This window comes from Polypterus senegalus, chromosome 2 (assembly GCF_016835505.1).
Source record: "Polypterus senegalus isolate Bchr_013 chromosome 2, ASM1683550v1, whole genome shotgun sequence".
Taxonomy (NCBI): domain Eukaryota; kingdom Metazoa; phylum Chordata; class Cladistia; order Polypteriformes; family Polypteridae; genus Polypterus; species Polypterus senegalus.
The window spans coordinates 98806905-98878722 of NC_053155.1; the positions used below are offsets into that span (position 1 = coordinate 98806905).

The window sequence follows — 71818 nt, forward strand, 5'->3', positions numbered from 1 at the left end:
ATGGTCACTACAGTATTTGGATTTAATAATCTTCATGTGGGAAAAGGCTGACTTGCATAAATAAGTTGAGCCGAATAATGAAGTCAAGGAGCTTTTTGAATTCAGCCAAGTGAAAAATGACGGCTGTCTGATTAACTGTGATTTTAGTTCCCTCTCCTCTTCTCTTTCTCAGGTCGCTTTTCGGAAGGAAGTCAGTTTCATAGTTTTTATGAACAGTTCTAAAGTGCCTTTCCACATTTTCCTTCTTTGGAATAACAATGATAGAATGACAGATCAGACAAATGCACTTCAATTGTGACATTGTGAGAAAAAAATCCTCTTCCAATTCCACATCCAGCCCATACCCTCCCCAAACATATATATATATATTTTTTAAATCTCTTCTTTAGTCGATATAAATTGGAAGGCTAACTAGATCACTTATAGCCGGAGTTTTGCAGTAGCTTGCACGTTTGATTGTGCGTGCGGGATGACCAGTGTGTTAGTAGAAAAGAGATCTCAGACTGGCCGCCCTGTATGTCAGTCAAGTGGCAAATGCCATATGGAGGATATATGATAGACTAACGCTTAAAAAAAAAAAATTTTTTTTTGAATGCAACGTGATCTACCTGCACTACCTTTCCAATCTCGCGATCAACGCCTTGGGCACCCCTAAAGTATATGGAGTTGACATCCTTTAAGAAATAAAACACAGTAGTAGGAAAGAAACTCCTACATGTTTTTTCACAATGGCAGCAGGAAAAAAGTGGTACTGAACATTTTTGGGCACTAAGTACGTTCTGTGTTTACTTCTTCATGCCCTTTGTGACAAGAGAAAGGACAATCATGTTTTTTTTACCATCACTTTAAAATATAGAGCTAGTATGGTTTACAAAGTTTACTCTGAGATCCACCATTCAACAAAAGCACAGCAGATTTGATGGCTGTCAAATTTCCAACACATATAAATAAGCCATCTAGGACCCTTACATGCTTTTTCTTATTCTCTGTTTATATAAGTGGTGTTTATTCAAAAAATATAACTATGCAAAAAGAACAAAACAAAACATACAAACGTACAGTTTTAGACTTGTGGATGCTAAATTATAAACTTTGTTTTTGTTGAAATAATTTACCTAAAGAAATTGAAACCAATGCATGACAGATGGATATACAGTCCACATTTTTACTTCCTTCCTAGGCATGTGTGTTGGAAATCTTGGACTCTGGACTTCTATGTTCGGATGTATTTTTACAAGTGTACCTTAACCCATTTTAATGTAGAAATGCACTTCAGTTCAGAGCTCATAGTAAAATCCATTATCGATCCATTATAAATCAGTAACAAGTAGTACCTCTTGTACATTTATTTAAACAAGAAGCCAGATTGGATGCCATAATTAAAGCAATTGGATTAAGGCTGATTTATCAAATGAGGCGACTGCAGTGTGGAGTTTGCATATTTACCCAAAGTTTGGGTGGGATTTTTCCCACAGTCCCCCCAAACAATTGCTTTGTGCACACACAATGCAGCAGACTACCATTCTAGCAAGGAGAGGACCCTGCTATTCCGGCACCCTTTCATACAATATGGACCCGAATAAACTACAAGAAAACTGATGGATTCCCAAACCTTTTTATCCATAAGCTATAATAAGGGAGGTCAGAAGCGTCATCCCGTTGAATGTGCTTATTATTTGTATACAACATCATCTTCCCCACAGTAGTTTATACTGTATTAATGTTTTACCTAAAATATGTTTATGAGATATTGTGAGCATATGACTGAATACCTGACATTTGGAGCAATAAGATGCTGCAGATGTTCTATCAGACGGTTGTGGCGAGCGCCCTCTTCTATGCAGTGGTGTGCTGGGGAGGCAGCATAAAGAAGAAGGACGCCTCACGCCTGGGCAAACCTGTGAGGAAGGTAGGCTCTACTGTAGGCACGGAGCTGGACAGTTTGACATCCATGGCAGAGTGACGGGCGCTGAACAGGCTCCTGTCAATCACGGAGAATCCACTGAACAGGATCATCTCCAGGCAGAGAAGTAGCTTCAGTGACAGACTGCTGTCACCGTCCTGCTCCACTGACAGACTGAGGAGATCGTTCCTCCTCCACACTATGCGACTCTTCAAATCCACCTGGGGGGTAAACGTTAACACTATACAAGGTTATTGTCTGTTATACTCTCATTGTTATCACTCTTTAATTTAACATTGTTTTATATCAGTATGCTGCTGCTGGAGTATGTGAATTTCCCCTTGGGATTAATAAAGTATCTATCTATCTGGATTATGTAATGTGAGATTTTTCATGGAAATTTTGATATTATTTTATATTGGTAAAGCTTGATTGCCATTGAAATCTGTTGTACCTTTTGTGACCTTTACACTGATGGCCGAGAAAAACTCAAATGAATGCGAGAGAACAAACAATGAGGAGGGTATGAAACATGCAAAAATGATAATTTATGAGTGGAATACTTCTGTATCCCTTAGGATTACAAAATAAAACGTCCTTGTTTTAGAATAGCTGGCCAAAGAACCTCAACATGTGCCTAGCTACAGATATAAAGTAAGCATTCGTGCATTTTTATTTAAGTTTGTCATATGTATAAATACCATGAAATGTTTTTTCTTTAACATATGTGGAAATATTAAAATTTGATCTTCATTTAATCATCATCTACAGTATACCAATAAAAGGCAAAGCCCTCACTGACTGACTGACTGACTCATCACTAATTCTCCAACTTCCCGTGTAGGTAGAAGGCTGAAATTTGGCAGGCTCATTCCTTACAGCTTACTTACAAAAGTTAAGCAGGATTCATGTCGAAATTCTACACCTAACGGTCGACAACGTCCGCCATTTTGAACTTTCTTATTTATGGCCCCATCTTCACGAAATTTGGTAGGCGGCTTCCCTGCGCTAACCAAAACCAATGCACGTACTTATTTCGGTGGTATGACGCCACTGTCAGCCGCCATATTGAACTTTCCAATGGTCTTTGTTACTTAGGGGCCCATCTTCAAGAAATTTGGTACGCGGGCTCCCAACGCTAACTGAATCCTACTTACATACATATATACGTCCATAGCCTGCAGCTTTGTCACCGTGTGAGGCGGCGTTGGGTCCCCCATCTCAACGCCCCACGTTGTTGGCTGCCTGCCTATATAAGGCCATCCGCCCGTCTCTACATTCCCTTCCTTGCTTCGCCACGGGATTCACGTCTCCCTGCTGATAACTACAACCTTTTTATTTAATCCATGGCTTCTCCATTGTTTTATTGTTCGTTAATTACGATTATAGTTATTGTTTAGGTATTTTAGACTTACTTTACATTGTTCAGGTACCCTTTTTTTTTTTTATCGTTCCAACCGTACCCCCATTAAAATGTATATCGAGGTGCTCACCATCGATCAAAGAACTGTCACTTACTGAGTGGTTTCCATGTCCGGAGATGGCACCTACCTTTTCCATTCTCTTTGTTACATATTGCACGGCCATATCAGGCTCACTCTTGATATCCGGAGGAACATTCTGTCTTATGTATTGAATGACTGGGACAGGTGGACTGTGGACTGATGACAGTACAGGAGATAATTATACTACACAGGAGCACTAGAAGAGTGAAATGCTTAAGCCCTACACCTATGATTCTGCATGTGAGTTGATGGCTGCTGCTGAATTGTTCGGTTGTCGCTTTCAAGTGTACCGAAATGGCCAAATATTTTACACCTTTCGACAACCGCCAATGCCTCTTAAACATCTTAGATTCACAGGTGACAATTTCAGTAGTGGACACTTTGATGTTTATGAATGTTTAAACTCTCAAAAGCTGGATGTGAAGTTATCGATGAAACTGGTTGTATGCTTACAACGCTTGACAGATGCCGAATGTCACCTCAACACAAGTCCTGCAAATACTAACGTCATTGAAACAAACCATGAAGCTCACACCGATTACGACAGCAGCAATCCAAGCTGTGAGATTGAAACAAGATTACTGTTCATATGGCCAACCGGAGGGCCGAACTGACAATGTGGTATACAAAGAGATCCTTAACAAATAATTATTGGTTTATTATTAATTATTGGTATATTTTCCCTCAGTTTAAAAAGGTTTAATTTTCTTCTTAATAAAAATTTTAAGGCAGTACTTCGCCGCTGTGAAGCGCAGGTATTTTGCTAGTCTATAGATAAAGGTGATGTAACAAACATCATCCCACATTTATATTTTGTAGTCCATTGCATAATTTAAATAAACATGCAAATTTCACACATGGAAAAAGTAAATACACCACTACATTGATCATAACCTCAAACACCTAAAATTAGAAATCAGGGGCAAGTGATTAGAACGTCATTAGAGAGGATCTTGGCAAGCCGACCTTATTCAAACCTCAGTCTATTGTCGCAGAGCGTCTTATCACTCTGCCTAGACTGAAAACGCTCTCTTACTCCATCACAAAGTAGGTCATAGATGCCATTGAGTGTGGGAAAGAATTTAAAAAGATCTCAAAAGAACCATTCCACTGTCCAAAAGATCAACTACAAGTGGAGAAGATCTCAAACAACTGCCAACTTTAACAACTCTCAAACAACTCCAGTCCGGTCGAGGCCAGGCCACCTCAACAAGTTCAGCTCTACAACAGAACACAAAACCCGACTTGTAGCGTCAATGGACATCTTGTACACCTAACGGACTATGCGAGCATTAGAGACAACTGAATGAGTGACATGACTGATAGAAATGAAAGTTTTTTAATATGCAATTTGAAACAGAAGAGTCATGGCCCTTACTGTGTTGGAAGATGCAGGTGACAAGTGTGACTAAAGAGGTTTAAAAATCTTACCCAAGAGGTTGCTAGTTAAATCAACACACCCAACTAATGCCTTAATCTAAGCAGGTGACATTTCAGCATGGGTCTGCTCCTCCAAGTAGCCAATCATGCTGGTGAACAATGGTGAAGAGGTTTGACCAAACATTAGAACAGGTAGACATGATCAAACAATTGTAAAGGCCACAAGTACTAAAATAACTTCACAACAGAACATGTTGGATGCTAAAGTAGTGAACTATAGCAGCAAAAGACCATGTAGCATTCCAGCTCTGTCAGCGAAGAACAGAAAGATGAAGCCATGCTGAGCATGTGACAACCAAAATGAAATGACTGAAAATGGAAAAGCATGTGTAATACATTTTTTGCCATGTGCAAAGTGGCAGGATGGGAATTTGGCCTAAATAAAAGCTTGAATGCTGGAAACCATCCGGCCTTATATTAACAGTACAAGCTGGTGGTGTTGGCAATGTATTCTTTACACACACTCTTATTACCAATTGTGCATCATTTGGATGCCATGGTGGTACCCAAGTATTTTTGCAGGCCATGTGCATTCCTTAATGGCCACAGTTTGTTCTTTTTTGCCATTGGATGCTGAATAATGTCCCATGTCACAAAGCATCACATCACATCATCTCACGCTGGTTCCACAAACACAAGCGTGACTTCAGTTACTACAATGGCTCTTCAATCTGAACATCTCTATTCAGTAGAGCACCTTGATAATGAGGTGGAGGTGAGCATGAGTGAGGCGTGACGTGATGCCACCGAGTCAGTGGGTGCCACAATTCCTACAGAATGTACTCAGCTCTTTGTTGAATCCATGTCTTAAAAGAGGGTCTTGGAAGCAAAAAAGGGGATCCTAGCCAGTACTAGTTAGGTACCTAATAAAATGAAAAGCTTGCAAAAAATGTAAACGGTTTAACTATATAAGTAAAATAATGTAAAAGAAAAAAAATGAACTTTGCATTTAAACAATTTTACATTCAAATGTGATTATCAACTGTGCACAAGATGAGCAAAATGTTCCACTTTGTAGAAGCTCATTGTGCATAGTAGCAGAGATGCTTTGCTTCTCTGTTTGTGTTCTTGAAGATACAGTTAGAAATAAACACTTCACTGAAATCTTCGTGATGGAGGACTGGAATAATTAATTCTGAAAAATGTTCTTTTAACGATAATTTCAGGTTTAAAAGAAACAAGCACTTTTTTTTTTTTACTGTCGGCTCAGGTAGACGATTAAGCTCACCATAATGCACTTCAGCAGTTAAAAGTATGAAAATGAGCCACAACTGGACACGCTTCAAATTTGTATTTAAAGCATTGGTAAAAAAAATGAAGCCTTATGGGTTTCTTTCTAAAGCACAAATTCTCTGGGATAAGAACCATTGAAAGTTTCATTACAGTAAGCTATGCTACCAGTGAGGTGGTGCGGTGGCAATGCTGCTGCCTTAGCAGTAAGGAGGCCAGGGTTCGTGTCCCAAGTCCTGCCAGCATGGAGTATGCATGGGTTTCCTTTGGGTGCTCCGGTTTCATCCCACAGTTCATAGTCAAACAGTTTAGGTGGATTGAGGATACTAACTTGGCCTCTGAGCTCGAGTGTGTTCACCCTGAGGTGGCGTGGTGCCTTGCCCGGTCTCTCTAATAACCAATTAGCAAGTAAACATGACTAGTTAAGGATAAGCTGAGGGAGTCTACCATTGGGAGACCCTGAAGGAATGACTGCTGAAAATGGGGCTTTGCACTCGAATATAATCAACTAAAAATCAGTCACTGCAGCAGAAATAGCCATTAGAAACATTAGAAGTGTTTTGGCCGTATTTCTAAATCAATCTCATGGTATCAAGGTTTCAATTTCTATCAAAAACAGGAAAAGATCAGAGTTTGCCCAAACTGACTGGTCCATTCACCATACATATCTCTCATTTTTTCAAGTGCCTGGAAATCCAATAGTAAATTTGCAGAACACATTTCGAGATGTTCTAAATATGATGTTAAAGTCTGTTCAGGAATTAAATCCATTTCTCTCCCTTCACTGCTAATACCCAACTTTTAAGTTGCTACCCATCAGGTGTTCGCAGCACACAGTGTGGCAGATAAGCAGCCTTCAACTAAATGGGGGCAAAACCGAACACACTGTATGTGCAGCGCAAAGAGGGAAATGTGGCCTAGAGGCAAAGGCTTGTTTAGCATTGTCTGGTTTTTCTGGGTTTCCTATTATATCACCTTATGGGTTTTACTTCAAAATAATTAAGTCATTTTTTTAAGTGGCAATTTGTAACCTGATGAGTAGAAGTTAGAGGTCACTGGTTTCTGTTTCTCAGCGGTTTATAAGACGAGTTACTGCTGTTAAAACAAGTTCAAATGTAACAAAGCGCACATACACACCCAGCAAATCTTGATGTATTTGCTGCAAAATGCATTTTTGTTCACTATGCAAAATTTTGTGGATGAAGAAATGAAGACAGCAGATAGTTTTGAGTGCACCATTTTCTGCAAGTTGTGTTATTATGAGGTAATGCCTGCTTGTGGATATTCATTTATCAAATAAAGCGCCTATCAAACTGGTTGCACTGTCATTATGCAAACACACTATGACTGCAGGGAAAATTAAAGTAGAAGGCAAGTCAAATTTTTTGGAGGACATTTCCAGTTTTGAGAGAACATTTGACTTCTGGCATTTTAAAAACATTTGTAATTTAAACACACAGTGCTTTGAATGTGCAGAATGTTGCTGGAAAGCTAAGCGAGCTCGAGTCTGACAGGAAATCGTAGATCGTTTCAAAAAGCCCTTAATAAACTCCCATGAAGTGCCAAAAGAAACACGTGGGAACCAAGAGGTGTCTAAGGGGGCTTCTTCATGAAAGTAAAAAACACGTCTCGGACACCACAAATATCAAATATCATTTCATCCTACCAGAATATTTAGGATCATGGATTTTTAGTGCCAAATGATTATTATTTAAGTAAAATCATCAGGGTTCTATTCTAGCAACAAACATAACAAATCTCTTTTACTGATGAGAATTTCAAAACTAATTTTTAAAAACTGGGGGCTCTGCCCCCTGCTCGCCAACCCCCGTGTGGGCGCCACTTCGTGGATCTGCCACTCACGTATGGGGAAGCGGATGTACAATTTAAACAGATTGTTATTCTCATGGGAATTGTTACTTATGCATAATAGAACTAACTATTTTACATTACAGTGAGTAATTAACCATAGTAAAAAATAGTAAAACGTAATAAATTGATAGAAAATTCTCTTTCATGTTGCACTAGAGGTATTCGTTGCGTTATATGTTTTCGTTCTGTTTGGTTTTGAAATTTACAGTAAAAGTGTAAGTTTAAAACTATTTGCATGTTACATTTCAGTAAAAACTATTTTTTAAATTAACTTTTCGTCAATATCGCATTGAATTTTGATTTTGTGGTTGGACTTTCATCGTGACAACACAACGGATAACTGCCCGTGAGTGAATATCATTTCTCTCTCTAATAAATAAACCGACTTTTTCGAATGTTTGTCCCTGTGATTTGTTAATTGACATAGCAAAAGCTATTCTAACGGGTTTAACTGTTAATGTTTTAAAACGACTGGCATATCAAGATCTCCTTTGGTGTCTAAAGTTATCCGCGGAAGATGTACTACATTACCTTTCTTGTTGCCTGTTAAAATTTTACATGTCAGAATTGTTCGACCAATTTTGAATACAACTAATCTTGTCTTATTGCATAGCCCATCACTCAGACATAAATTACGCAATTATCATTACGATACATCCTTCTTTCAACAGTAATTCAGCCGGTGGAAGACCGTACAGTGTTAACGGTTGTAGATAATCTACAGGATATTGTAAGTTGATGTTTTCATCTTCTGCACGATCACCACCAACTGTTTCAGCATAGTCTACTGATACGCATTTAACCAATCTGCTGTGCAACCGGTTGACAATTTTCACGTTGATTCGTTTGACTTTATCGTTTCTCAGTGCCAAGATTGCCCGTGTACTAATTTCTTATGTTGATAACCCTTTGGGATGAAATTCATCAATAAGATTTGGCAATAGTAAGTATTCTTTTATTAGGAACTTAAAATGAATTAAACGTAAAAATTTATAAGAGCTGAGAGTGCAGGAACTGTGTCTAACAAAAGCATTCACAAGAATGAGAGGCGAGAGGACCATGGTTGAAAATGGTTGAGAGGAGGGCGGGACTTGAAAAAATCTCTTGGCAATAGTCTTGTCTCGTCTCAAGATTTTCTTTTATAATGGAGAGATAACTTATTGACCAGGTGCCAATTTATACCAACAGGCAGTTTAGTTTTGTAAATACAACCTGACATTTTGCCTTTTGAGACAACCAATTAAGGCAAACAGTTAAAAATAATTTAGTGATTTATACAAGAAAGACTTTAAAGAACAACAAATGCCACTATTGTCAAAGTGATCATTATGCTTTATTTTGGTGGCTCTGATGCTAAGGATCTGTGCCGGTATCTGGAAGGTTGCCAGTTCAAACCCCTTCTACTGCCAAAAGAGATCCTACTCTGCACTTGCTTCAGGGGCGCTGTACAATGGCTGACCCCGCTCTCTGACCCCAAGAGGTATTCGAAAACACACTCCTAACACAAGAAATTGTATAAAGCGAAATAAGATAAAAAAAAAAAGGCTGGTTACATGATTTGGCTTACCCTACAGATGGGCATCTTGTTTGGCTTGTAAACAGCAACTTCATAAACCCACCCAATTTAGTCAAGATCTGGCCTCACCAAAGTGTCAAAAGTGCAGTGTGGCGACTACGTCCATGTAAACTATAAGGTGACCCAAATTACCTGGTGGTGAATTTCTATGCTCCTTCCCTCTCATTCCACAGACTGGACAGAGATTCACCTTCCTGCCCTAGAAACATTCCAGGCCTTTCCCAGTCCTGTGGTGTTCTACTTTACCTTAATGAAAAAGCAGGTTAGAATTCTATCAGAAAAAGAATTGACACAAATGAACAAGGAGAAATCCTCTTGGGTTCATGATCACTTCAAGGCCATAAAGGTAGATGGACCTCATGCCAACCCAGCATACCAAAGAAAGGAGCACCAATCAAGAGGACTGCTAAAGTTATTAAAAAGCAATATGAAAACCCTTCGCAGTATCAGCTCTATGAAGAATATGTTATGCTGGAAATCATAAAATCAAAAGTAACCTTAGATGTCTCCCCCTCTCTGACTTGAGAGACAAGCGCGAGAGCACAGCGATGGGAGATGATGCAGTGAACAGTAGCACCGAAAACTTGTAACCCACATAAATCCTAATTCATTTTGAACTATGCCTTTCAAAATTAGCACAAAATAAAGATTAAATTTGGCAGAATCAAGGTAAGAGCATCTAATGATCCCACTAGAATCATAACTACTGGCAGGTACATTAATTCAACAGTAGTGTGTACATCACTTGGTATTTAGCACATCGAGGACAGAAGCTAAGTCCTAATCCCATTTAGTATGCATCACAGTACTCTCCCCATCTAGAGGGGAAGGTTGGAAACATGCACTGATAGCACGTTGCCGCACCCACCACATGACAAACCACCCGGATTGGGACCCAAGTGCAGCCATGGCACCTCAGCACCAGTAGCTTTTTTTTTTTAAATGGTGGCTGGAATGCCGGTGCTGCCAACAAATTACAAGTTTTCTGTGTAAGTTGGAGGACCTGCTTGCATAGCTGGCTGCAGATTAACGTCATACCCAGAACGGAGCAATGAAGGGTCTTACCTAAGGCCCATTAGAGTACAGTCACTTCTGGCATTTACAGGATTCGAACCAGCAACCTTCCTGGAATCTCGAGGGAGTGGATAAGGATATTCTATCGGCATATACTTTTAACAATTATGTATCTGTTGTGAACTAGCAAGAGCCCGGAGAAAGAGCCCAGTCAGAAAATAAAACAAAGATCATAAACCAGGATACCAACCATACTGTCACCAACACCAAAATGAGAATCAAACCTCAACATCAAAATTACACGTACGAGTCACAACCAGGAAAGGCTTTGCAAAAGGATATTCAACAAAAAGGGTTTTGCATCCGCAAACTCGGATAAGAAAGTGCTTATAAAGACGACCTTTTCACTCTTTACAACACTAATCTGAGGTCATGACCTCGGAGGATACAACCCTAACAACAGGCTAACCCAACAAAACAGCAGTGACTGCTAAACAAAAAGGGCCCAAAATAAATAACACAAATAAAAGTAAGCACTCATTTAAAAAACTGTTACTTGGACTCGGGTTCTAGGTTTCGAGAACAACCCCAAAATGAATGCTAGATCTTGTAAAAAACATTGTGACAACAAGTAAAAAATGAACCCACTAATAAAAATAAATATTTGTTAAACACATGACTGTGTAGTCTTATGGCCAGACTTTACCAAACATACCATCTTAGTAGAGCTGAGAGAGGACCAGCTCAAAGAATCCTCTGATAGAAATTTCTCCACATACAGGCAAGATGTTACTTCCAGCTTAGACATTTCTGCCTGTTGCACCTCATCTAGTGCAGATGTTTCAAGGGGGACAGTGGCAAGTTGGGGACATCTCCACAGCACCCCCTGCAGCTGTCCTTACATTGGTGTCATTCCCCAAACACTGTCTCCCCTGGTTATGCCAACATCATGGAGAGACTGAACTACTGCTTCGCTGAAGAAAACCCCAGCACCCAGCTTCTATAGGGTACATCATTACCATGTCAATGTATTTCAGGCATTTTCTCTCATTGGCTACAGTCATGACTCCTTTTCAGGGGATAGTAGGTTCTACAATAAGGATCCTTTTCACTCCTGCAGAGCACATTACAGTATATGGCTGGAGAGTAGTTACTACTATTTCACTGGAAGACCAACCCCCTTCTGAGGTCCACCTGGCCTCTGCCACCCTTTACATGGTTGGAACATGTTGGTTTACTTTTTTTCGGGCACTTGCATTATGCAAGTGGGCTGTTCTGTCTCTGGGATGTTGTTTACTGTTACTCTGCATTCTTCCAATGTGTCAGCCAGTTTTGCCAGGACTTGGTCATGGTACCAAATGTAGTGTTACTGGGTCAGTGCCACCTTGCATTCCAATAAGATGTGCTGGAAGTTCACCTTGATGTTACTGAACTGCATACAGCTTATGTCCCTTCCAAACCAGAGTAGGATCCTGGGGGCATGGGAGGGTAGAATACCCTTATATTTGGCGTTGTTTGTGGTGTCCTCCAGACGTCTGCCTGTGGTGTTATGGGTCCACAGCTCGTTGAGAAAAGGCCATTCATTTTAATAAATAATCACCGCACCCGAGGCGGCTTCATGAGGGGTGCGTTGTTGTAGCGAGCCGGGCGTCATCGATGTGGCGCTTCTCACCGTGTGCACAGGTGAGGAACTGCCCACATTCGTGATTGCTCCCGTGGCTAATGCTACAGCTGTGATGGCCCCTCACGTTTTAAAAAGAAGCGCCAGTCGGGTGTGTGGGGGAAAAAAAATGGAGAGAGTAAAAAGGAAAGGAGAGGACGGAGGTTACCGGGAGCAGGAGAGGAAGCAGGCGGTGCGTGAGTGTGGTGAGCGCGATCGCGCTCGTGGACAGCTGCGTGGAAGCTGGGCGTTAGGCCGACACCCAGGTGTTTGTGTTGATGTCGCTCCCGCTGAGCGATCAGGTAGCGGGAGTGACCAGGGAAGGCGACTGGCCGCAGAGAGGCCATTGAAAGGCAGCGGAAGTCGGGAGACTTAGTGGTGGGAATCCCCAACGTGAGCGACCTGGCCGTTGGTGGAAACCAAGTTCTCCGGGACTGGGATGAGTGCCATAACGGAGCCAGGGATCGGGAGGTCTCCAGTCTCGTGTGTGTGTCTAGAAGAGGGCAGCTGCAAAGAGCGTCTTGCCTGCTGCTTGGCCCAAACGGGATAAGCAGGTGAGACGCTAACAGAAAATAAGCACGGAGCTTGTTTGTTGTTTTAAAGACTGCTTCCATAAGAAGATTTAACCTCTGGTTTTAAGGATGTGTTTTTTTTTCTATTTATTGGTTTTATCTCCCATGTTCTTTTATGGATTTATTTATTGAAAAACTGCACTATTTATGGAATACTGTTTTTGTTGGTTTTTAATAAAAGCACTGTTTTGCACTTTTTACCTTCCCCTTGCTGGAATTATTGCCTTCACTGACTAGCTCACTCGATTTCATTATCGACGGTGTTGGGTTCAAGGGTTCCCAAACAAAGGGAGTGTGGAGCCAGAACCCACATCGTCACACTGCCCACCTGACATGTCTATTCACAGTAGCATCCCACAGCATATTGCCTTGATCTGAAAATGCCCCTGGCTCCAGTCTGGTGACTTTGTCAACCACCTTGGCCTTTTGGTGGCTTTTGAACAGAACTGCTGAGGTGTGCACCAACACAGGCCACAGCAGCCAGTCTGGACTATCCCCATCAATTCTCAATGTTGCAACCTTGAGATAACATGGTGTACTTCATCCTGCACCATACCTTCCCCTTACAACCTGTGTGGATGGGAACTTCCACTCTCCTTATGTATTAGGATGGCAGACTCACTCAACTCCTGTGCAAGCCGTGCCTTCTCCTGCTTGTACCCAAAGCTGATGGACTGCAAAGGAAGCTTGAGCATGTTCCAGCCAAAAAGGCCTACAATGGAAAAGTAGCTGGGCACACTGAACTACTTCTGGTAGTAGCTGTTGGCTAGGCTGTCCATCCTGCTTGACTGCTGACAATGGTATTTTTACAGAGCTTCAAAGGCCACAAAACCGATTGGGATACAGATTATGATGTTAACATCACATCCTGTACTTCCCAGGAAAATGACTTTGGTCTGTCTTTGTCAGTGCCTCTGCAAGCTGCTGCTTCAGTAACTTCTCTATCTAGCTGTTGACAGGTCAGCAGTGTATATCCTACCCATGCTTTGAAGTAGTAGCTCAGCCAGTTGTAAGATGTGCTCACTTCCAATGACAAAGATGGTCTACTCCTGCTGCACCCCCTTTCTTACTGTCGACTTTACCGACTTGATCTTCAATCCAACCCATGTGATCAGTTTGTCCAAAAAGGTTGAGGAGCCTTGTCGTACATAGAGTGCTCTGACGGATGTTTGTAACATCATTGCTGTAACTTCTCAGTGGTAGGAACCTTTGTTCTGATGGTAACTTAATCATTTTAATTAAACACAGCATTGACTCAGATTTGTGATTATATTAAACAACAAAAAACATCTGAGTACTGACTACTTTTTAATTGTACTCGTGGTGTTCATAGTCAAGAAAATGCAGCAAAAGGTAAATAAATGCACTTAATTAGCTCTCTTTGTACTGCTATATGCACTTCTTGGAAACTTGAGATGTAGTCATTCACGTTCTGAGCCTATGCTGTTAAACACAGTCACAAAAAATCATACCTATTTTGGCAGATCTAGACACTAATGAGTATATCCAACTTTGAATAAGATAAAAGTCCATGGCAGGACACATTCATGCTAGGAAAATCTTTATTGAAACAGAAATGCACACAACTACGTCTTAAAAGGGCAGTGCTATTTGCAGATAATGCTCTTTTCAAATCATGCCCCATCAGAGGTTCTTTGCCTATCTTTACATTTAAGGACCAGAAAATGTTATTGTCTTTAAAACTGTCTCTTTACAAAACTGTTCAATTTTTACAATAAATGTACTTTGGGAAGACTTAGGTGGACGAAGGAAAAAAAGTGCTTACTTGCATCCTGAGTCAACACCTGATGGAATCTCCTTTTGTGTTTATATCATTTTGATACTTTTCTGCTGTGTTCTTTCAGTAAGTAAGGAGACTGCGTCAAACACTGCAGCTAGAGAAAAAAATGTATTCTTTTCATGTCAGACTCGCTTTATCTAACCTGTACAAATAACAGCAACACAACAGGTATGTCAAACTTATTGTAACAGGCTAGAATATTACTTATTGTTCCCCTGGATCTCAGTTTAGGGGTGCTATGTGGGCACATAGAGAAAAAAAAAAACAAACTGGTCTCAAAGGCAAGTTTGGTATCATAAATGGGCTTACCAGTAGTATATCAAAACGGGGGTGATATCAATGAGGAAGAACAGGCATGGTATCTCATACTGGAGACAAATGAAGCAGAATACTTTAAAGTGTACATTTCTGGAGTACGCTTCACATGAATCAGAATTAAAATCTGAATGAGGGCTGCTTGTTAACGTCACCAATTTGCCATTTTTCCTGTAAAGCTTGTAGTTGTGAAACATAAAAGCATTGCAATGGTTAGTGATGTTGCTTTATGCTATTGTTCAGTTCTATGTTAGGTTACAATCAGTCTGAATTTGGCACATTTTTCCACACTCCTATTAATTGTCTCCAGGTACTACAGAAGTTTTCCATTTGGGAAATGTTGCTACAATTCAAAAGTCAAATACAAGAAGCCTTACTGTCTGGGGATATTTATGGCGACTGTAAGCCTTTTTAGGCAATGTTCTCATGATTATAAAAATTCTGTCATTTGGTTACCAAATTTACCACTACATTTTCAACTGGTTGAGCTAATAAAACCATTTCAGACCAAAATTTACAGTTTATTTAGCTATTTTCATTGTAAACATGCTATCTGACATTTTTTTCCAGTGTAGTGCAATTAAATATCTAATTGCTGAACCTACATCAGAGCTTAAATTAAAAACTTTCGGAAGATATTTCAATGCTAAACTATGATACAATGTCTCATGTTTTCAGTTGCTGTATGTCCATAATCCAAATATTCTTTTGCACAATTATCACTTTGTAAAAATTAAATATAGCATATTACAGCAACTGTGTTAAACATCACACCAAAAAAAAAAATATAAAAGCACTGTATTTTTCTTCCATCCCCCATCCCCAGGAAGGTAGCAAGGACTGATATTCACAATATCCAGCTGGGCAGGCGTTTTTCTTGTTAAATACAAAAACTATTTTTATTTAAGAAGTCTTTCCATCAGTAAGTAGGGAATACTATTTGTTTTTTCCAAGGATCAACATAAAATACAAATAATTATAATCAACTTAAGGCTTTGACAGTTAAATACAAAAAGTGTAAAAAGTTCATAGTGGGCAAAGAGAGTGCTCTTCATATCTGACCCTCACCAATTCCAGGCTTTAAAATAACATCTCATCTTCTGCTTGAACAGTGGCTCGTACAAGTGCCAGTATTATCTGTAACAGATTAACAAATTGCAAGTTAACTATCATCAATAAGGCTCAGAAATCAGAATTATCAAAATTGAAGTACATATTTTGAAACAAACTTTACAGAATGACTTGTAAGAAGTTCTCAGAAAATTCAGGATTTCATATAGATGCACCAACATTGATGGACTGAAAGCCAGAAGTCTACGTGACCATCATCATCAGGTCCTTCCATGAAAACCCTAAATACAAAGAGGACGGTTTGACTTATGTTAGGTAGATTGTCCAGAGGGGACTGGGCGGTCTCGTGGTCTGGATCCCCTACAGATTTTATTTTTTTTCTCCAGCTTTTGGAGGTTTTTTTTTGTTTTTTCTGTCCACCCTGGCCATCGGACCTTACTCTTATTCTATGTTAATTAATGTTGACTTATGTTTATCTTTTATTGTGTCTTCTATTTTGAGCTTTAGCACTTTGAGCTACATTTTTTTGTTTGAATATGTGCTATATAAATAAATGTTGATTGATAGTGTCTTACAAGTTTGGAATTTACAGTGAAAAACAATTCACTCACATGTTTTACCTTTGTAGCCCCAAGATGTCTTTGAATATGGAAGAAAGACTCCAGATAATTAACCCCCTTTCCCCTTTAGGTCTTTTGAGCTAAATTTAAAAAAGGATGCTGCTCAGTGATAAGCCTGATGAGTGGAAGAGAATTCCCACTGGACAAGTTGTACACAAAACAATCCTGGTGGTGGTGTTACCGCAGTTCTCAATGCGTTTAAAACATGTTCACCAGCACAAGGCTACATGCCAGAACTAAAAATGACAATTTCAGAAAGCTTGCCTAAACAGTTGGAACATACACTATCGATCACAGCTCACCAGACGTTGTGCAGAATTAGTCGAATATATTCTCATATTCTTATATTATTATTACTTACTTATTACTTATCATTACTTAAAACAACAAGCTTTATATTAACAGCTGCTTCAGAAGAGAGAAGGGGTAGGCTGGATAGAATTAAATATCATGTGTACAATCAACTGTGAGGAAGGCACCAATTGAATTCTTTGCTTCAATTTATTATTTAATTTACATTTTAATGTTTGTTGCCATTGTGTGACAAGAATGCAGTAGGATTTGATTTGACATTCCATTTTTTTCAGATATTATTCATTTGTACTTGTTTTATTCTTTATTGATCTGTTATTTTGCTTTTGTTTTTTTTTTTTTTAAATTGGGAACTGGCATCTTGTGACCACTTACACAGCACAATACTGACATAGCTGTACTTCAAAAAGTGACTGTGTACAAAGGGAAGAGTCTGAACAGTTGACCAATCAAAGGAAAGACATTGTGACAGACTAGTGTCCAAACATGGAAAAATAGAAAAATTAGGGATTGGATTTCCAGGTTTGATTTATGTTTCATTTTATATATTTGACTCTGGTTTCATCCTAGTTATGCAAGGAAAAAAACAATAATGAATCCTATATATGGACTCTGCCAAAAACACCCCAGCTATTACCTTGCAGACCCCATTGAAATGTCAAAAAAAAAAAAAAAAACACCTTATTACCTGAGACTTCCAACTTGCCTACTGTATTGTCAACAATATTGATTTTTATGGTACTGTACTTACTAAAACATTTTCAAAACAAATTCTGAAACTGACACTGCACCAATACTCTTTGTGTAAATTCTATCTACATCAGATGCGATTTCCTGCTCTCACTCTCTTTTGACAGCAAGAGGAGTCCCATTGGCTACTTTCCAGACATACATACACAAACACACACACTCACGCACCCCACACTGCCAGCTGTATACAAGGGACAAACATCTAAAACACCTGCAACACGTGTAACAAGAACATAACAATGAAGGACCAAACCATGGTCTCGGATATATGCACATACCAACGAAGCTGGACACATGTTTAACTGGGATACGGTGCAAGTAAGATTTGGGGCAAATATTAAAAGTGCCAGATAGCTATCAAACGAAAACTCCATTAACAGACATTTGGACACAAACCAGCACATGCAGGCTTAAAAAGAACATCCAAATAATAATAAAAATAATAAAAAAAAAGACTTTATGGTCAATGCCCTCCGAACCCCATCTTACTAATCCACCCCCCTCATTTGCTATATATTGCCTTTGATTCTTGTGTGTCTAATCATTTTTTCTTTGATGATGACACCTGGTAGGTCGTCAAAAGCTCATTTTCTCCCATTGTGGGCTTCTAGCTACAAATATGCAAACCATATTACAGACCTTCACTTCTTTACATATACATACATGAACACACATATTCAGAATATATATTTTATAGTTCAAACCCCATCAGACTAGTAAAACAACCAGTAGCTCAGAATCACCACTGTGGAAGACGTGGTCTGGAGAGCAGAGATCGGGAGAGTGCGAGGAAGAGCATTTAGACCGATGTTAAATGTTCTAAACATTGTTCAACAAGCATGTTCCATAATAAGCCTGATCCTGTAGAGAACAACCAATTGTATTTTCCAAATTATTAACTGTAACAAAATTTGTTATAACAAAACATTTTTATGGTCCCATGAGTTTCGTTATAATGGCATTCCACTTGTATATTTTCATTCCGTAATATTGCTGACCAAGTGTCATACCAAAGTATGACAGTCATCTGTTGATTCATTCATTGGCTTTGCTGTTAGCAGGAAGGGACAGCAAGCCTTATTTTACAAAGAAGAGTCGGACAGAAACTGGAATGCTTTGTTTTGCAAGAAGCTTACAGGGAAGACAAATGATAGTCCTATTATTGAAGGACACTGACTTGGACTGGAAATTATACAGTTAATGTGTGTACTGATGGGGCAGTAACTATGAACTGGCGAGAATACTGGCTGCAGGGCCTGTCAAAAGGGTATACACCGACACTGGCAGATGCCATTTTTGATTCAAATACATACATATATAATTTAAGATATGCTTGTACCGATATTTTTTATTTTATATACAACCCCAACTCATAAGTTGGGACAGTAAGCAAAATGCAAATAAACACAGAAAGCAGGGATTAGTAAATAGTAAAGGATATTTTAGCTGAAAATAATTTAACAGCTCATTATTTGATGTTACAACTAATGATTTTTACTGTTTTTAAAAATTAACACTTATTTGATTTTGATACTTGCAACATATTTCCCAAAAAATTTGGACAGCAAAAGATTTTGCCAATTTGTACGATTGCCTTTCCTTCTCACACCACTAAATAAATGTTTAGCCAAGAGAAAATAATTTAGTGTTTTAGGTGTAATAACCTGGTAGCAGTTTGGATGGCCCTTTTCTACTTTGTTCCAAAGGACACAACATGCATTTCTTCTAACAAAGACCTGAAACATCAATCAGTCCAGGCACAATACATGGTTCCACTGTGTGATGGTCTACCCCAGATGCCTCATAGCCCAGAAAATTCAACAGATGCCTTTAACATATGGCTTCCTTTTGGCACAGTACAGTTGTACCAAAATTGGTGGATGTAACTGTGAACTGTGTTACTTGATAAAGGTTTGCCAAAGTACTCCTGAGGCCATATCAATTATCAATGAATGACTGTTCTTGTTGCAGTGCCTCCAAGGGATCTGAGAACACAGGCTTATCAGCTAAGGTTTGTACCCTTGCCCTTTACGCATCCTAATTTCTCCAGGTTCCTTGAATCTTTTAATTGTATTATGCTCCAGTGAAAGTGAAATACCCAAATAACTTCTGATCTTTCTTTGAAAAACATTGTTTTTAAAACTACTGAATAATTTTCTTATGCACTTGTTGGGAAAATAGAAACAAAGATTTGCCAATGATCACCAAAGGACTTGGCCTTTTCTGGATACCAAAGTATGATTACAATCACCGATTAAAAATCATCTGTTTCTAATCACATCATCATTTTTTTAACTCATTACTGGCCCTAAATTGACCCATTCCAGCTTTTTTTGGAATGTGTTGCAGGCTCCCAATGGCAAGAATAGATTTATATTTACAAGAAAATATAGAAATAGAAATATTTTGGATAAATGACCCCATGATTGCGGTTTATTGATCACGAGGACTATACCTTACCAGTGATCAACATCTGCATCTTCAAACTGTCCGGCCTCTGCTGTACCTGTATCCACCTCCATGCCATCTTGGGGGGATAGGGGGGAAAGCAAGAAAGAAAATTATTTAGAATATATATATATATATATATATATATATATATATATATATATATATATATATATATATATATATATATATATATATATATACTCTAATCTGGAAAATCTCCAGCAAGAATCAGAAGAGAAATATTTTAGAACTGGTAGGTGTAGCTCTACCATTTCCAAAAGGTTTGGTATTAAGTGGAACAGTAGTTCAAGCATTACAGTATGTAAAGAATAAAGCAGATAACCACATAAGCAGTGACCATCCAGCACTTGCAATGTGCATTCATACCTCTCCGGCAAAAGAAGTCCTCGCTAAGCAAGTTGCATAAGATGTTTAATGTTCTGTTGCACACAAATTCCACATAGACAATAGTCACACTGGAAATCGAACCTTACTGAACCATTCATTTATAGTACAAATATTTAAATGATATACAGTCGATTCCTGTTAATCGGACCACATCGGGTCACGATCATTTTGGTCCTAATAACCGGCTGGTCCGATTACACGAACATGCCCTATACATGTGCAACCAAGACGGGACGTGCTATAAGTAACATATTAAAATGTCATTATGACTTTTATTGTGCTGCACACGCGTATGGCGAACGTACAAACAAGAACTACGTACATGTATGTGTACAGTTGCTTACAACTTTGTTTATTGAAAATGAAATCTACAAATTCTTCAAAATGATCTACACGACACTCAGCATGCGAAGCACAATAAAAAAGGTTGCATTACCAAATTCCAGTCAATGTTTGAAGAACTTGTCTAGTGTGACCTGACGCATTCAGTTTACGCACTGCACTTGTTTACGCTCAACTTCATGTCGCCGGCTACTGGGCGGTCCGTTTTAGGAAAGAAAGGGCAGGCATGTTCACCCCCACTGGTTTGCACTTGGTACAAATTTTCCAACTTCCTGACCTTTGATAAAAGCATAAATTCTCCTGGAGAGCCCAGGAATCCTCCCGATGTCGCTGACCCGCTTTATATCTGCTTTCCACGGGCGACTTTTGGCTTCTTTTTCTTATTCTCCGTCACGTTTTTTGGTCTGATTAAACGGAATTTTGGTCCAAATAAGCGAACAATATTAGACTTATGTAATATGATCTGTTTCGGTTCTATAGGATTCGATCCAAATAAGCGGCTGGTCCGATTAACCGGTGGTCCAATTAACCGGAATCGACTGTACCTTATTTCAGTCTAATAAGGTAAAGACTGCCTCGGGTGGATGTTCAATTCTTGTTTTGTTAGAATTTGAACATGATATTCTGTATGGTGTTCCACAAGGCTCTATCCTGGGTCCACTGCTCTTCTCAATCTACATGCTTCCGTTAGGTCAAATTATCTCCGGTTACAACATGAGCTACCACAGCTATGCTGATGACAAACAGCTGTACTTATCAATAGCACCTGATGACTCCGACTCTCTCGATTCACTAACACAATGTCTTACTGGTATTTCTGAATAGATGAATAGTAATTTTCTCAAACTAAATAAAGAGAAAACTGAAATTTTAGTGATTGGTAATAATGGATTCAATGAGGTTATCAGAAATAAACTTGATGCATTAGGGTTAAGAGTTAAGACGGAAGTAAAAAACTTAGGGGTAAACGTTGACTGTAACCTGAATTTTAAATCGCATATTCATCAGACAACTACAACAGCATTTTTTCACTTAAGAAACATAGCAAAAGTTAGAGACCTCATATCATTGAAAGAAGCTGAGAAATTTATTCACGCGTTTGTTTTTAGTAGACTAGATTACTGTAACGCACTCCTCTCAGCACTACCAAAAAAAAGACATAAATCGTTTGCAACTAGTGCAGAATGCAGCTGCTAGAATCCTAACTAGGAAAAGAAAATCTGAGCACATTTCTCCTGTTTTGATGCCACTACACTGGTTACCTGTGTCATTCAGGATTGACTTTAAAATTCTGCTTATAGTTTAGAAAGCCTTAAATAATCTCGCTCCATCTTATATATCGGAATGTCTGACACCCTATATCCCAAATCATAACTTTAGATCCTCAAATGAGTGTCTCCTTAGAATTCCAAAAGCTAAACTTAAAAGAAGTGGTGAGGCGGCCTTCTGCTGTTATGCACCTAAAATCTGGAATAGCCTGCCAATAGGAATTCACCAGGCTAATACAGTGGAGCACTTTAAAACACTGCTGAAAACATATTACTTTAACATGGCCTTCTCCTAACTTCACTTTAACTTAATCCTGATACTCTGCATGTTCAATTCATCATAATAACTATTCATGGTGCCTCTAAAATCCGTACTGACCCCTACTCTCATTTCTGTTTCTTTTTCCGGTTTCTTCGTGGTGGCGGCCTGCGCCACCACCACCTACTCAAAGCATCATGATGCTCCAACAATGATGGACTGAAAGCCAGAAGTCTACGTGACCATCATCATCAAATCCTTCCGTGAGAACCCTAAATACAAAGAGGACTGTTTCATTTATATTAGGTAGAATGCCCAGAGGGGACTGGGCGGTCTCATGGTCTGGAATCCCTACAGATTTTATTTTTTTTCTCCAGCCGTGTGGAGTGTTTTTTTTTTTTTCTGTCCACCCTGGCCATCGGACCTTACTTATTCTATGTTAATTAATGTTGACTTATTTTATTTTTACTGTGTCTTTTAATTTTTCTATTCTTCATTTTGTAAAGCACTTTGAGTTACATTTTTTGTATGAATATGTGCTATATAAATAAATGTTGATTGATTGATTGATTAATGAAAATGTGCTATATAAATAAATGTTGTTGTTGTTGTTTTTCTATACTAGGTATTGGAGTTTGTTCCTGTTGTGCTGCAGTTTACCTTGATGCTACAAACTCTTTGTCTCTGTTTGCTATTACTTTTTGTACAGAAGGTGAAATAGTCTTTGGATTTAATTACAATCATTCTTTTACACTGCATTTGTTACACTGAAAAGTGCTTTTAAATGTAAACAACATACCAAATTACATAATCATGAGTATGTGTAGTATCTTAAGGGACACTTGTACTCCTGGTGTCTGCCTCAGGGTACCTGCACATTTATAGAAATAAAAATTCTACTCTAGTTGGCAAGGAGGGTGCAGTGGTCAGTGCCGTTGCTTCACAGCTCCAGTGTGGCCTGGATGCTGCCTATATGGAATTTGTACGTTCTCCCCAGGTTTGTAGTTGTAGACATTACAGTTCTTCTCCCACATAAAACAGATAATGTATTAGATTGATTGGGAAGTATAAATTGTACCCATATAAACAGTGTTGGTGTGTGCAAGAGTGTGACTTGCAATGAGCGGTTACCCATCCGGGTCTGGTTACAGCCATACATCTGCAACTTAACTGAATCAAGCAGATACAACAAAGGATCTTCTGTTCCAACTATGAATAGGTTCTTGGAATGCAAAAGACCTAAAACAAAGACACACATGACTTAGGAGCATAGCAGCAAATAGCAAAATGAGATGTGGTAGTAAGTGGACCCATAGTGTGTGTCACAATGCTGTTTTATAGAGAACAGTGTCATGCGTGCATGCATAAGGGATACCTCAATGACTCATTCAAAGTAAGTGATACCACTCCAAGCTAGGAGGGGGCGCTAACGCTAACAACGTGGCAGAGGAAGCTGGAGGCCATACAGGCAATCTAAGCTTCACCCCTTCTAGGAGTGGGGATTTCTTAACCGCAACCGGAAGAAGGATGTCATTTGGATCAAACACTTCCCATGTGATAGAGCTTGGGGGAACTCAATATGCTCAGGAAGAGCAGTGTTTGGCAGCATAGACTTTGCTGTGCAGAACCACCTCTTTACTTTTGGCATATTTTCTTTTAATTTATTAAATATGCATGACAAAGTTGGTGCCCCACACATTATTGTGGCATCTGTTCCATTCCTGTACTACTACAACAGATTAAAGTAGAATGGGAGACAAGCATCTTACCATCAAACTCGGGTGAAGTAGTTTCCGTCCTTACACCTGCCATGTGGTATTGCTGGGCAACTGACTCTGCCAACATACCCTCCAATCTCTCCAGTGTTGCCTGACCCTCTGAAGTTAAATGTGAAAGGCCTTCCTCGTAAGTGTAGAAAGTAGGAATGTCACCATGGCCTTGTTCTGGTGATTACAAAACAAAAAAGACCCACCTGTTTAGTGCAACAACTGGCACATACACACAAACACACTAAAAATTTGATATTGAGGATTAGAGGATCAGATATCAGACATTAAAATTTGACACACAGAACATACAGACACATATTCCACATGTCCTACATCCTAGCTTGTAAAGCAAACTCATGTATAGCCTGCAGATATAAATACACTTATTCAACTACTAATTTAATCTGCAGTATAAAACAAATAATGCTGTCATTTAAAAGTGTGATTTGTATTCCAATTACATATTTATCTAATAATGGGAATACGTTATGAAAAAAGTTAATAAATGTTATTTAGCAGTATTGTTGCAAGCAAGATAAATCTGTCCTGTGTTTGTTAAAATGCTATGAAACAGTATAATCAGAACAATGTGGCAAGAGTATAGATTCCCAGTTTGCAGTAATAGTTGAAGGCAATAAAAAGTGATAGACGTATTGGAAGTTTATGGAATAAGATTATTATGGAATAAGATCACTGTCAAAAATAACTCACAATAATTTAGGTCAAATTTACATTCCACACGTGTCGATTACGGTTATGCCCCTGAAAGTTACAAGTACTGTACAATTCTCAGGTTTGAACAAACTGTCAAAAATACGTCACTGGACACACAAGGCGTACTCAATCGAAGAAGAAACAATCGATTTTTGTTACTACCCATGTGACACAAAGGTGGAACGATTGAGTTATTTTTGACATAGCATGTTTGTGATCTAACTGGAGGTCTCGGGGTCTAGAGTTTTCCCTAGCTGCATTTAGTGAACATCTGTGGGCAATCAGCCCTGGCTGCGACGCTAATCCATCATAGAAGTGTGCCTTTGGACCCTCTATTTACTTCACCTGTGAGTCTCCAGGAGGTCTGGCGTAAAGCCCACAGAGATAAGGGGAGAACGTGACTGTTTCACGTGAGCCTGTTGTTATTCACTTCCAGCTAGTTCCTTTTTTACACAACTTGTACAAAGCAGTTACTTATTCAATGTTAAGAGCAAGTCAAAATATTCTGCAGCATAAAATTATATTAATGTGCGTCACTAAAATGGGTCCTTTATTTGAAGAAAAAAAAAAAATCAGTTTTCCACATTTTATACCTGACTGGACACAAAGGAGTTACGTCAAATTGGACCAAATTAATTTTCAAAGTTTTCTGACGAGACAGGTGCCTTCGTTAAATGGCAGCTCAGTTTTGCCCAGCTCAATGACCAACTTGGTACACTGTCATATCTAATGAGCATTATGTACTCTGATGTTTAATGGGCACAGCAAAGTGTTAGGTCATGTTGTGCGGCCCTCACTTTCACGGCTTTGTGACAAGACAGATACCTTTGTTAAATCTGAGTTGGGTACATGGGTCAAACTGACAGGCAATGTTGGTACATTCCCATATCTACTGAATGGAATTAGATGTTTAATGGGCACTGCAGAGGGTTAAAAGGCATTTTGGGCTACACTAGTTCTGAGAAAATACAGATGCCTTTGTTAAGTTGCAGTTGAGTTTTGCACAGACCAATGTGACTACCTGTCCCCAAACTGACCTGCAAATTTGTCACATTGCCATTTTTAATGTCTAGGATTAACTTTGATGTTTAAAAGGCGCTGCAGAGGGTTGTGCAGCATTTTGCAATCCTTATTTTCAAAGCTTTGTGACAAGATTCCTTTTTTTATGCTGCAGTTGAGATTTGCCTGGTCCAAAGTAAGTTCATGGGTCAAACTGGCTGGCAAACTCATATATACAATAAATAGGTTTAACTGTGATACTCAATTGCCATTTCAAAGGGTTAAAAGGCACCGGACCACCCTAATTTTAATAACTTTGATGAATGAATGAATGAATGAATGCATTTTTAAAATTTCAGTTGAGTTTTTCTTGTCCCAACAAGGTTACATGGTTCATACTGACTAGCAAAGTTGGCACACTGTAATCTGATAAATGAGATTTATGTGATATTTAATAGGCACAGAGAAAAAGAAAATAACTCGCTTAAAAGCAGTGCCGTCACGAGGGGGCAGCTTCAGAAGTTTATTGTGCAAAGCCCCCATTCTTTACGTCTGTTTTGTATACATTCAAAATCGTCCAGGGGGCTTGTGGTGGTGGTGGTGGTGTCATAATTCCGTGCCTCCCACCCCAAATCTATGACCAAGAATGCCGAAATCCAAAAGTTGGGAGCCTTCGCCAACATCTCGCTTTCCTATACACGTATAACAAACATCTGGACACCCAGCTAAGACGTTCTGTCAATTTTAAAATGTGCTGCCGTTAATTTGTTAATTTCATGCTCTCACTTTGTTTTGTTAATTGCATGTTGTCATTGTTTGATTAACTTCATTGTGTCGGTTTTATTTTGTATTTTGCGTTTTGCCCTTTGGAGCCACTGTAAGGGGGCGAAGTATGGAGTACGACTGCTGTCAAAAAGAACTCCAGCATTCTACATTTGTGTCATATGCATAGTAACAAAAAACTACTGTTTTCTCCTCAATAGCGAATGTTTTGTGCATCAGGTGACATATTTTTGACAGTTTGTTCATGCCTAAGAATTGTACTCGTAATTTTCAGAAGCATAAGCATGTTTTTTGAGGAGCAGGTATAATTTTCTGAAGTGTAAGTGTAATTTTCAGAAGCAAGAATAACTTTCAGAAGCACAAGCATAATTGACACTTGTGAAATGTAAATTTGACTTATTTGACTTGTAAAATTATTACGAGTTATTTTTGATAGTGATCTTACTCCAGAGATTATGGCTTTGTCTGCAACTTGGACAGACCCAATCCACATAAAGCAGGTCACAATCAATACAGTAATCATGACCCTCTGCAAGTTAAATTTACTGAAGAGTTTTTGCAAAAAATGTATTTGTTTCTGACTTTGATATTTTTTTGTATTAAAACCAGGTTGTTATTTTAAACAAAGGAAATGTTTTGCTTCTTTTTTTACTACCTCTACCAAAAAAAAATAGTCATAAAATAATGTCCAATAAACAATTAATTCTATCTGCAAATTAGACTGCATCCTTAAAACATTATATACATATTTGCATAACTGCCTGTGCAAATAAAAAATAGTAATTAAAGGAATACTCCGCCCAAAAATTTTGTTACTTACTAGAATTGATGGAAAAAAGTTTAAAGTTCTGTAGTCCTATCTTCAATTCAAAAAGGCAATCCCATGAGATTTTACGAATATGATGTGCACTGATTTTTTTCATAAGTATATATCAAACAAAAATGTAGCTAAAATGCATGTGTTTTGCATGTTTTGAGCATACAACTGAATAATTGCCATGTGGATTATTCAGCTTAAGTTATGTGGAATTTTGTTTTTGTCCACGGATGCTTTTTACATCATTTGATATTGTACAGCATTGGTCACTACTGGCTTGTAATGCATCAAACTTTTTTTATTTCCTAACTCCATGAAAACAACAGATTAACTTTTTCTCATCTTTCACTACAACTACATGGGTAAGTGACATACAAGAAACTTTTGGGACGAAGTATTCCTTTAAAAGGAAAAGCAATAAAATATCAAAAATATACAGCTACAAACAGACCAGGCTTCATGGATCTTATCAGACATCAACATACCAAAGTTTTGTCAACAAATCATCCAATACATAGGCACTATAAAACAATTTTCAAATGAGGTCACCTGCTTCTTCAACATCATACTCATCTCCCTCAAAATCATCATCAGAGTCTTCATCATCTGGATCAGGATGCAGAGCCTGGCATTCACACATGGCAGAGAACAACGGTTCCACTGTAATAAAAAAAATATATATATGTATAAATACAGCTATTCAAATAAAAGTTTAGTTCAGCTTTGCTTCTTTGTCTACTTTCACAATATAAAATATACTTTTCTCAAAATGAAACCTCTGTAGTATATTATGCATTAACAACTTATAAAATTACCTTACGTATGATACATCATGTTAGATTTATGCTGATACAGCATTTTAAGAAGTTACCAAATTAAGTATTTTTTATATAAAAAGCAAGCACATCAGCATGAATATCAAGAAAAAAAAGTTCCCAAAGAAAAAGGTGCAAAGCTAGTTTGCACTGGCCAAAACCCTTTTTTTTATTGTTTGGTTTAATTAGCACTTAAACAAGTTAAACTGTGCACTTGACCTTTTTTCCCTGGCTAGAACCTAAAGCAACGCCAATATTTCCCTTTCACATCCTGGCTGTACTATGCACTACTTTGGGTTTAAGTCTGTCCAGCTTTTACTCCATCAGTCTGAACCAGCTCACCACCAAAGTGGGCCAGAAGAACAAAAGCGCACCCTGACAAATGTGCAGAGAGAATATGCTTGGAGCATGAAATGAGCACAGCTAGTAAAGAGCATTACAGGTCTATGCCTTTTATAGTGTTACAAACAAAAGTTGCGAAACAAACCATATGACAAAAAATACCACATACAAAGGATAAATGATAAAGCACTATCCAGTGGCTGGACAATCTGCACCCCCAGGTGCAGTATAAAGGAGTACGACCATTACCTGATGGTCTGGCATTTCTGGAAGCATGAGGTGAGAGAGGAGGACCCGAGATAGGATGACAAAAGTTGGATGAAGGAACTACACAGCTTAGGGGAGCTAAGTAAGAGACTGAAGGCAGCAAAGCAGTCTTGGAGGCTAGAGTCCAGAGCTCTGATGATTAATGTGCAGGAGAGAAGATCCCAAAGGTCTACCACAAGGTTAGCAGATCCACAACAGATTACGGCCCTGTATCATCCCAAATGCATGCAGGAAGAGGATAAGACAGTTATGACCTGTCCCATTTCTTTTCTGTCTTTAAATGTTGATTTTTTTTTTTTTGTGGCTCTTAGGTGTGATTGAATGACTTACCCGTTCTGTTATGAAGAAGAAAAAAAAATACATGTTGGAAAGTCTTTTGAGCCCTCAGACTATGTGTGGTGCCTGTCTGCCCGTCTGGTCTCAGTGATTGTTACAATACTTACCCCTCAAAAGCATCCAAATCAACATATATTCATCTTAATCGCCGCTTGCAACTATTAACACTAGAATTACCACTCCGAACCCCCCCACCCCCCAAATCTAGATCAGAGCATCAGTGAGCTCCAGGACAGTCTGTGGCGCTACTTGGCAGCTTTAGATGCACCAATACATAATGTACCAGAGGTTCTCAACTGGATGCAGGTCTGGGGAACATGCAGGCCAGTCAATGGCATCAATGCCTTCATCATCCAGGAACTGCTTATGCACTCTGGCCACATGAGGCCGGACATTGTCTTGCACCAAGAGAAACCCAGGGCCCACTGCATCAGTGTAAGGTCTGACAACTGCTCTCAGGATTTTATCCCAGTAATAAACTGCAGTCAGGGTACCATTGCCTAGCACATGGAGGTCTGTGTGACCCTCCAAAGATATGACTCCCCAGGCCATCATCGACCCACCACCAAACCAGTTATACTGGATGATGCTGTAGGCTGCATAACATTCACCACTGCGTCTCCAGACTCTTTCACATGAGCTCATTGTGAGCCTGCTCTCATCTGTGAAGAGAACGGGGCACCAACGGCGGAACTGTCAGTTTGGGTATTCTCTGGCGAATGCCAATCGAGCTGCACAGTGATGGGCTCTGAGCACAGGTTCCACCAGAGAGTGTCGAGCCCTCATGGGATCTGTTTCTGATAGTCTGGTTAGAAACATGCATACCAGTAGCCAGCTGGAGATAATTTAGTAGGGTTCTGAAAGTATTCCTCCTGTTCCTCTTCACACAAAGGAGCAGTGACAAGGACACTAGCAAAACACAAAACTAGAGAAGAATCAATCAGAGAGGATAAAGAGAGAGCAATTGCCTGTGGCCACTACCTGCAAAGCCATTACTTTGTTGTGGGGTGTCTTGCTTTTGCCTTTCCAGTGCACCTGCTGACACTTTCATTTGCACCAAAGCAGGTGAAGCTGATTCACAATTGCTTATGCTTCCTAACTGGACAGATTGATATTCCTGAAGCTTAAATGATTTGATGTTAAGACTGTGATGATTAAACATTTCCTTAATTTTTTGCGCAGTGTATGTATTTATATATATATATATATATATATATATATATATATATATATATATATATATATATAAAAACTGTAATTAACCACAACCTATATATCTACTTTCCAAATGTATTTCTTGTTAACTTTAAAAGCACAGAAAACAAATTAACCAGCTATAATGCCATACAACAGGTGTTTGAAATATCTAAGAACTCAAAAACAAAAGAAAAATAGATTATTTTGGACAAAAGTGGAAAAAAAAAAACTTATTCATGAAGCCAAAAACCTAATCTTTGTGACAAAAATAACTTGTGTATCCTATAGACCCATACAGCAGTTTATACAGTATATTCTGAATGCTTCTGAAATGCTTCAATATAACAGTCAAGAAATACTTACATGCAGCTTTATCACTTGGTACAAATCTTATTTCTGATATAGGATCACTGTCATCCTCTTCCTCTTCCTCCTCCTCCTCCTCATCATCCGTTTTCTCACTCATTGTTAATTCTTTGGGTTCTTCATCTGCAAGTATAGTAGCATTTCAGGCATTAATGCAGCTATCAGCTGTTTTGTCACATCATATCAGTAAACAGAAAACCCATTATTTCACAACTTGCACACTGTAACATATAAATCTTGCAAAAAGACAATGATGCAGATATTTTCAGGTTGAATAAAAAACAGCAGCATAACAGCAGCATTGTGCTACTTTTTATTAATAATTATCTTAATATAAGATTTGTTAACCTGAAAAAATACATTACTATGAACAGCAATAATAACTATTCACAGTGGCTCCAAAATCCGTACTGACCCCAACTCTCTCTTCCGTTTCTTTTTCCGGTTTCTTTGTGGTGGCGGCCTGCGCCGCCACCACCACCTACTCAAAGCATCATGGACTGAAAGCCAGAAGTCTACGTGACCATCATCATCAGGTCCTTCCATGAAAACCCTAAATACAAAGAGGACTGTTTGACTTATGTTAGGTAGATTGCCCAGAGGGGACTGGGCGGTCTCGTGGTCTGGAACCCCTACAGATTTTTTTTTTCCCCCACCAGCTTTTGGAGTTTTTTTCTTTTTGTTTGTTTTTTCTGTCCACCCTGGCCATCGGACCTTACTTATTCTATGTTAATTACTGTTGACTTATGTTTACTTTTTATTGTGTCTTCTATTTTTCTATTCATTTTGTAAAGCACTTTGAGCTACATTTTTTGTATGAAAATGTTCTATATAAATAAATGCTGATTGATTGATTGGATATATGTAAATAGTGTATTGTAAGTTCACCTGAAAACTCTCAGAAGATATTTTTGAAGTCATATTGTCGTGGATATATACTGTAAAAAAATTACCATTCAGCATGTGGCTACTTTATTATGTACACCTGCTCTTTGCACATAGGCGACTGCTCACATAGCAACAGCATCATATGTGCAGCTAAAATTATCTAAAGAAGGCCATTCTTTTATTTCTGACTTTTAATTGAAAGCTCACTATCATAATATATGTCCTCTATCTACTACTACATTTTATTTATACAAGGCGCCTTTCAAAGAACAAGGACACCGAACAATAAATAAATAAATAAAGACACAATTATAAACAATATAAAACATCAGAAAATCTAAAAATTAAAACCAAACAAAACCACTATAATCAGGAGGAAGAAGAAAAAGCCATTATAAACAAATGTGTTTTAAGTTTACATTTGAAAGATGAATATGATTTGATATTTCGGAGATCTGCAGGTAATGAGTTCCAGTGCTTGGGAGCAGAAAGGCTGAAAGCTCTGCTCCCCATGGTGGTTAGACGGGCGGGAGGAACGGTCAGATGGGTGGAGGAAGAGGATCTAAGGTTACGGGAGGGAATGGCAACATGTAGAAGGTCAGACAGATATGGAGGTGCGAGGTTATGGATGGCCTTAAATGTTAGTAGCAGAATCTTAAAATCAATACGAAACTTGATCGGGAGCCAATGAAGCTGCTGCAAGACCGGAGTAATATAATGATCAAGATCAAGAAGGATGAGAATAGTGATTAGACCAGAATCAGCAGCCATAAGGAGGTCATTGGTAATTTTAACAAGTGCCGTTTCTGTACTATGAAGGGGGCGAAAACCAGACTGGAACTTCTCATATAGATTATTGTGAGACAAGTGGGTGTGAAGTTGGATAGCTACTATTTTTTTTAAGAATTTTGGAGATAAAGGGCAAGTTAGAAATGGGGCGAAAATTATTGAAATTAGTAAGATCACAACCAGGTTTTTTTAGTATTGGGGTTATAGCAGCAGTTTTGAAAGATAAGGGAATAATACCAGTAGTAAGAGAAGAGTGAATTATGGCAGAAATAAGAGGGACTAGAGAGGGGAGGCAGGCTTTAACCAAAACTGTAGGCAGGGGGTCCAGCTGACAAGTAGATGACTTGGATTTGCAGATGAGATCTGAGATTTCAGAGGAAGTGGGAAGCTGGAAAGAAGAGAAAGAGTGAATAGGTGAGTGTAGTTCAGAAGAAATACAGAAAGGATCTGGACCAAGGTGCTGATGTATCTTTTGGATTTTCTCATTGAAAAAAGACATAAGAGAATTACAGAAGGCAGTTGAGTAACGGTGAGATGGTAAAGAGTCAGGAGGTTGTGTAACATTATTAAGTAAAGAAAACAAAGACTTGGTGTTACCTGTATTACAAGTAATTAACTGAGTGTAATAATTAGATTTGGTTTGAGCTATACAATCCTTGTAATAGAGTAGATGATTTTTATACATCTCTTTGTGGACAAAGAGTCTGTTTTTTTTTAAACAACCTTTCAAGTTCCCTGCCTTTAGCTTTCAGAAGCCGAAGTTCAGGCGTAAACCAGGGTGCAGAAAAGGAAAAAAACAGATCTGGTTTTTAGCAGAGCCAGAGAATTAAGAATACCATTAAGACAAGTGTCATAATATGAGACCAGTTCTATGGGAGTGGATAAATTATAAAAGTCCATTTGCGAATCAATTCTAGAAGATAGCAAATTCAAGTTAATATTCTTAATGTTACGAAAGGCTATGTGACGTGGAAGCTTAGGAACAGAAAAGGTAAGTTTAGCATTGAATGAGAGGAGAAAGTGGTCGGTTATAGTGAGTTCATCTACTGTAAGATCAAAAGGAACAACACCAGAGCAGCAAATCATGTCCAAGATATGTCCTTTACAATGGGTAGGAACATCAGTGTGCTGCTGGTATCCAAAACTCTCCAGGCAAGATAAAAAGTCTCTAGTGAGAGGGATATTGATATTGTCCAGATGTATATTAAAATCCCCCAGCAGAATTATATTTGGAGTAATTACAGATAGATTGGTAAGGAAGGTAGCAAGATCATTCAAAAAATTGTTGTTAGACTTAGGAGGACAGTAGACAGTTGCAATGATGGTTGGAACTGGCCCAGACAGTTGACACACAGCTGATTCAAAAGAGCCAACAGCAGGAGCAGCCAACAGCAGGAGCAGGCAACGGCAGGACTTTCCACTTCTCGCAGTAAATTATCGCAACACCTCCTCCACGGCCAGATGCACGGGGTTGACAAGTGTAAACAAACCCCGGGGGGGTGCATTCATTAAGTTGTGAAAAGTCTTGAGGTTGCTGCCAAGTCTCAGTTAAACAGAGAAAGTCAAACTTACGGTCAATGAGGAGATCCTGAATGAGATGTCCCTTGCTCATAAGTGAGCGGATGTTCAATAGACCAAAGCTGACAATGTTGCGGTCGCATTTGACAGTGGTGTTAGTCGACCGAGCTAAGCTGGCCAACACGCTATGGTCAGCGTTCCTGTGTTATGTGGAGGGTGCCGAAAATCAGACCAAAAAGAGTTAATTCCTTTCGAGGCGTCCGTTCGGAATCTCCGGTGGGACCCACAATGGATGTATCTCCGACGAGGGAGAAGTATGACATCCGGGTCGAAATATAGCACCGACAGCAGAGGCACAGATTGGAGAAGACGCAGTCGAAGCAGCTCAGCAGCTGGGTACAACATTCCCTTTTTTCCTGGTATTGCTCTAGAGTTGGATCTATGCAAAATATCCACATTGTACTGTAAGACTATGATTACATGGCTGCTAAGTGCACAATATTAATTTGAAACACAGCACTACAACTAGTAGAGAATAATCATGCAACAGCATAACTATTTTTGCTTGTTCCTCAGCTAGTAAAGTCATTATTTTAACACTGACTTTGAATAGATCTCTTATCTATGTATCATTTTCATGTCCCACAATAACACAGCTACATTTACTCTGCTTCTGCACTTCTTAGTTAGCAAAGTAACAGATACAGGTAACCAGACCATATATGTGTCAAAAAATTTTATAGCAAAAGATACTTTTCAAGTTTTTTTTTTTTTATATAAAGTAAATGGATAAGACATTGGTACAATTTAAATAACCAAACAAGCTTGATACACTGAATTCTCTCATTTATTAAACCCTTACAATTCTTAAGGGTCGTGGGAATGTGGAATAAACTACAAAGCCATGTAGTTGAAATCAGGAAACCGGAGATTAACAAAAAAACAACCCTGGCATGTGTGATTAACCAATCAAAGTACACTTCACTGTATTCCAGTTCTTTAACTCTGAAACTGGCAACAACAACAGAAGATTTGCATACAGCATATTAATTAGGACTGCTAGAAGTGCAATCCAAAGGCTGTAGCCCAGTAATTCTCTCTCAAAACATTGCCTACAGATGGCTTCCAGATCAAAGAGATCTCTGCTTTACACAAATGCTAGACGAAAAGGATCATGTCATGCCTGCATTTCTGTTTTTGATAACTACAATTAAACATCAACTATTTGTCTGTTTCAAATGATTCAGTTGAAATAAAGGGTTACTCTTAAAATGCAAGTTATATTTTGAGCAACTCCCAATGTAACAGCAAAGATCACAAAACAAAGGCTACTCACACTTTGCTATATAAACTAGAAATAGGTATCCACGTGTATCACATTTCACTTCAGATGTTAAATGTTCTTTGCAGACAAAGTCATTGCAAGAACAACATCTCATCGTTGTCACACATATGCAAGTACCCATGCTCTGTACCAAATGCACCATGTGAAACTTGCGACTGTGCATCCACTGATAAAACCAGCTGGGGGCACACTGGAGGGAAACCATTGTGACACTGTATGTTTAGTGAATCAAACTGAGAACAGATAGCGGATGGTGCTGGTAGGTTCAAGTAAAAGAACGTTGGACAAAAATAACAGATTGGTGTACAAAATACACCAGCTCAAGTAGTTAAGGGTTAACTTAACGTTCCAAAAGTGTATTTTCTTGCTTGCAACAAAAACATACAGTATAATGTTGTTAAAAATGCACTTTTAAAAAATTCCATGAATTTTGTCATCACTCATCTTCTTAAAAGCCATACACTATAGAAAGATTTGATGCAGTATCAAAATTGTGACATCATGGTGGAAATTGAAAATAGTAAATGTTAAAATTACTGACGAGGGTATTTTGTTGCAGACTTATTTACTTTTTTTTGCTTAAATTTTTAGATAGAATGTTTTAAAAACTCTGTGATTTTGTTTTAAAAGGAGTGAAAGCAAGCTTGAAATACTGCTCTGTGTATCAAACTACATGTAAGCAGAAAAAGCATCCCAGCTGCAAGCCAAGCCATCAATGGTTACAACTATTAGAGCAGCAAGATCTGACTTACAACAGCTGTTATATTCAACTATAAATACTGCTTATTGGCAATATTGCATCCTGAATTCAAGAATGTTCAGACACTTTTCTTAGTGCACCCATACTACACATTGTATTATCTTAGCCTACAGCTTTTTAAAGCTTGCTGCCTGACCATAACCCAACTGTTGCTTACATGTCTGTGTTACAAAGGTGCCAGTGCAGAAACACTATTTAGAATCTCTTATCATGCACATCAAACAAAGCAAGCAAAATGACGACCACTAATGAGAAGGAATTCTGCAATCTGTTTTGCGTAGTCGGTCATAGGCCACTTTCCTATTAATAATACTTGATTCAGTTGGGCAATTTTGATTTACATTATTACATATGCAATTTTATAAGGAAACTATACAGTATTAAAAACTCTGTAAAGTGCACTGTGATTGGGGAGAGCAGCTAGGGCTGAGGTTCTAGCAGTTTTATAATTTCCTAAATGGTTTTCATCTTTAAACTAGCTAAACGTTTAAATGTCTTTTATTCACATCCCTACAGAGTCTTTTACCAAGAACATTCTTTGAGGTCAACTCTCTGTAATGAGGTAAGGGAGACATATTGGCAATGTTTCATCAAGCGTGCTAGAAAACAAAGCAGAGGTTGGTAACTGTGTACACTGTAAGATTGTCAAATTACAGAAAAATCAAGGATGGAATGTTCATATTAAAACTAAGTAAATATTCAAATGAAAATGAACCAATATTAAAGTTCTAAATGGTGCACTTTACGTGAATGTTGATGTTTCGCTATTGATATTTTTTGCTCAAGGTACATGTGCAAAGCATGAAGTGCTTATAACTTGTGTACAGACACAGTTTTCAAAACAGGATTTTCTGCATGTAGAAAATGACAAGAAGAAAGAGAAACGTGGAACGGGACACTTCACATGCACTTGTAAAACATATATGAAACTCAGACAAAAATCATTCCTTATTACTTAAAACAACAAATTCTTTCAAAGTGTTTATGTTTTCACATATATGCAGCTTTTCGTCCTTGGGTGCAGACAATGTAAAGTCACTGATCAACTTGGTTTAACTTATTTCTACAGCACATCTTCAACCTGAGCCTGGAACAGAGGAGAGTCCCGAGGCTTTGGAAAACATCTTGTATCACCCTAGTCCCAAAGGTATCACGTCCTAGTGAGCTGAATGACTTCCGGCCTGTCTCTCTGACGTCACATGTGATGAAGACCATGGAGCAGCTGCCGCTTTACCACCTGAGGCCACAGGTCTGCCACTCCCTTGACCCTCTGCAGTTCGCATACTAGGAGAAGGTGGGACCGGAGGATGCCATCATCTATATGCTACACCAATCCCTCTCCCACCTGGAAAGAGGCAGTGGTGCTGTAAGAATTATGTTTTTGGACTTCTCTAGCACCTTCAACACCATCCAATCTCTGCTCTTTAGGGACAAGCTGACTGAGATGGGAGTAGACTCACACCTGGTGGCATGGATCGTGGACTATCTTACAGACAGACCTCAGTATGTGCTTCTCGGGAACTGCAGGTCTGACATTGTGGTCAGCAGCACAGGAGCGCCGCAGGGGACTGTACTTTCTCCGGTTCTGTTCAGCCTATATACATCAGACTTCCAATACGATTCAGAGTCCTGCCACGTGCAAAAGTTCGCTGATGACACTGCTATTGTGGGCTGCATCAGGAGTGGGCAGGAGGAGGAGTACAGGAAGCTAATCAAAGACTTTGTTAAATGCTGTGACTCAAACAACTTACACCTGAACACCAGCAAGACCAAGGAGCTGGTGGTGGATTTTAGGAGGCCCAGGCCCCTCACGGACCCCATGATTATCAGAGGTGACTGTGTGCAGAGGGTACAGACCTATAAATATCTGGGAGTGCAGTTGGATGACAAATTGGACTGGACTGCCAATACTGATGCTCTGTGTAAGAAAGGTCAGAGCCGACTATACTTTCTTAGAAGGTTGGCGTCCTTCAACATCTGCAATAAGATGCTGCAGATGTTCTACCAGACGGTTGTGGCGAGTGCCCTCTTCTACGCGGTGGTGTACTGGGGAGGCAGCATAAAGAAGAAGGACGTCTTTAACATTGTTTTTTTTTTTGGATCAGTATACTGCTGCTGGATTATTTAAATTTCCCCTTGGGATTAATAAAGGTAGATATATCTAACAAATGAAATTAACAAAATATACTAAACTAAGTATTGTAATGATCTTTAACAATTTCATCCTCATTTTTTATTTAGCAGATTCACTTACTAAAAATAACTTAAAAAATTCTGCTATTAAGTTTAACTGTAAATAGCAAACTTTTAAACAAATCACAAATAGAACAGGCTATAATTAAAAAAAATGCACCTGGGGTAAGGAGGAAAGGGCATGTGGACCTGATATGACAAGTTTGTAGTGCAGGATACAGTCAAGTGCTACAGGTGAGAGATAGCAGTCAAGGAATACCAGGATTAAACTAAACAAGGTTCTTTTTACCACTTTACAGATGCAGCAAATATAAAATGCAATATAATTTTGTTATGGACAAACAGGCAAAATCAGATTTACTTAAAAATAAGTAATAGTTTTACACAGTCATATACCCTAAATGTGCAGAAGCATTTCCTATAGCAGATTAGTCTCAGAAATTATAACTGATTAAAGATGCTTCAGGTACAGTAGCTTTAATGCAATTCTGGACAATGAAGCTGACTGACAATGCAAGGCAACAGTTATTGAGTTCTGAGCAAGACGCTTTGGTTGTGTTTGTTGTATCCTGCCAAAATGAAAGGGAGACTGACCAATAACTTGATTCTGGTACACATTTGCTGTTTATACACTGGACAACAAGGTACCTTAATAAAAATTCTGAAGAAGAGACTGAGAATATAATTTTGCTGTGTCAACATCTAAACCAAGGCCCTCAACAATACAGTTCAACAGATAGCTTTATAAAGAACAAAGAATGCATACAGTTGAAGTCAGAAGCTTATAAATACTTGGGGTGAATTCTTTAATGTCACTTTGTAACCCCTCCAAAGATTTAATACTAACAAACTATAAATCTGGCCTATCTTTTAAGACATCTACTTTGTCCAGGGCAAAAGCATTTTTTTCCCCCCCAACAATGTTCACAAACAGAGAAGTTTGCTTTTTATTGACCTATAAAACAATTCCAGTGGGCCACAAATGTATATTTTACTATAAAATATTTGGATGGGTTATAGCGTGAGTTTTAAAAGAATTCACCTCAAGTGTAGGTAAACTTCTGACTTCAACTGTAACTATCCCAAAAACAAAATGGCCAGAACTTACTTACTTCAGGTTTTAACTCGTCGAAGGTTAATATTTACATGAAACCATGAACACAGGATTTATGATAAAAGGTTATACTATAATTACCGTTCAGCTTGCAATTGACCATGACATACAAGTGCTCCTGTGGGTAAGCGCTAAGGTCCCGAGATATTGCATGCAGGCTGATTGACGGATATTCCAAAGAAAACCCATTGCCAGAGCCATCAAACCAGGATAAACGCCTAAGTGGGAAAGAGAAAACATTACTTAACACAAAACCTATGCCTAAACACAATTGATTTTCTATTTGGAAATGTGATTTTTTAAATAAAAGCAGCAAAACATTTGAATACATTTGTTTTCAGCTCTTCCTTAAATAGATATGTTGTAATATCTTTTGTACTGTAACCAGAGTAATACAAAGTTTGTATTAACCTATTTAAAACTGGTTTGCATTTGTAACCTCTAAAATGAGAAAACACAATGAAACCCAATAATGATAATTATTTAGCAAACAAGTTGGCATGCCATATGGCAGACCTATTTTGTGTGAAAATACAGAGTTGATGAGGAATTAATAAAATGTATGCTAATGATGAAAATTTGTACTTGCACCAAAGGGAATCAATGTATAGATAGTATTATATATTGACTTGCTGATTACCCAATGGTTACAAGCTCACTGAGTGCAAGGGAAAAAAATAAAATGTAGTATATAAATTATTAAACAGTAAAACATTAACATTTAAGAAGTAAAGATACATTGAGCACTACTGGAGTGCTTTCGGGTAAAGTTCATTTTAAAAGCACCATAACACAACAGGTAAGTAGCACTAACAGCAGCTTAAATGTATTTGGATCATCTCTCTGTAGCAGATCCCTTGTGAATGGCGCTACACAACCGCTGTGGTATAGAAATTACATTTGCTATGCGATCCTGCAAATTTCTCCCTGACAACCTTGCACTACGTGCCTGTGATTTAAGAGACAAACTATTCTGAGAAATGTGGACGCTGCCCTTCCGTGCTTAACGGGCAGAAGGTCCAAACAATTCCCAAGTCCAATACTTCACATGAAGAGGTCAGTACATCTTCTTAGATGTAAACCCTCCACCTTCTTAAAAGAATTCATCACAAAAGCAATGTTGAATGTTTCCGGGTTTTAGTGACCTGAACTCACCTTAAGGGACAGTAAGTAGTCATGCAGCGCAATTTACAAAGACAGTCTTGCTTCGATTACACTCATTCACAAAGATTTCCGCTCTCCCAGGAGCCGACAGGGCACTCGAAATGTCACAAACAGTGCAAGAAGAGAGGTCGCCGCCCGAAACTACGAAGCTCTCGACCTGGCAGAGCAGCCTGACATTCCGCTTCTCCGAGTGTCCACTTTGTTCTCACGACCTCTCGCCACTGAAGGCGTTGTCGTCTACACATTGTTTACAGCTTGGCGCAGTTAAAAAGTAGAAAGACACAAGGCTGTTTTCCTAATCTCTTCTACTATCAAGTACTCCCAATTAAAAAAAAATTATAATGTGGCCATTTCCATGACAGTCACGTGGACGAATAAATAAAACTTCTCTGTCAGAACGCGCCTGGCGGCAAACGGGTCAGCACTGGAGTCCAGAGAGGAAAGCTGGGAGAGGGCGACGCGGGGCGCACTTCTATGGGATAGATTGACGTGTTTGTGTGTACTTCTTTTCAATATCAGTAAAATAACTCTTATACAAATAACAATTTATAAAAACGATATAAAAATGGCATCCACAAACAAAGTGATTAGTTCCTGTATTATGTTCTGTGGTCATACGTAATTTCCGTTTCAAACGCGAAAAGAATTTCACATATATATATGTTGTATTTTGTTCTCACCACTCCTAGGAGGAGAAAAGTAGAAAAGACAGATCAATTTCAAGATTAGCTGGAACAATTACCCATTCATTCACTGAAAATACTTAATTTAGCTCCAAGATTACATGAAGCTGAATCATAGTCTGGTATCTCTGATGAATGAACCCTAGATTGGTCTCCAGTTGAATCCAAGTTATTAAGAATATATAGAAATTTAAACTTTAAAATGCATATGTATCCTGCACATTTGGAAGCAGCTGTCAAACTATGCTACAAGGATGATTATCTAAATGCAGTCAATTATGAAAGATGGTAGGAAAGATAAGACAAATGCAACTTCAAACAGTGCAAATCTGTGTAAAACATACTGTACAAGAATAGAACACCAGGCTCTGAAACACCTTATACACTACCTCCAAGCTGATTCCCAACATCTGTGGATACTGTATCTCTTCCACTAGAAGGAGATCAGAAATCAACTGTATTACGTACACTTGATAATAATGTACATGTGAACTTGAACTAATCAGATCTACATTAAGAGTTCGATCAAAACAGACCAGTCACAAATGGGCACTTAGGCTGAAGACCAGAAGGTATTTTTAAGTTAATATTGTGCTCTTGCTCAAATGTGATCGAAATATCATGCTGTCGATTTGACAACCAAAACAAATTCTGCACATAAAAAAAAAAGATTTACAGTATAACAAAGTCTTAAGCTCATTAATCTAAACTGCAGCAGATGAAAAGATGTGCCAAGACTGGCAAATGATCTTTTGAATACATTTTACACTTGGTCAGGGAAATCTCTAGAAACCTAACGCCTGAATGATAAGCGACCAACAACATTTAGCCCACTTGAATACTTTTGCCGGGCCGTGCTGTATAAGGGGAATGTGGTAAATTTACCAAAGGATTTATGGAGTAAACCTCCTTAGGCCAGGGAGATGCCACTTCAAATGACATATGCAATTAAAATTCAATTCCATTCAAACAACTAATTTTTTTTTTTAATTACTCAAATCAGTAACCACATTTAAATGCATTGCATCATCCTGTAGTCCCCATAGAGTTATATAAATAAACTGCGAACTCGAGTCTGAATTTAATTGCAGCCTGTGTACGCCGCCTTTCATAAACAGCTAACGTCACAATGTCTTTGCAGCTAAGCTATTTTGTCTTTACGTTAATAAACTTTTCTTCATGGTAATCGTCATACTTTTTAAAGTTACATTCATTCTAATTTGCTAGTATTACATATCCACTTAAGAGTTGCGGCATCTCCCGTTGTTACCATCTACAACAATGAAACACATCGATTTGGCAAAAATGGGAAGACGTTTGCTGTTCATCCAGCATCAAAACACAACAACAAACAGCCGCTTCGGCGCCAAACGATGAACTAACGCATGTCCTGAATAACGTAAAGAGCCCTTCTTCTTCTTCTTCTCACGTGGTAGAACGAGGGATGCACTGGAGAAGTTGTTTAGCAGCAGCAGTTCCCCCCAAAGACTTCGGTTGCTATACTCATCTGTATGTTTTCATTAGCTTATAGTATATACTCACGCTTCTGCAACATAGAGGGTTCCCGAACCAAGTCCCTTCCCGTCCAATACCGCCGTAGTTTCTGCTTGCTGGTAACGTATACCTTCGCTGGGTGGACTGACATTCTTCAGCAAAACCATATCTAACCAAAAATGCGCTTGACCAAAATATACAACAATAAAATATTAATAAACAAATCAAACACTACAAACAATCGAGAAGAGCCTCTTGGAGCGCGCGCGTGTTGTAGAGGTTGTAACGCTATAAAAGCAAAGAGCATGCGCAAGAAGAGTCGACGGGAAAAGGTCCGGCCGTATCCTGCGCGCGTTCGATGACGTATATGCACAAGATCGCGCACGCACGACAACAGCGTCACCTAGTTAAGGTCAAGTGTAAGTTCGACTGTGTTTGATAATACATTCTATGCAAATATATGTAAATTGCTATCTTTAACGCTTCATATATAGTTTATTTCAATACGGAATGTCTCTTAAGGCTCCTGTTTCACAAATTAGTGACCGTGACCAACCTGAGTTTTATTTTTTTAACGCAAGCCTTTACCGCTATCTATCCGTTTACCATCCTCGGTTTAGGGAGAAGGGTCCGGCTGCAGGTCGCAGACTTGGCCTTCCACGCCCCCGGCCTTCCACGCCTGCAGCCTTCCACAGCCCGCCCCACAACCGGCCACAGTCCGTAGAAAGAGATGGAGAAGAGCTGCTGTACAGTTTTTCCAATTCGAAAAAGAAAAGGAGCTGAAAACGTTTTCCGACACGGAACAATGGAACAGCAGAACAAGGTATGGACTCACAGAATAAAAAGCTCAGTATATTTAAAGAAACTGCAGATTCATTAAACAAAACTAATAGGATGTACGATTATATACTGTATAGCGAATCCAAGTGTTCTCTGTTTATTGTCATTACTGACATGTCGTATTTTTAAGCATATCGTTTTAACTAGTTTTACCCCTTGTATTATTTCTTTTTAATATTTGCCATATAATTTCATCTATATTAACTTTTTCACTTATTTATGAGATGTTATGTAGGGAATCTGCAATGTTAGTGTACAATATGAAAGGTATTTATATTTATCGTCGTCGTTAACGTGTGTTAAATTTCTTATTTAACTTGATTTTTCTGTAGTTAAGTTAGGTATTTATTAAAGCACGTTAGCGCTTTCTGCCAAATTAGTATTGCATATTATTTTTGTCTTGATTTCCACAGTCACATTTCTCCATAAAGGCAGAGAATATAAAAACAACTTTGATTACATTGAATGAATCCAAGTGCCCTCTTTGTAAAAAGCAAGGAGACCACAGCATCCTGCTGCCTGCCTTCAGAGTCATGAAGTCCACATTGTCAAGTATGCAAGTAGTGTATGTATGCCAGGAGTGTGTGCTTGCAAACAGTACTGACGTTTAGATTTCTGAACTGGAACTTTTTTTAAATACATATTAAAAAGCTGAGCATTTTTCGTTGTTTGGCAGGTTTTACTATTTACAGATGTGACACAAGGTGTGTAACAAGTGGGCAATTCCATTGTTGTTTTTGTTTAAATGTCATTGTCAACAGTTTACTGTATGTTAGTATTTAATATTTAGTATTGAATATTTTTTTTTACCCCTTATATTAGGGCTTCCCTAGTGTTTGCTTGGTGTGTGTGTGTGTGTGCCCTGCGGTGGGCTGGCGCCCTACCCAGGGTTTGTTTCCTGCCTTGAGCCCTGCGTTGGCTGACCCTGTAGGTAGGATATAGCGGGTTGGATAATGGATAGATGGATGGATGTATTAGGGCCTTCTAAGTCAGATGAATGGTCATTACTGGGAAATTTCCATGTTGATGGTATGACCATTTCATATTATAATTATCTTTTTTTGTATGTCTGTATTTAATGTTTTGTCCAGGTTTCCAAAGGACCATTTTGTGGTGTCTCTGTATTTCATCCTCGAGGCCCCCTTCAATTTTAATGTCTCAACTTTAGTCCTCTCTTCTTTCATTGCAGTATTTGTATAGGGAGGACTATATCTGGTTGCTGGTTCCCATTTTTGTCACCTTCTACAATTTGTGTTGGATATTTGTGTTATGTTTAATTTATTATATTTGATTTTTTTTAATTTCAGCAAACTGTCCATAGTGGTTTTGAAGTCCCAGAAACGCCTACCTTTCAAAATCCAGATATTTTAAATGTATGTTAATAATGGTTTGCATAAATATCTTTGTAACATTAAACCCCTTTTAACAATGTGACTCTGCTCAGTTCTCTTTAGCATGACATACCGGCTTTGAGGAAGTGCTGCTGTAGAATGTTACTTGAGAACTCCAGCAGCAAGGGGAAAATGAAATTTAAATTTCCTTTAATAACTTTTATTCACTTCTGTGGTAATGTGGCAAATAAACTTAGCCATATTGTAAATCAAAGACAAATAGTCAAAATGTTTACCATTATAAATTTAGTGCTTCCTTTTGAAATCACTGAAATAACTGCGCACATTGGACTGAGTGAGTAAACGCCTTTCTAAATGAAGGCCAAGAACCAAACAAAAAATTAGAAGGTACAGAAATAATGGACAGCCAGGACAGGGTCATTTATTGTGCTTATTCTTTTGGTTCTTTTTAACATTTCCTTAGGTAAATATTATTTTCAGGTTTAGACTTTATTGAGCCATTAAGAGAAGACAGAGTAAAGACTTGGCACTACATCTGAAATGAAGAAAAAATGTCTTGCTATTCTGTTCCATAGCACTGCGTTTTGAAGGTTTCAGATCTTTTCTTTTAGAAGAAACATCAGCCTCCCTTCTCCAACATCCAGCAAAGGGCACCGATGAGCAGGTACAGACACCTCCCTTTATAAACTTCCATAAGAAAGATGTTCTTAATGCTGGCTTACAATGCCTATGGTATAATGAATAAAATGTATAAAAAGACTTCATGCTTGTCTCAGATGCCGACTGTTAATCGTTAAGCAGTAGAAGTCAAAGCCCAAAAGACTAACAGCCTGTTTTAGATCTTCTGACGAACTATAGTGCTAGTACAACTCTTAACGGCCTTAAAACATTTGAAATACATTACGTGCTGTGTTAATAATAGTGTATGGTAAGAAACATTGAAGACTTGTAGAATCTGTGATCGAAAGCAGTAATGTTAATAATCTATAACAAATTAAATATACTGTACTATTATTTTTTTTTTACTTTCCTTACATTCCTTGTAAATGTGGAGGAAAAGGCTATAAGCTTTATGATGTCCATTTAAAGAATTTTATCTCTTTCTTTTTTTTTTTTTTTTTAAATAAAATGTATTACAGCAACACAGAATCCTTCAGCATCTTACCGAGGCAGAGAAGTGATGTGCTGAGAACATTTCTGTGTTCAGGGGGTACGTCTCACTCCCTCATTACTGTCAATGGACAAAGACAACATTGAGGAGGCCCTTCAGAAATCTGATTTGCTATCTGAATTTCCAGAAGAAGAGGAGGGAATATGTCCTTAGACCCTTCATCATCCTTTATTTCACATATGGAAGACATGCATCTGTTTTTAGATAACGTGAGAGGAAAAAGGAAAATGACTGTGTTTTGTCAGAAAATGTAACAAACATACATTGTTCAGTTACAACCTACAACTCTTGTTCTATATTTTATATATTCTTTAACTTTTTGTAATAAATGTTGCAAACCAACTTCATCTTTACAGTCCGTTGTCCTAGTGTTATGTATTAAAATAATATTTTATAAAAGCAGGACAAGGCAATTATTTATAAACCACATTTACAACAGCAGCCAGAACTGAACCAAAGTGCTGTACAAGAAAGGGTAAAAGAAGCAGTTCAAATACACTGTATGTACACATCACAAAGCTACAAGAATAACCAACCATTACATAAAAGATAAACTTTAAATACACATACATACATATTTATAATCATGAATGTACGTGAGCCAACATATACAAACAATGTCAACCTCTTGCAGGGTCAAATGGCAGCAAGAAGAAATAAGACTTTAACGATGACTTAAAAATGGCCTGTGCTGGAGCAGACCTGACATAATAAGGTGAGCCATTCCAGAGAAAAGGAGCAGCCACAGCAAACACCCGATTCCTCCTTGGCACAACTAAGAGCATCGGGCTGGTAGACCGCAGGGCTCTTGTTGGCACATACAAGTGAAGAGGTTCCAAGAGGCAAGATGGGGCTGATCCATTCAAACATTTGAAAACAACAAATAGAATTTTAAAATCAATTCTGAAATGGACCAGAAGCCAATGAATCAAGGTCAGTATTCGTGAAATATGGCCACACTTATGAGAGACATTCAATAAGCAAACAGCAAAGTTGTGGAATAGTTGTAGGTGTTGTAACAGGGTGTGACCAACACCTACATACAAAGAACTGCAATAGTCCAAATGAGATGTTGTAAAAGCTTGGATGACCTGTCATAGCTCACACCTGGGCTAACTGAAGCTTTATGATACATACTGTACAGTATATGGCAAGGGATCCAAAAGCAACATCATAGACACTCAAACTTTCTTAACTTTTGGACAACATGATCATAGTTTTATTATCATTTATTTTAAAAAGATGCATTGCCATCCAGGTTTTTATATAATTCAAGCACGCATGTAGGGTCTGTATTTTCTCAATTTGATTTTAGTGGCAAATATATTTAAGTGTCATCAGTATAGAGAAGCCATACTTGTTAACAATGGAGCCTAAAGGTAACATGCATATCAAAAAGAGAACTGGTCCAAGGATGGAACCGCACAAGTAAGAAGAGCTACAGAGGATGAGAACTCACCCAAATGAATAGAAACGCTCCTATTTCTTAGATAAGGTTTAGACCATTAAAGGGCGTTACCTTGGATGTCTACAAAACTGTAGAGGCAGGATATAAGAATCATAAGATCCACGGCATCAAAATCTGAGGTAAGATCTAGCAGGACAAGAATGGCAGAACCTCCAGGATTTGTAATTGAGAAGAGGTCACTGTAAACCTTTAACAAGGCTCTTTCAGTGATTCAAGAACATCTGGATCTGGATTGGAATGTTTCCAGAATACTATTTTCATCTAGAACTGTTTGAGTTAGGACAACTTTTTCTAAGACTTTAGATAAAAAGGCAGCTTAGACATTGGCCTGAAACTTGACACATTAGAGGGTCCTTATTTTGTTTTTTATAATACGTTTCTGCACCACAGTGTGTTTCAAGGCAGCAGGAACACAACCAGAAATCAAGCTAGCATTTATTAAGTTAACAATACTTGGTCTGACAGAATCAAAAAACCCCTTAACTAATCGAGAGGGGACACTGCTGTCCAGGGGGCAATTTGTAGGATTCAGGCGTTGCACCAAATCAGACAACAGAGATGACGACACACACAGACACAAAGTGGTCAAAGACAGCTGAAAACACTGTGGGAAGAGATGAATCTGAACAAGCAGTGAAACCGATGACCTAATAACGGTAATCTAATTTACAAAAAAGTATATCTCCGTTCTGAGAGTAAGTTGGGGTATGCGACAAATGACACATTCCTAATACAAGAAATGGTATATGGTGATTAAAGGATTTAAAATCACTAAAAATGAATTTGTAATTATTGCATTAACCCAAACAAAACATTTTTAAAGTTAAGTTTAAAATCTGTTAATTCAGTTCCAAAATAAAAAAGACAGTTTACGGAAGTGCAACTTTCAATAATGCAAATTTTTACATTTCTTTAGAAAAACAAACGATATAATATCTATTAAGCAATTTAAGAGATTTGCTTCACTTTTTTTGATAAGTACATACTTTTAAGTAAGGGTCCCAGGGAGAACAATTATGCATTAAAATTAAAAACCAGGTAAACGTTTGAAAGTTTAATAATTCCACTTGAAATTTATCAACATTATAGCAGCAGCGTGGAACAAAATAAAGAAAACACAATTCAAGACAGACAATGGAAATGAATGTACCCATGAACTGTATAATAAGCTGGATCATTTAAATAACTGTTCAATACAAACAATTTGAAAAGTTTCTTTTACTGAGAACTCGAAAGTTTAGACCTTCATTTTCATGCCTGTTGATTGTTATGTTGTGTTATTGATCATCATTTATTTTGTAACATAAGTTAATGTCATTAACGGAATTTTCCTATATTGAGCGAGGTTCCAGAAATAATGTCAGACATGCCGTTTAGTAAAAAAAATAAAAATACTTTCAAATATGTTGAATGATAGAATGCATTATAATAGCAGTTAGAGCAACCACATTCATATTTAGTATGGTGTTTCTTTAATCTAAAAATATGTTACCTACTTTCTTTTAGCTATATCGAATCCTGACTCATAAATTATAAAACTGTTTTTTGTTTGTAAAAGTAAATACGAGAGTAACACCATAAAGAGAAACTCGGATTCTTGCCTTGAGATTGCAGGAAGTCATATTAATATCGTCTTTTAGGGTTACATGGTAAATCAACGTTACTACAGTAGTTTTTCAACGAAAGCGATGTGACAGAGGACGGACGCGAATGCTGGGGCGTGGTGAGGAAGGCAGGAGGCGCGGAAGGCCAGGGGGCGTGGAAGGCCGAGTCTGCGACCTGCAGCCGGATACAATTGTGTTTAGGAGGTACCGTATAATGTTGACCGTAACAAATTTTAGAGTGGATCCGAAACTCAAGAACTGATATTCAGAAAAACAATCGAAATAATAAAAGCACTTTAACTGCATGGGAAATTATTTACTCGATCTCCTATTATCACCTGTCCAGTTTCTTTTCTTATTATTAATATCTGCCTACCTTGATTCTTGTGCAATTGTTTTTCAGTTGCAGGCTTATGAATTAAACTTTTAGGTTTTTTTTTTGGTAAATATATGTTTACCTATATAAAGTTTTATTTAAAATACTCTATCAACTGTATTTTGAACCCGGTGTCGTGGAAGGAGAGAATCTGAGTCTTGACACCAATCCGTCGCCGGCGTTATCGGTAGTTTTAGAATGAAATTCTTAATGCAAAGCAAGTAAAAACTATAAACAATTTGAATTCAGCCAGAACGGTTATACTTATTGATGCCGGTTTATTTTTAGGATTATTATACAAGGTCTTATTAATCAGTGCCTTTAACATTAAAGTACGACTGATATGTTTTCATCATGTGGATGCGAATCCATTAGAGAGATACATTTTGTATTTGGAATAATGATAGTGATTGCAATACCAACAAAAAAAAAATAATAGTAATAATGAATATAAAATATACTGGATGCAACATATCTGTATATGTGCAGGTTACAATATGTCACTATGGGTAGCCATATACTGATATGGCAGTATGGGCTGTTGTTGAGTAGTGATAACCTGTGGATAAAAAGTGAGCTGGGATCGGCTTCTGCGAGTGCTAAGTGGTGAATCATTTGCTAGAATGAGATCTGTGCTCGATGTTTGATAATACTGTTGGTCTTTCTAAAGCAGCTTGTGTTACTCATGTACAGGACACAAGGGAGCTGTGTGCAAGTAACATCACACATTGAGCTCAACTCCCTCTGGAGTCCCTTGTGGTCTTAAGCAGGTGCTATACGTGGATGTTATGTAGCTTATAAAGATGGACTCTACTGTACTCTGTGAACAGATACTTCTACGATAGTAAAGACACTAGTGAGATGCTTCATGGCCACTTTCAGGTCATCAATGATGGTATCTTCCAGAAATATACAAATATGCAATAGGGGTTAAGGGCCTATTAAACCTCAGTCCTGTTCCCATTTTAGCACTCTTTTAATAAAAAGTCCTTTAGAAAATAGCGATAGATACTTTATTAATCCCCAAGGGGAAATTCACATACTCCAGCAGCAGCATACTGATAAAAACAATATTAAAGAGTGATAAGAATGCAGTGCAAGTAAAAAAAAATGCAAGGTGGAGAGTGAGAGGCAGGTTTGACAGTCTATAATCTTGTGTAGTGTTAACGTTGAACCCGAGGTTGGAACTGAAGATTTGCCTTGTGTGGGGGAGGAACAATCTCCTCAGTCTGTCAGTGGAGCAGGACAGTAACTGCAGTCTGTCGCTGAACCTGCTCCTCTGTCTGGACATGATCCTGTTCAGTGGATGCAGTGAATCTCCATGATTGACAGGAGCCTGCTCAGCGCCTGTTGCTCTGCCACAGATGTCAAACTGTCCAGCTCCATGCCTACAATAGAGCCTACCTTCCTCACCAGTTTGTCCAGGCGTCCCTCTTCTTTATGCTGCCTCTCCAGCACACCACTGCATAGAAGAGGGCGCTCACCACAACCGTCTGATAGAACATCTGCAGCATTTTATTACAGATGTTGAAGGACACCAGTCTTCTAAGGAAGTATAGTCGTCTCTGTCCTCTCAGTCCAGTCCAGTTTATCATCCAGCGGCACTCCCAGGTATTTATAGGTCTGTACCCTCTGCACACAGTCATCTCTGATAATCATGGGGTCCGTGAGGGGCCTGGACCTCCTAAAATCCACCACCAGCTCTTTGGTTTTGCTGGTGTTCAGTTGTAGGTGGTTTGAGTCACACCATTTAACAAAGACCTTGATTAGGTTCCTATACTCCTACTCCTCCTGCCCACTCCTGATGCAGCCCACAATAGCAGTGTCGTCAGCAAACCTTTGCACGTGGCAGGATTCCGAGATGTATTGGAAGTCCGATGTATATAGGATGAACAGGACCGGAGAAAGCACAGTTCCCTGCGGCACTCCTGTGTTGCTGACCACAATTTCAGACCTGCAGTTCCCGAGACGCACATACTGAGGCCTGTCTGTAAGATGATCCATGCCACCAGGTATGAATCTACTCCCATCTCTGTCAGCTTGTCCCTAAGGAGTAGAGGCCGGATGGTGTTGAAGGCGCTAGAGAGGTCCAGAAACAATTCTTACTGCACCACTGCCTCTGTCCAAGTGGGAGAAGGATCAGTGTAGCATGTAGATGATGGCATCCTCTGCTCCCACCTTCTCCTGGTATGCGAACTGCAGAGGGTCCAGGGTGTGGCAGACCTGTGACCTCAGGTGGTGAAGCAGCAGCTGTTCCATGGTCTTCATCACATGTAACGTTAGGGCAACAGGCCGGAAGTCATTCAGCTCACCAGGATGTGATACCTTTGAGACTGGGGTGATGCAAGATGTTTTCCAAAGCCTTGGGACTCTCCCCTGTTCCAGGCTCAGGATGAAGATGCGCTGTAGAGGACTCCCCAGTTCCAACGCACAGGCTTTCAGCAGTCGTGGCGATACTCCATCTGGACCCACTGCTTTGCTGGCACAAAGTCTCCTCAGCTCTCTGCTTACCTGGGCTGCTGTAATTGTGGGTGGGGGGGAAACTCTCTCCTATGCTGGTTATCAGCAGAAGGATGGGTGGAGGATGCAGTACTCCAAGGTGAGGCGAGAGTGGGTTAGGGTGGTCAAACCTGCTAAAAAAGTTGATCAGGTTTGCTTTCTCCCTGTCTTGATGGTGGTACCCCCCTTCGAGCTACAGCCAGTGATAATCTTCATCCCATCCCACACTTTCTTTATGCTGTTATTCTGCAATTTCTGCTCCAGCTTTCTCCTGTACTGCTCCTTCGCCGCCCTGAGCTGGACTCAGAGTTCCTTCTGCACGTGCTTGAACTCCTGCTGATCACCGCCTTTAAAAGCCCTTTTCTTCTGGTTCAAAAGGCCCTTGATATCACTTGTGATTCATGGCTTGTTTTTAGCATAGCAGCGTACTGTTCTTACTGGAAGTACAATGTCCATACAGAAGTTGATGTAGTCAGCAGTGCAGTCATCAACCTCCTCAATGTTCTCACTATGTGACCCCTGCAGTATATCCCAGTCAGTAGTTCCAAAGCGGTCTCTCAGAGCCTGCTCTGCCTCAGGGGACCACTTCCTGAATGATTGTGTGGTTGTAGGTAGTTCCCTCACTCTTGGTTTGTATTGAGGCTGAAGCAGAACCAGGTTATGATCTGCTTTCCCATGCGTCTTTAACGTTGGCATACAGTAGGTCAATAATCCTATTTCCCTAAGTGTTACAGTCCAAATACTGGGAGAAGGCAGGTAATGTTATGTCCAGCGTCACATAGTTAAAAGTCAATATACAAGTATAAGAAATTTATTTAACCAAGACTTAGTTGAAGTACAACTTAGACTTTGTCCGTGATCAGGGTTGTGCTAACAATCTTTTGATAGACAAAGCCTTTATAGTATGAATAATATAGCCTCCCTGGATTCCACAAGGGCCATGGATACAGAGTTGGGAAGCTCATTCCTGTGGGGGTCTGTGACCACCAACCTGGGCGCCTGGATAGTTCCTGAGCCATGGATTGCAGCACTTCCGCCACACCAGGAAGTCATGCAGGAACAGGAACCAGATACGCCCGGAATGCTTCCAGGCATAGACATTGAATAACTAGACGCCTCATGACCAGCTGAATCGTACGTCAACGTCGCCCCCATATTGAGAGTGGCACTGCTGTGGTGTGAAGTAATGGATAAGATGCCTCACACATGTTCTGCTTGGGATTTTACAAACCTCTGTACGCTCCAAACCAGATCCCGGGGGATTACATTTCATAGGTAAGGCTGAACAATTGTTTTGGTTATATTTGGCCATTAGAAAATCCAGTTTTATAATCTTTACTTTAGCTACGCCAGGCTAAGCTAGCAAAGCTATACATTTATGTGCTCAAGTAAACCTCCAAACAACATTTTGGCTAAACATATTTAGTCACTAACTATGTAGATTGTTGTTAGCTGTTAACATTTCTCAAACTTGATGTTTTTTTCTCAAGGAGCACATTGAGGAAACACAGTTTGAAACTGGCAACCATCATTTTATTCTCATGTCTTTAGTTGTGTCTGTCTTCCACAATCTAAGGCTACACCATATTGCCAGACTGAATACTCTCAAATTACAGGATCTTAGTGAGCGAGAGGGAGTGTAAGTCTGTAGGAGATCAGTGATGTAGGTGGGGGAGCTGTAAATGTTAAGAGCAGTATTTAGTATTGTATTGTGTAGTTAACAGGGAGCCAGTGAAGCTGAGAGAGAGAGAGAGAGAGAGAGAGAGAGAGAGAGAGAGAGAGAATAGGTGTAATATGTTCAGTGGATTTAGAACAGCAGGTTATTATCCTGGCAGCAGAATTTTGAAGAAGTTGTAAGCGATGGATACGTTTTTGTGGGATGCCAGATAGAATAGCATTACAGTGATCTATACGTGAGGTGACTCGGGCATTAATCAATACTTCAGTACTGTGTTGCGTAAGAACAGGACGAAGTCTAGAAATGTTTCGGAGATGGAAGGCAGCCCAAGAACTGTTACTTATATGGGAGGAATTATTTAATAATAATAATAATTATTATATTATTTAATAATTGCCATTATTAGTGTATAAATGGATATAAATAATTGCATGTAAACGATTCGCCAAAATCTGTTGTATATAAACGATACTGTTTAAAACATTGTTTTTTCATCAGAAAACCCGATTTCCACGTCTACCTGTATTAGTTTAAATGGCACTTTTGCCACTCGCAATATGGTGGACGCGCTATCTTATCGTGTTGACTGGGAAACACAGTGAATGCGGCGTCTATCTATATATGTCTATGATTTCCAGGTGCAAGGGCAGCACTTCCGCCACACCAGGAAATGCTGCTGGAAGATCATCAGGAAGGACCTGGAGCACATCTAGGTGGGCCATAAAAGGGGCCGCCTCACTCCATTCAAGGAGCCGGAGTCAGGTGGAGAGGACGGAGCTTGCAAGGAGTAGAGTAGGAGTATAGAATAGACTGAGGAGAAAAGGACTGTGAGCTGTGTTTAGCCTAATTTGTGTACTGTGCTTGTGTTGTGTAAATAAACGTGTGTGTGCTTTTGGACATCTGGCTGTCTTCCATGCCTGTCTGTGTGTCTGGGCTTCTTTCACATAGATTACATAGAATGAAGAATCAAGTATCTCTCTAAGTGTGGAGAAACCTTGAGGGACTGCATACTAGAAGGAACTCATCCTACTTAGAGCAGTTAGACCAAAGGCAATATAACCGAGAAGCTTAATAGCCTAAACAAAGTTACATAAAGGTTTTCTGCTACAATGACTCCTGACTTAGTGGACCAAATGTGTTAATCATAAATATCCAAAGAGAATTTTGTTAATATGCCTCTATTAGGAGAGATCAAGTATACAACATAAAAAGTTACTTATTAGATTTTGTTACTTAGTAGATATTTATAAGAAAATAGTCAACCTTTATTTCAGTTACTTTAGTAAAATTGAACACCTTATCCATTTACAGAAACTGCTTATAAAATATCGGACCACAAAGCCTGCTTTGGGCAGCATTATGCAGTATGTATGCAGGCACAGACCAACCCTAGAACAGACACCTTTTTATCACAGGGAACACATGTGCACCCATTCACACCCATTTATACCAAAGCAACAATTAACCTAACACATGGTTTGGGGATAAGGGAGGAGAATGGGCAAACTGAGCACATACACTGGCTGGGTGCCCTGGCTGGACACTGTGGCATCAGGCTGCCATGTACAGACAATTTATGAAAGGACAGTAATAGTATTACAATATGTTCTTACAAGTGAAATGTTACATTTTTAATTTAGCAGGTGAATACTTTCCTGACATATCAGGAATGATTTGTAACAAGTACATTGTTTCTACCAGAACCAGTAATAAATCCAATTTAAACTGCAGCCCTTCTTGTATGGGGGTCAAGAAAACATACACTTCAACACATATTACTTAGGGGTAATTAAGAAGCAAGAATCCCAATTGTGAACCTTCCTAAAAATACAAAACACTTTGCATAACAGTAAATCAGGATGCTGACAAATCAATTACACTAACAAGGTATTGTGTTTAAAGATCATCATTCATTTTTTATTTTATCTCCAATACGTTTTACAAATATTCACTGGAGTGGAAATAAACATAACACTCCCAAACGATGTCTGGTCACTGTGTGCCGTCAGAAGCATCTGTAGCATTTGTTTCTGGTTTACTGATTTGTTTAAAAGTAGACATTTTTACTTTTGCTAATTTTCTACGCACATCTTTCTTTCAGCCTCACTAAAAAAAACCAAAACTTGGTACTATGGATAGAGCTGTCAACCCACTAGGTGTAACAAGCAGGTGCTAATGGCAGCACCACAAGGCAACCAGTCCTACAACGTATTGACTACATGTTTTTATACACTATATTAACATCCAGATTCTATTGATCCCAACACTGTAAAAATGTCAATAAATTTAACAGTAAAAATACTGTAAATGGTGAAAGTAAAATACCTTTTCTGAAAAAAGGGAAAGTTACCTGTATATTTTAAACAATACATTTCATTATTTTTTTTATTTTTTTTTTTTACAGCTAAGTTCTGTAAAATCAATCTTTTTCTACCTTCAAAATATACTACATAAACTGATACATAGATACACTGAAAAAAATTGCTGTTAATTTTACAGTGTAAAATTGTTAAATAGTGATGATAAACAACTGTAAAATATAAAATGGTAAGGCACCATTTCAATGACACCTAAGTTACAATATTTGCATAAGGAAACGCCCCCTATAATCATATTGTTCCTGGTTAACCACATACCACTGAACATTAGGGAAAAAAACTTAGTTACCACTTATTTTTCCCTGTGTGCTGAAGGCTTTTTGGGGATATGAAAGCTGATTAATGATGGGTTGTTTGATAAGCTGGCACACATGTAGGACACCATACACCACAAAAGCAAACCTTACTTCTCCACCAGACAATGTGCCATAACTTCCTTAAACATTGAATTCTTTTCAATGTATGCAATTAAATGAAAATGTTTGTTCCCTTATTCCCAAACAGGTCTAGACAGACAATATTAAAAATTGTAGACCGATAACACTACTGTGCCAGGATTATAAAATTTTAACAAGAGTTTTGGCAAACAGATTGAAAGACAAGATTGCAGATGTGATTAAGGAAGAGCAAGCATGCATGTTGCCAGGTAGGAGTGCTGCAGATAACCTGTGTGTGCTAAGGGATTGTGTACATCTAATGAAAGAACAATGTTAGGTTAATTAATCTAGATTTAGAGGAGGCCTTTGATAAAGTCGGCCATGAATATATGTGGAGGATTCTCCAAAAAATTGGAGTGCCGGAGGAGTTGTGAGGATGGATACAAACAGTTTATAATGGTTTATTAAGTAAAATTAAGGTAAAGAAGAAATTGGCAGAGGAAATAAAGGTAGAAAGGGGCATATGGCAGGGGCGTCCTGTAGGCCGTTTTATTCATTTGAGTATTAACCCGTTGAGAAATCAAATTAGAAATGACAAAAACATACGGGGAGTTGAAGGTAAAAAAAAATGAATGTGTTTGCTTACATGGATGACGTGAGCATAATAAGAGACGTTGGTAGTACAAATCAAGTAATTCAACACGCAGAAATGTTTTGCATGGCCTCAGTATCAACACTGAACCTAAGTGAATATGATCGTGTTCTGTGGGGGAAATAGAAGGAAAAACCAGAAGGAAAGACCAGGCTTTCCAATGTTAAAATATTGGGGGTAACACTTGGAGACAGTGATACAGAAAGGAAAGAATGAAAAGATATGCAAAAAAAAAAAAGATAAATAAGAAAGCAGAGTTGAGAAAAGCAAAACTGTTAAAAATCACAAATAACAGACCAGTTGCTTTTAATATGCCCAAACACTATAATAATTAAATGTTTAAGAAGATATACATGGGAGGAAGGAGAGGCCACAATATGGGGAAGGAAAAGAGCCCTAAGAAAATATAGAGAAAAAGAAGAAAGAATAGGTAGAATTCAACCATTGACAGGACAGCAAGCAAAAAGTGTGGCAACAAAACACAGATAAGGAGCTAAATAAATAGACAAAAGGACCTGGGCTGGTTAACAGTGCATGAAATTTTACCAACACAAGCAGCTACAGTGGTGTGAAAAACTATTTGCCCCCTTCCTGATTTCTTATTCTTTTGCATGTTTGTCACACAAAATGTTTCTGATCATCAAACACATTTAACCATTAGTCAAATATAACACAAGTAAACACAAAATGCAGTTTTTAAATGTTGGTTATTATTATTTAGGGAGAAAAAAAATCCAAACCTACATGGCCCTGTGTGAAAAAGTAATTGCCCCCTTATAAAATAACTGTGGTGTATCACACCTGAGTTCAATTTCCGTAGCCACCCCCAGGCCTGATTACTGCCACACCTGTTTCAATCAAAAAATCACTTAAATAGGAGCTGCCTGACACAGAGAAGTAGACCAAAAGCACCTCAAAAGCTAGACATCATGCCAAGATCCAAAGAAATTCAGGAACAAATGAGAACAGAAGAAATTGAGATCTATCAGTCTGGTTAAGGTTATAAAGTCATTTCTAAAGCTTTGGGACTCCAGCGAACCACAGTGAGAGCCATTATCCACAAATGGCAAAAACATGGAACAGTGGTGAACCTTCCCAGGAGTGGCCGGCCGACCAAAATTACCCCAAGAGCGCAGAGACGACTCATCCGAGAGGTCACAAAAGACCCCAGGACAACGTCTAAAGAACTGCAGGCCTCACTTGCCTCAATTAAGGTCAGTGTTCACGACTCCACCATAAGAAAGAGACTGGGCAAAAACATTAGGGCTCGTCTCAATTTTGCTAAGAAACATCAATGATTGCCAAGACTTTTGGGAAAATACCTTGTGGACTGATGAGACAAAAGTTGAACTTTTTGGAAGGCAAATGTCCCGTTACATCTGGCGTAAAAGGAACACAGCATTTCAGAAAAAGAACATCATACCAACAGTAAAATATGGTGGTGGTAGTGTGATGGTCTGGGGTTGTTTTGCTGCTTCAGGACCTGGAAGGCTTGCTGTGATAGATGGAACCATGAATTCTACTGTCTACCAAAAAATCCTGAAGGAGAATGTCCGCCATCTGTTCATCAACTCAAGCTGAAGCGATCTTGGGTGCTGCAACAGGACAATGACCCAAAACACACCAGCAAATCCACCTCTGAATGGCTGAAGAAAAACAAAATGAAGACTTTGGAGTGGCCTAGTCAAAGTCCTGACCTGAATCCAATTGAGATGCTATGGCATGACCTTAAAAAGGCAGTTCATGCTAGAAAACCCTCAAATAAAGCTGAATTACAACAATTCTGCAAAGATAAGTGGGCCAAAATTCCTCCAGAGCGCTGTAAAAGACTCATGGCAAGTTATCGCAAACGCTTGATTGCAGTTATTGCTGCTAAGGGTGGCCCAACCAGTTATTAGGTTCAGGGGGCAATTACTTTTTCACACAGGGCCATGTAGGTTTGGATTTTTTCTCCCTAAATAATAAAAACCATCATTTAAAAACTGCATTTTGTGTTTACTTGTGTTATATTTGACTAATGGTTAAATGTGTTCGATGATCAGAAACATTTTGTGTGACAAACATGCAAAAGAATAAGAAATCAGGAAGGGGGCAAATAGTTTTTCACACCACTGTATGTACAAAAGACGAGTAGCTAAAACTCCAACATGTCCAAGAGAGAACTGTTCAGAGCTGGCACTGTAAAAATGCACAAGACATTTGGAATAGTGTATTACAGAAATGGAAAGGGTTCTTAGGGAAAGAACAAATCACCAAGGAAACTGTATTGTATGGGTTAGTGGGAAAGGAGTTAAAAATGAGACAATGCCAAAGGTCAATGGAAAATATGTGGTGGGAGAGAAATGAACTTATAATACAGAATAAGAATATAACAAATCAAAGATTATTGCATAAATGTGAGAAAGAAGTATTGGAAGAATGGAGAATAAAAGAAGACCAATTGAACAGAGGTCAACAGAGAAAAGGTAAAGACCTTTGTGAATTCCCCTTGAGATTAATAAAGTATCTATCTTTAAGATTAAATCTATTTTTTTCGGGGGGTTAAACCTTCATCTGTGGTGGAATGGTGATGGCTTACAGTGAATTAGCAATATGGGCCAAGTGAAAGTGGACAAGCAAAACAGTGTTTGTTCAAGGTAATTTATGTCAAGATACATGTTTTCTATTGGCTGTGTATACTGGTGTTTGATCCTGACAATATTTTCTAATGGTTTATTGATTGGCAAATTTATTACAGTGCATGGAGTTCAGGTTAAGGTTAAATGTTCACTTCTATTGGAATGTGTTGTAAAGAAAAAAGTGTTATACTTAAGACCTAAAAATAGTCACCTTATTTTTATGGTAAAATTCTGGCAACCGCAGCTGCCAGGTTTTTTTTACCGTAAATGTAACATTTTCTGTTAATTTTTACAGTATGAACAAGCTGCATACTGAAATTGCTCACTCTGCTGGCAAAGTGACTGGAAACCGGTCCGTCAATAAGACAACGAAAATGGATACAACTCAGTAATGGACAATCCAAACAACATATACAGTGATTTAAAAGAAAATATAGGAAAGCAGTATAAGCAGCATCAGTTGCAAACATAACAATACTGTACTCAACTGTATTACTAGGTTGATTTAAATTTATTTGTTTCAAATTCAAAGACCAATCGTGCGTTTCTGAAATTGGTAAGTAAATAATTTCAACGTTTGGGTGCCTTATTAACAAAGGCTGTGTCCCCTAAGCTATGAATTGAAGAGTTTTAGAGAAGAAACAGGCAACAAATCAAGAGGAAAGAAGAGTCCACTATTGGGTCCTCCAAGACAGGTACAGCTCTCACAAGCTTGCTGGTACATTTAAATAACACAGGCTGGAGAGTGTATGTGGTGAAGAGAGGAACACTGAAAGCACCAGACTTAAGAAGATGTATAGGTAGAAACTCCAGGGAGCAGGCAAGAGATCTTGAACAAGAATGATGATTAATGATATCAGAAATATGTTGGGAGAACTTTGTACCAGTGTACTTTACAAAAACCCAAGGGGTGGTAAATTGCCTGAAAGACTAATCTGTAGTTTTGCACTGTCTTAGAAAAAAAGTTAGGACTACGTCATATCAGAGCAACTCTATTCCAGATTTCCTGGCCTCACACTTGTGTGTCTATCAAAAAACAGGATGGTGGATATGTAATGCAGTATCGTTTTGGTGTTTAATGTCAGTGCTCCCTATCAAAATAGGCACATGTATGTAACGGTCTACTCATTTCACAGATAGTCCGGATCACGCCAACCCATCCAAACATGCCGTGTTTCTTATAAAGTTACTGGGAGTTGAAGCCCTTCTGCAGGCATCACTGTCGGACACACTAGCACACTGGGCCAACGTATGTTAAAATGAAGACTAAACGGTAAGGTGTTTGAAATGTGGAATGAAATCAGAATACCCTGAGGAAAAAACCCACATTTTACACCAACTCTGAATTAGAAATCAAACCCATATGCCCAGATCTGTAAGACAGGAGCGCTAACTGCTACACCAAAATGTGCAGACTGAAACCAACTCTTCAAAACAGAAATTCAATTTCTTAATCTGAAAATTAAAAAAAAAATCCTTTAAATTTTGCAGTGCATTATAATTATCAACGTTATTGCCAGAATCTAAGGGTAAATAGCACCACAGTAGTATATGAAAATATAAATTTTCTTTGCACACAGTGCCCTTCTCCCATATGTTTCGAATGGGACAGTGTGCCAGAAAAAAATTGTTTTACTGTAAAATGTTAAAAGCATATACAAAGTAAAAGGTTACACCTTTGCATCATTCATTTCAGGACTGTCCATGTACCTTTATAAGGCAGTATATTTCTGTGAGAAAACAAATGGTAATCAAAGTCATGTCTAGTATTTTACAAGCAGAATAAAATGGAATGAAAACTAGAAAACCCCGTCAACCTTAAACAGTCACGAGTCACTTTATCTATTGAAGTGCTCTTTAAAAGAGTATCATGGATGCATCTATGTATCTATCATGAGGAATTCTGATGTCCAAATACTTCTTACATAACTGTCTCATACGTAGCCAAATTCAGTGCAAAGGCCCACAGCTTACCCTGGCAATATCAGGCACAAGGCAGAAACCAGCTCTGGACAGGTCCCACTAATACACACACCCAGTTCAGAATGCCATGTAACATAACCAGTACATCTATGGGGACGCTGGAGGAAAAGCTAATCAAGTATGGCTATTACATGGAAATACCCGATTCGGAAAGTCTGCAACAATAATCAATATGCTATTAGCCTTCGCTTGGTCTGCATGCATGCATAGCCTGTATAGGGTGATCCACATCTAATTAAGCAATTTTCATTATGCTAGAACGTGTTAAGTTTATTACATAGAAAATCACCCGAAAAATCCCAGACCATCGAGAAGTGCACGAACTGACGACATGAAGAATCGTCTCTTGGCTGAACTGGAATCGTCCCCGCATAAATCAAAGTCATCCAGACGATCTGGACCACCCTGTAAATCGCGCCAAGACACGACGCACACTGTAAACAACAATACACACTGTCTGCACCATCAATCAAACCTGCAATACCTACATCAACTACAATGCAGATTCCGCAGTCATTTATTAATGGTAGGTCACATAGATCAGGGCACCACTAAAAACAAAATCTTTACTGCCATTTTGGAATTCATTTAAAGGGAAATGCTCCAACTCTTAAATACCAATAGTAATAAAAACGCCACAAAATAGTTTTAAACTTTTATTATGACAAATGTACATGTTTTATTTATATGAAAGAAATTACAGTAGGTTTAACAAAACATTCTGAAAGAAAAATAAAACAAAATAAGAGTATTACACACTGACACTAAGGCCTACTGCTAAAATGCATGGTTTGGTGGCCTAATGTACACACAAGAAATCTGACCAGGCTGAAGTGAGACAACAACATTAAACACGAATTTAATAAAAATTAAAAAAAATAAAATAAAATATTGGCACCAACCTTAGCTTTGTATTTTTCTCAACTTACGGAACCACCAATTTGGGGTATTTGAAAACCATTATCAAAATGTGTATAAACCTTTTGAGCTTGTAGGGAGAAAGAAACTGAATTTTTTGTGCAGCGTCGAAGAGCTTTACCAAGTGCCTTACTTGAGGTGTGTGTTCTGTCTGGGAGTAAATAATCAAATTGCTTAGAATAACGGGTACACAGATCCTCTCATATTCTGAAAAGGGAACAAAAACACAACATTTGTAAAAGACAATGGAGAGGAAATTCTGACTACCAAGGTTAATTTAAAAAAATCTATTAAAAAGTATTTTAGGTTATTTAATTATATGATACCATTCGTGTGAATATGAGAATTTTTTCATAACTAGACTGACACAAATTTTCTTTTTTGTTCTGGATAGGCAGTCTAAATCAGTGCAAGACAAACCTGAATTCTTGCTACAATTTACACTTCCTTTCTACAATTACCCCCAAAAAAATGGATGGAATCATTTTAAGAGGTTGTTAAAGTCTTCATAGGAATTAGGAAAATGTGCACTTTTCCCACTGCTATATCATGCACATTGTCAAGGGTGTACTAATGGTGAAACATTACAGGCTTAACTTAATTTAAAATTTACAGGAAGATTTTCTTTTTAAAGAGTAAAAGGTGGTGATCAGCTGAAGTGCACATTTTTAACTTGATAACTTAAAGGCTTGAAAAGAAAGGGGAGATTTTAATTGTACAGTTTCAGCTGCAAAACAGAGCATGTTTCATAAATGAATAGTGGAATAGTAGACTTTAAAATCTATGAATTTACACTAAAAGATAAGGATGGGGAACAATACCTCCATTCTAAGTGATCCTTTTTCATTTCCATCACTTAAGCACCGGACATTTAATTAGTGTCTCTTTATTCATTTTTATATTATCCTGATGGCACCATTTCCAGTCCAGTCTAATGCACAACTGCACAAACCAAATGAGGTGTGTGAATGGCAGCTTCTAGTGGACAAAAATGACTCTGCTAGCAAACTAGAAGAAGCTAACTTAATACTCCCTTAATCTGGGTGGAATACCCACTAAACAGGAAAAGGTGGCTGACAGGAGAGACAGGGAGTGGAAAACCACCGTCAAGAAGATTTAAAATCTTCATCTTGCTTGTGCACTTCATTTTATGTACAACTTCATTAGGGTTTGTACAACGCAATGTCCTCCAGGCTGCAGTGCACAGCAGAACAGTGAGTATTTGTACATTTCGGCATTTATACTGGAGCGGCAGAGAGAGCATACATTTCCACTTTTTTTAAGGAAACAGACTATGCTGGACTGCAGGATGACACCAGACATATTTTATACATTACAAGAGTTGTGCAAATAAATCACAACTTGATACGGACAAAACTATAAATATTACCAACTTCAATTGTTCTTAATCTGTGCTAGGTTTTAAAAAAAAAAAACAAATCAACATATATATGTTACCTCATAAGCAATACATATACAGAACATTTACAGAAATTACTTTCAGCCCAAACCAGTAGCTTATGCTCTGTGCAGGTGCATTAAAATGCTCAAATTACTAAGTTAAACTGTCTCCAAGAACATTTCTTAAGGTAAATTCAGAGGATATCTTAAACAAATTCCTTTTTAGGAAAATAGTTTTAAAAAGAGATGGAAACAACTACAATTTGAATGGGTCAGCATCATCAAGTCCCTTATGCGATTTGTTTTAGCATTTTTTCGGTTGCTCCCAACACAGCCAAACCCACTCAATAAATTTTAAATAAACTAAACAAAAACAAATAAATTCAATGACCTCTTCCAGTTCCAGATTAGCAAATGCAACCATTTTCAAGGAATTTATAACTCTAGCTAAGAAAAGGGGTGTCTATATTATATGTCAAAAGTTGATTTTACTTTTAAGTGAAAGAGTATCCTTTTATTAAAGGGAAAATAGAAATATAAACATTTTATTTTAAAAGACATACGAATATGTTCAAATATAAATATTCCAAAAAAGAAGCAGCAGTCTTATTCCTGTAATGAAATGATTAATTTTACTGGCACTGAATAAAAACAAGAACACACATTCACTCTCACACAGAAAATCCACACAAAATAAACAGAACAACAAAACAAAGGATACAGGCCATTAAGAGCTTACTACTATAGTTTCTGTATAAACCTAGCGCTCAAAATACTACATTTTCAAGGTACCACTTTATACAAGAAATTGTCTGGCTGTTCTATCCGAATACTGAAGCTTCCACGACGCTATGCTGTGATAAGCAATAATGAGGTGCTAGGTTAAAATGGAATTTGTGGTCATTTGATTGCATTTTATTTGCCTAAAAGGGTTTGCCTTCAAATTTGATGCTTACTTTGCACCAAAGAATGCATACAGTTAAATTCATTTTATTTTTTAACTGCTAATGCTTCAAGTGAGTCTTTAATAGTTTTTAAGTCAAATTTCTAGTGTTAAAATAAATAATGTGTAATACCTGTAAAATGAAATCTTTAAAAAGGAGATGAGGGATTTAGGAATCATAAAATTATATAAAATGATATTGACAAGCAGCTTTGTAGCTCTTCACCTATATAACTATTGTTGTCTTGTGACCTGGTCAAAGAGACTCAGAAAATTTCACGCCTGAGTGGAACGAAAATTGCAGTTGGATGCCTGGAAAGTGATTACTGTGGAACTGATCAGAAATGTTCACTATGACCAAAGATTTGTTGTACTTTTTGAATTATGTACAAATAAGTGCAATTCTGCGTCCACATTTTAGTGGAACATTTAACTACCAACAGCATACACACACAATCAATCTTGGTATCTGGGGGGGATCTGACAGTACAAGTGGTGGTGCTCTGAAAGATATGCGAACCACACAAGCTTCAAATGAGGAAACTTAAAGGGATTCAAGAAAATATCCACAATGGGATCTGGGATAAATTCTTTAGCAATGTAGACCTCTTAACAAAACTGTCAAAGTACCCACTGCTTAATAGGGTAAAAATTATTAAGAATATTTAACATGTTATAAAAGTCTGGAAATGAAAAGTCAAACAAATACCTAGCAAATAAAAACACACAGTGTCCTGTTCATCACGTTCATAAAATTCCAAAAGTCCCAAGGAGTCTGGAATGATTTGCGCTAATTTTTTTCCTTAACACACACATTTAGTGCCAAATATATATTTTATCTTAGAAAATATACAAATCTTCTGACTGTGAAAAAGACCCTTTAAAGAAGATACGACAGAGAGAAAGGAAGAGAAAGAATATACAACAATGGGAATCTATTGTATCTTTGTTCCAAAGGGGTATATAGTACAGCAAACCAAAAACAAAAAAAAAAAAAAGTCTTTTCTATGAGGAGAGAGGGCAAGGGTGACGAATGTGAAGAATCTATTTAATGAAAGACTTGGGTATTTTTTTTATGTAGAGAGAAGTGGAAAAAACCCACCTACCCTCCCTAACCCTTAAGCCCAAAATCCACCCTACTACTCCAATCCTTTCCAAGGAGCAATTACTATGGAATAAATTAGCTCCTAAATTTGGAAGTACATAAGAGGAAGAGGAGGGGAAAAGCCAATATCTCACAGCTGTTCACTATTACAAACATAGTCTACAAGATCTGTCACTCCAAAAAGGTCGTCATCATCTTCATCCTGTGGAGGAGCTTCCTGTCCGGCAGTGCCATTTGGTGCTAGATTTGAGGCTGTGCTGCAAGCCATGGTACTGTTTTTAGATGCACCACTAGTTGAGACACCACCTAAAGTGGTTCCAGGCCTGGGAAGCAAGCTTTCTAGACTTTTTCCTGGGCTTTGTCCATTGGTTGATGGTAGCTCTACTAAGGCATAGTCTAAAGGTAACTCCCCTCGATCTACAAGGTCCTCTTCCACCTTGATGATTGCTGTTATTGGTGATTTTTTTCTCTTGGACGCTTCTCTCTCTCCATCCTCCTCATCCTCATCAGTCTCTATTCGATTCAACCTTTTGCGGACAGGTCTATCCTCCTCTTCCTCCTCATCAGTTTTCCTCCTTTTCTGTTTTTGTGGCGGTCTATATGGTCTTGAGTCAAAATTCTCTTCCTCTGAATCTTTGGTTCGGATGCTCCCTGCAAAATATGTAACAAGCATCAATAAATGTCATACATTACATACATATATATATACACACACACACATCAGAGAGAGAGAGAGAGAGAGAGATATACACACACATATTATATATATATATATATATATATATATATATATATATATATATATATATATATATATATATATATATATATATATATTATATATATATATATATATATATATATATATATATATATATATATATATATATATATATATATATATATAATTATATATATATACAGTGGTGTGAAAAACTATTTGCCCTGTTCCTGATTTCTTATTCTTTTGCATGTTTGTCACACGAAATGTTTCTGATCATCAAACACATTTAACTATTAGTCAAATATAACACAAGTAAACACAAAATGCAGTTTTTAAATGATGGTTTTTATCATTTAGGGAGAAAAAAATCCAAACCTACATGGCCCTGTGTGAAAAGTAATTGCCCCCTGAACCTAATAACTGGTTGGGCCACCCTTAGCAGCAATAACTGCAATCAAGCGTTTGCGATAACTTGCAATGAGTCTTTTACAGCTCTGGAGGAATTTTGGCCCACTCATCTTTGCAGAATTGTTGTAATTCAGCTTTATTTGAGGGTTTTCTAGCATGAACCTCCTTTTTAAAGTCATGCCATAGCATCTCAATTGGATTCAGGTCAGGACTTTGACTAGGCCACTCCAAAGTCTTCATTTTGTTTTTCTTCAGCCATTCAGAGGTGGATTTGCTGGTGTGTTTTGGGTCATTGTCCTGTTGCAGCACCAAAGATCGCTTCAGCTTGAGTTGACGAACAGATGGCCGGACATTCACCTTCAGGAATTTTTGGTAGGCAGTAGAATTCATGGTTCCATCTATCACAGCAAGCCTTCCAGGTCCTGAAGCAGCAAAACAACCCCAGACCATCACACCACCACCACCATATTTTACTGTTGGTATGATGTTGTTTTTCTGAAATGCTGTGTTCCTTTTACGCCAGATGTAACGGGACATTTGCCTTCCAAAAAGTTCAACTTTTGTCTCATCAGTCCACAAGGTGTTTTCCCAAAAGTCTTGGCAATCAATGAGATGTTTCTTAGCAAAATTGAGACGAGCCCTAATGGTTTTTTCCTTAACAGTGGTTTGCATCTTGGAAATCTGCCATGCAGGCCGTTTTTGCCCAGTCTCTTTCTTATGGTGGAGTCGTGAACACTGACCTTAATTGAGGCAAGTGAGGCCTGCAGTTCTTTAGACGTTGTCCTGGGGTCTTTGTGACTTCTCGGATGAGTCGTCCCTGCGCTCTTGGGGTAATTTTGGTCGGCCGGCCACTCCTGAGAAGGTTCACCACTGTTCCATGTTTTTGCCATTTGTGGATAATGGCTCTCAATGTGGTTAAGCTGGAGTCCCAAAGCTTTAGAAATGGCTTTATAACCTTTACCAGACTGATAGATCTCAATTACTTCTGTTCTCATTTGTTCCTGAATTTCTTTGGATCTTGGCATGATGTCTAGCTTTTGAGGTGCTTTTGGTCTACTTCTCTGTGTCAGGCAGCTCCTATTTAAGTGATTTCTTGATTGAAACAGGTGTGGCAGTAATCAGGCCTGGGGTGGCTACGGGAAATTGAACTCAGGTGTGATACACCACAGTTAGGTTATTTTTAACAAGGGGCAATTACTTTTTCACACAGGGCCATGTAGGTTTGGATTTTTTTCTCCTAAATAATAAAACCAACATTTAAAAACTGCATTTTGTGTTTACTTGTGTCATATTTGACTAATGGTTTAAATGTGTTTGATGATCAGAAACATTTTGTGTGACAAACATGCAAAAGAATAAGAAATCAGGAAGGGGCTAAGCTATCGCTTTGACTTTCAGCGGTTTCACTCTATCAGGATTTTAAATGTAAGCACATCTAAATATATATCACAGATTTTGCTGGTTCGGATTTCTGCAGACAATGGGTCTTTAATTTATGCTACACGCTTCCTCAGTTTGTTTGCCCTGTTGATTTCATACAAGGGGCGCTATTGGTGGATGGCTTAGAAGCTACCCAATCAGAGCATGTATTACATATTAACTAAAACTCCTCAATGCTATAAGATATGCATCCAGCGAGCTTGATTGTTTGCTTGTCTCTGCCCTCTCTCACCCTCTCTGACATTCTCTAGCTTCAGCGGAGGGCTGTGAGCAGAGGTGCTGTTTGCTTAAAAGATACTGACGCTCCTCTAAAAAATGCGCTTTATTGCGTGCTTCGGCATATTTAAAAGCACATGTATTGATTTTTTGATTGTTGCTTTAATCTCAGCTCTCTCTCTCTGACGTTCTCTCGCCTGAGGAGGAGATGGGAGCAGAGGGCTGTTTGCAAAGAGGCTGTTTGCTTAGAAGATCCTGGCGCTCCTCTAAAAATGCACGGCAAACTTAAAAGCACAAGTATTGATTTTTGATTGTTTGCTTTTCTTTTGCGCTCTCTCTCTCTCCCTCTGAAATTCTCTGCTCCTGAAGAGAAGAAGATCTATTTGCATTCTTTTAATGTGAGAAAGAACTGTCATCTCTGTCTTGTCATGGAGGACAGTTTAAACTTTTGACTAAAGGGTGTTATTTCATGTCTAAAGGGCTCAAATAATGTTAACAGTGTGGAGAGTTTATAAAGGCTTAAAATATGTAAAATAATTACAAACATACGGTTTCTACTTGGCGATTCATCGGGGTTTTGAGACTTAAACTCACATGTGAGGGATTATATATATATATATATATATATATAGTGTATATATATAGTGTATATAATATATATATATATATATATATTATATATAAATATTATATATATATATATATATATATATATATATATATATATATATATACATACATATATAACATACATTACATTATATATATATATATATATATATATAACACATATATAAATATTATAATTTATAATAAGATTATTATTATTATTCTATATTTATAATTTATACTATATTCTATTTGATTTATGGTCACTCTATATATAGCAGTCATGTAAATTCTTGATTGAAACAGGTGTGAGTATTGGGTAAATGTTTTAATGGTTAATTTCAATGGATATAACATAAATATAAGTACAACTAAACAAAACTGAAGAAAATCCTTTTCTAATCTTCTGTAATGTCTTCTCAAAATGCCTATTCTAACTGAGTAAAGATAGGCATCCTAAGTATTACCTCTAAATTGACTATCACAGGTTATCACCGGTGCATAATTAGTGATGACATGCATGTTGATATACTTCCCTAAACCTCATACTTTTAGTTTGGTTGTTCCTAAGGGACTGATGTGGATGCTAGTGAAACAACAATCAGACATTAGAAAAAGATTAAGCACTCTAGTCTGAAGGATTTAGATCTCAAAGATTTTGAATGCTTGCCTCTGCCTTCTCACTGTGCTTTCTAAACAACTGCCACGCTTGAGCGTGGCCGCTGTTTCATTCAAAGAACATGACGCATCTAAAACCCAAAACCCTAAGTGTCTTCGACTATGCAAGGCTCTGGCTATTTGATTAGTACATCCTCTCATCAAAGCTGTCTCATTTACCTTCATGGGAGGTGTGACGGAGGAGAACTGTTCAAGAGAAAACGAGGCGTTTGCTTGAATTCAGCTCCTAAAAAGCCGGATCTGCAAAATGTCTTTGAGAGCCACAATTGAATTATTTGAAACAGCAGAGGACATGTTTGGCGTAAACCAAACACAGCATTCCAAGAAAAGAACCTCATACCAACTGTGAAGCATGGAGGTGGAAGTGTCATGGTTTGGGGCTGCTTTGCAGCAGGACCTGGTCAGCTCACCATCATAGAATCCACGATGAATTCTACTGTGTATCAGAAGGTGCTTGAAGAACATGTGAGACCATCAGTTAGAAAATTAAAGCTGAAGCGGAACTGGACCATGCAACATGACAATGACCCAAAACATACTAGTAAATCAACCAAAGATTGGCTGAAAAAGAAGAAATGGAGAGTCCTGGAATGGCCAAGTCAAAGTCCAGATTTGAATCCCATTGAGATGCTGTGGGGTGACTTGAAAAGGGCTGTCGTGCAAGAAACCCTCAAACATCTCACAGCTGAAAAAGTTCTGCATTGAGGTGGGGTAAAATTTCCTCAGACCGATGTCGAAGACTGGTAGATGGCTACAAGAACCGTCTCACTGCAGTTATTTCAGCCAAAAGGTAACTACGCTATTAGGGGCAAGGGTGTCATATATATATATATATATATATATATATATATATATATATATATATATAATATATATATATATATATATATATATATATATATATATATATATATATATATATATATATATATATATATATAAATATATATATATATATATATATATATATATATATATATATATATATATATATATATATATATATATATATATATATATATATATATATATATATATATATATATATACTAATAAAGGCAAAGCTCACTCACTCACTCACTCACTCACTGACTCATCACTAATTCTCCAACTTCCCGTGTGGGTGGAAGGCTGAAATTTGGCAGGTTCATTCCTTACAGCTTCCTTACAAAAGTTGGGCAGGTTTTATATCGAAATTCTACGTAATGGTCATAACTGGAAGCAGTTTTCTCCATTTACTGTAATGGAGATGAGCTTCAACGCCGTGGGGCGGAGTTTAGTGTGACATCATCACGCCTCCCACGTAATCACGCAGTACATAGAAAACCAGGAAGACCTAAAAAGCGCTGAAGAAAACATGCATTATATAATTGAGAAGGCAGCTAAACAATAAGAAGCGAAGAAAGTGACATATACAACCATATTCATGAGTTCTGCTACTGGAAACAAAGCACATGTAAACCTACACTTTAAATTAAGTTCATAGACAGGCTGCGCTGGCGTTTGTAATTTAGTGCCTGCCCATATAAGGCCGTCCGTCAGCGGCAATCCAATAGCAAACTCCACTAAATATTCACGGGTTAAGGACTGTGCTTATGCAGAGGAAGATGAGATGGTCAGGGTGGTGTTTGACACAAACTCAGCGAAACTGCGAGAGA

The 71818-nt window shown here is 38.2% G+C and overlaps 2 protein-coding genes across 4 annotated transcripts in view; both read right to left on the reverse strand.

The window, feature by feature from the left end:
• Nucleotides 1–14316: 14316 nt before the first annotated feature.
• Nucleotides 14317–43012, reverse strand: clns1a (chloride channel, nucleotide-sensitive, 1A). 2 transcript variants are annotated; one of them, XM_039744229.1, is made up of 7 exons: nt 42771–43010; nt 39463–39599; nt 30772–30897; nt 28001–28111; nt 24139–24312; nt 20102–20168; nt 14317–16025 (listed from the first exon to the last, which is right to left on the reverse strand). In XM_039744229.1, coding segments are annotated over exons 1-7 (735 nt in total). In that variant the 5' UTR covers nt 42890–43010; the 3' UTR covers nt 14317–16024. The 2 variants fall into 2 exon arrangements, with proteins under 2 accessions (XP_039600163.1, XP_039600164.1); XM_039744230.1 differs by lacking the exon at nt 20102–20168 and having other exon boundaries at nt 42771–43012.
• Nucleotides 43013–65942: 22930 nt separating this feature from the next.
• Nucleotides 65943–71818, reverse strand: part of rsf1a (remodeling and spacing factor 1a) — a 90395-nt gene continuing 84519 nt past the window's right edge. For both annotated transcript variants that reach the window (XM_039744232.1, XM_039744231.1), the window contains exon 16: nt 65943–66736. In XM_039744232.1, coding sequence (XP_039600166.1) covers nt 66216–66736 — 521 coding nt within the window. In that variant the 3' untranslated portion in view covers nt 65943–66215. The remainder of the gene's footprint in view (nt 66737–71818) is intronic.

Bases quoted from the DNA above. Each gene is read 5' to 3' on its own strand.
- clns1a (XM_039744229.1), bottom strand. From the start codon at position 42,889: ATGGTTTTGCTGAAGAATGTCAGTCCACCCAGCGAAGGTATACGTTAC. The intron at 24,313-28,000 runs GTGACCTCATTT...TGTAATCACCAG, and splicing joins GTATGATGTTGAAGAAGCAG to AACAAGGCCATGGTGACATT. The intron at 20,169-24,138 runs GTAAGATGCTTG...TATCCCCCCAAG, and splicing joins TACTTCACCCGAGTTTGATG to ATGGCATGGAGGTGGATACA.